At 54.5% G+C, this 60948-nt stretch overlaps 1 protein-coding gene across 8 annotated transcripts; it reads right to left on the bottom strand.

Annotated features, from left to right (window-relative positions):
* Positions 1–861: 861 nt before the first annotated feature.
* On the bottom strand, positions 862–51984 carry JADE2 (jade family PHD finger 2). 8 transcript variants are annotated; one of them, XM_058278950.2, is made up of 12 exons: positions 51720–51984; positions 41140–41197; positions 39008–39096; positions 27719–27876; positions 23306–23466; positions 22356–22567; positions 21296–21463; positions 19674–19790; positions 17911–18375; positions 9261–9378; positions 6465–6593; positions 862–5390 (listed from the first exon to the last, which is right to left on the bottom strand). In XM_058278950.2, exons 1-12 carry the CDS (start codon positions 51888–51890, stop codon positions 4582–4584), a joined length of 2655 nt encoding a protein of 884 aa, XP_058134933.1. In that variant the 5' UTR covers positions 51891–51984; the 3' UTR covers positions 862–4581. The 8 variants fall into 8 exon arrangements, with proteins under 8 accessions (XP_058134933.1, XP_058134957.1, XP_071066118.1 ...); XM_058278974.2 differs by lacking the exon at positions 51720–51984 and adding an exon at positions 51539–51685; XM_071210017.1 differs by lacking the exon at positions 51720–51984 and adding an exon at positions 50846–51156.
* Positions 51985–60948: the final 8964 nt, after the last annotated feature.

Here is a 60948-nt window from a genome sequence, read left to right as displayed (position 1 = left end):
TCTCCTCTCCACCTTGCCTTCCTTGGACTCAGGAGGTTCAAGATCCTTCCATGACATAGCTTGATCCATTTCTGCAGATGAAATGCTCTATGTCCCTTGCTCCCTTCCAGCTCCCCCTTTGGTTAGCAATTCCTCTTCGGGTCTCAGTCAACGGCAGTGTTGAGGTCCTGGTGACAAGCAGTGTAGAGTGCAGCACCCTGGCAGAGTGAGGTGTATAGTCAACAGATGACTTGTTAAATGATTGAAGAAAGAATGTCACTTCCTCGGGGAAGCCCTTCCTGGACACCCTCCCCAGCCTGGCCCAACTCCCATTACCTACTCTCATGGCCCCTGTTCTGTGCCCCTGCTGGACCCCATGAGATGTCCCAAGCAGGAATGGTGGCTGCATCCCCGTCCTCCCCACCCCTACCCCCCTTCCCAGAGGCTGGTATGAAGTAGGCACTCAGTGGAGCAAAACTCTCCACTGATTTAGGGACAGATGCCCCACAAACCTTTCCAGTGTCCCAGGCAAGGGGTTCAAGGGAGTGAAAGACAGTCCTGGCCTTGATGGTGAACTTTACCTCTTACCAGACATGTGACTTTGGGTATACCACTCGCCCTCTCTCTAAATCACAGGGAATAAAACCAGTGAAGATAAAGTGAAATAATGCCCTTAAGTCACAGCACCTGTTGTGCACTGAGTCCTCAATATGACCATGGCTACGATTCCTTAGGAGGTACCAGTGGGTTCCCCTTGGGAAACTCTGGGAACACTCACTGTTTCACCAAGCCCACTAGTGGTCGTATGCACAGAAGGCAGGCCCTTTGGTCCCTCCAGGGTCCCTTTCCCCACTCAATGTAATGAAGCGTCACACCAGCCAGCACAGAAAACATTGCTTTATTAACTGCATTTGCCATCACATGAGGAGTGCAAAGGGCTCCTTAGGACACAGCCCTGGTGGGGGCAGGGGTCTAGAAGGCCCCATGAGTGAGCAGGACAGGATGGGGCTGGGAGCTATGCAGCAGCAGCAACACAGAAGCATGCAGGGCACAGCGGGTGCTGGCCACTCCAAGGTGGCCATACATTCTATTGCTCGTTAAGGGTCGCCAACATGGACAATGTACAAAAAGGAGAAATAGGTCTTTGCGTTAATGAAAAATACATTTTTTTCTCTACAAAGGAATCTTTTCTAATACAAGAAAATAAATATTGCAACATAAGCCAAAAATAATTTAAAATTGCTCTTTTCAATATATTTTCAATATTTCTCTTGTATATTAACAAATGGCACATCACTTTCTCTGAAACAAAGACAGAAGGCTTCTCCTTCTGTGACATTCATATCATCCCCCCCCCCATAACCGACACGGAGCACAAAGTGTTGTGTGCATCTGAGGGAGAAGGTGGCAGGAAGTGCCTTAAAGAACAACCAAAGCTTCCAGATTCCAGCCCTTGCTCTTTGTCCAATGTGGCCAGCTGGGCCAGGGGCATGGGAGAGTGGCTTCCCCAAGGCCCTTGCTACAGGGAACCAGATCATTCCATAGAGCTGTGTTCGGGCACAGGCAGAAGTTGGCCATTTTTGGCAGCCACCAAGGAAATGCCAAGTTCAGCTGTTGCCAGTGTCTGTCAGAATTGGACAGTTGATTCTCTAGAATCACCCCAGCAAGTCCCATGGTGTGCCCATTCATCACACCCTCACCCACACCTCAGCACCCGTGTCTGGAAACCTAATGGTTTCTCCAAGGAAACCGAGGCCCTTTCTAGTAAATGCTTACACATTGTCACAAAGTCAGAGCTCATTTAATAAAATAAACCCTTCTACCTTTCTCGTTTCAAAATACATTTATGATACATAAAAATAATTTCCTTGCGCATTATCCTTTCTCACTGTGATCGGAGGGGAAAGGAAGGAAGTGACGGGGAGTCAGGAGGGGGTGCTGAGGGGATGGATGGTAGCCAGAACGAGTTATACAGTAGCTTTTCTGAGGATGGTGAGTGTGGGCAGATGTGGTCAAAGCCTTCTGCTTCCCACCTGGGCCTCAAGGAAAGCAAAGCCCTCTACATTGTGGAAATGTACAGGAAGGACTGGGACTGCTGTCCTTGTCCTTGTCCTCCCTGCAGCCTACTGGTCACCTAGAGGTGGGCAGCAGCCTAGAGGACAGCTCTAGGGCCTGGCCTGGGAGTGAAGGTGTCTACCAGCCAGCCTAACAGACCCCTGGGCTCCATGCAGGACACAGATGGGGCAGGCAGGCCCCGGGGATGCTCCAGTCCAAAGCAAAAGCCAATCGAAAAGCAAGGTCAGAATCCAGAGGTCAGCTTGAGCAGAGGCCCTGGCCGTGGAGCTGGGCCAGCCCTTCCGCATCCCCTCTCCATTTTCCCACCTGCCTCCCACCTGCAGCGAGCTCGGAGACCCTGGCCTAGGATGTAGGGGAGGGGAAAGGGAGCAGAGCTTAGTCTGCTGGAACTCAGCCATTCCTGGTACCCCAGCTGCTAGCAGAATTTGGTTGTTCTTTAAGCTCATCCCTTTGCTTCCTGCAGGACCAGACTGGGAAATCCAGCAGGGACAAGGTGTGACCCGAGGTGACCAGAAGCACGGAGGAGGAAGGCAGCTGTTCCAAGGCAGTAAACAAGAGACGGGCTGGGATGCTGACGCCGACACTGCCAAGGTGGCAGGCAGACTAAGCCCTATGTGCTAACTCATGCCATCCCAGCCCCCCGAGCCTGAAGTCCGTTCCCTCAAGTCCAATCCAACTGGACAAACTCACTTGATCCTCTGAACCTATTATCTTTGTTTCCCGTTTTGCTAAAATCCATGTGAAACTGAGTGTCAATAACAACGCCACTGTCGTACCTTGTTCATTTCGGAGTCGGGTGGGTGGTCAAGAGGGTCCCCCATCCCGGTAATTTGCGCTTTTTGTATTTGTGGGGGGGGACCACACGATAGACTTGTTCCCTGCTGGTTTCACTGGCGGCATGTCCCCTCCCCCATGAGTGTGAGTTCAGGAAAGCTCACAGTGGGTCCAGCCCAGGACCTGGAATCCAACACCAGGGTTCAGGGCAGCAGCAGAAAGCCATCCTCGTTGAAGAGCCTGGGCTCTGTCTCCTTGGGTGGATGTGACGAACAGATTTCTATTCTTTGTTGCTAAAGAACTCCGTTAAAAAAAAAAAAAAGTAAGTCCAAAAGACAAGTTGTCAGGTCCAGGCTGTGCTGTATTGTGGTCAAAATATTCTTTGGCATCCATAGAATGATTCGACTGATTCACTGGACTTTTGCAAGTTCTTGTTGGAGAAGTTCTGGCTTTACCAGTGGCAGAAGTGACCCAGGAGTAATTCATAAAAGAAGAAAAAATGTTCTCACTGAAATTCCTTTTTTGATTGTTCCCTGAGCTATCACCCTGGGGCCACTCCACTGAAACTCTTCAGAGCAACTGCCTGGGACCTGGAAGGGGTGGGGGCAGTGGTGGTGGTGGGGAGCAGAGGGAGAGGGGAGGCAGGGTTGGGAATGGGGGCAAGGCTCCGAGGGACACAGGAATGCGGGAACGTCCAGCAAGACCTAAAACTGCCCCAAGCAGGCCAACACCAGCCTGCCCTGGGCCCCGGGATCCCACTGCTTGTTGGAAGGAGGAGTTTCCAAAAGGAAACCAAGGAAGAAGCTCATCTCTTAGCAGGACTGGGAAACTTGAAAAGGCAAACGGTCTGGTCGGGTCAGCTCTGTCTGAGAGTGACCTGACTTTGGCCACGACTGGCCCTGAAGGAAAGAAGGAAGTTGGAGCCCCAGAGTGATTCTCTGAAGTGGGCTGGTCCGAGCCCCCGGCCCTGTCTGGGCACTGGCCCTCCCTCGCAGTGCCCCCCGCCTGCATTGGGGGCTGGCTGTCTGGGAGTCCCCTGAGTAAACGGTGCAGCCCGGGGAGGATTCTGGGAACCCCTGCCCAGAGCCGCTGGCAGGGGCGGAGTGGCAAGGGAGGGGAAGGTCGTGGGGTGGGTGGGCAGGCCTCCTGATGTGGGCTGACCGGGAACAGTTTTTGGTTCCCTTGGAACCAGCAGGCCCTCTGTACCCCCTCAGTGCTTTCTCATTTAAGCTCGTTGTGCTTGTGACAGTGAGTAGACTCTGGCCGGTATCACTTATACTTCCTTGGGGATCAGTGGAGTGCAGCAGGACGCCCCTCCCCGCCCCACCGATGGGCCCCGGTGGGATTTGGGGGCAAGGAGGGACAGGCCCGGGGCTGGCCCATCGGCCGTGAAATAATGCCCAATCGACGGTCTGTGCCCCGGCAGCAGTGGCCTGGGGTCCTAGGCTCTTCCCCACGGGCCTACACGCCGGGAGCCCACCACGCCATGGGGGCTGGGGCAGGGGTGCCGCCACACCAAGAGTGGGTCCTCGTGGCCAGACCCGTGGAAGGAATCCTAGTGTCCTAGGCCAGCACAGAGGAAAGACAACAGTGTGGAATTTGAAACTCTCTCTATATTAAAAATAAAACCAGAACAGAGTGGCAGCCTCATGGGTCTGGGACACTCAGCAGAGATTGGAAATGGCAGTCGTGACTGGGCTGAGGCCTTGTGGGGGGAACCAGGGCAGGGCCCAGGACAGGGGTCAAGGTAAGTTAGGAGGCCAGTACCCCCATGCGGACCATCTCCTCAGCCCCTGCCTCCCGGGCACCCCGCTGTACCCCAGGGTCCTCGGCTTCTATGTCGGAGTCGCTCATCTCCCCGTCCGAGAAGTAGCCGTCAGTCTCAGTGTCAAAGTGCAGGCTGACCTTTGGCCTCTCGGCCACCGTAGAAGGCGGTCCTGCCACGGAGTCCGGCCTGGCACCCGGTGGCCTCCGGGTTCCCTTGCTCTCACGGGGCGGCCGAAGCCGACCCAGGGGCTTGGGGCTCGCTGTCGGGCCAGGCACTTGGACATTCGAGTCGGCGGCCATCAGGGCTGTCCCGTCCAGGGCCTCAGGGGCCAGCGGTGGGGGGCTCTCAGGGGCTGCTGGGATAGGACAGTCCCCGGCCGTAGGACTGGACGGCAGGTGAGAGGGTGTCCGCCGGGGTGGCTTCCGGGCAGGTGGCCCCTGACCCCCCTTGCCACTGCCTGAATCCTGGCCCCAGGGCTTCTTGGGGGCTTTGTCTGGGGTCGTCCGTGAGCCGGGCCCGTCCTGCGGCAGCTTCTTTTTGGCAGGCAGGCGGTTCCGGCCGCGGGCCTTCCGGGCAGGGTCCCCGGGCCGCAGCGAGGGATCCCGCATGAAGCTGAGCAGCGTCTCCTCATCCTGCAGCAGCTCCTCCGACAGCAGTCCCGGCGCTGGGTCTTCGCGGTGCCCGTTGTTCAGCGACCACTCGCTCATGGCCATGTTCTCTGCCGTGATCTGCACCGACTGCGCCAGCCAGCTGTTGAAGAAGGTGCCATCGATGGGGAATGGAGTGGACAGGCCTGGCCAAGGGGAGACAGGAGGCAGGTGAGACGCCAGCAGGTGTGTGTCCCATCCCCTCTTTCGGGAGGCCCTCTCAGGGGCCCAGTGCCCAGTTGTGGGGCTCCCTCCCTCCCACACGAGCCAGCTTGTTTTGTCCATCCCCATAAAGGAGCCGCACCATATGCCCCCTAACAGGGCCTCCCACTCCCAGACTGGCAACATACATTGTGGGGCAGAGTGCAAAATAAAAGCATGAGCCCCTTATTCAAAAAGGCAGTTTCAAGTTGGCAAGCACAGAGCATTAAACCAAGCGCCGGGCCCTTCCGAGCACAGGGCTCCATGCCACTGCACGGGTCTCACGCCCCCGGAGCCCCGTCCGCACCATGCTGGGGGACCTGGACGGAGGGATGGACGATAACACTCTCAGCCTCCAGAGGGCGACAGATGCTTATGAGAGGTGCCTCCTCAGAGAGCTTCCAAAACACGGCACAGGCATAGAGATAGGCGAGGTCCCTCTGGGAAGAAGGCTCCTCTTGGGTGTCAGGACCAGCTCTGACTTGGAGCCCTCCCTCCTTTCTGAGGCCGGGAGAGGAGAGCTGGTGACACTGGGCCTCCCAGCAGCCACCCAAGTCGTTCCCTTCCTGAGACTAAGGGATGTAAAAGAGGACCTGGCTTCGGCTCTAGAGGTGAGCTCTGGGAGGAAACTCCACCCTGGTCCCTGAGAAGGGCTCGTAAGGGCATTTGGCATCCTGGGGGACCGACTCTGGCCAGAGCCCAAAGCCAGGGCCCCCTCAAAGGCTGCTCTGCTTCGTGGGGCAGGAAGGATTGTGTGGCAGTGAGGACGGGCTGGCTGGCTGGGCATGGCTTGCTTCCTCTCCACCAACAGGGGCCTGAACGAGGCGGGGTTCTGGCTGACCCTCGCCTCCCAGCAGGAGCAGGTTTCCTAGAGAGGCCCCCGGGGTCTCTGGAACAAGCCGGCATCCAGGACACTGGCCAGGGGGCTGCACCCCTGCAGCCCCCAGATCTACAGAAGAGGGATTTCTCAGGACGTAAGGCGGGCCTAAGCCCTGGTGTCCGCCAAGGTGGCCACTCACCCAGCTGCCCCAGCACTGACTCGTGCCCCGCCTTCACTTTCTCTTTCTTCTCGGGGCTGCCCTTGGCACCCTCACGCCCTTTCCTTTTCGAGTCGCTCTTCTTGCCCTTTGCTCTCCTCCCAGATGGCTCTGCGTCAGGGTGAGAGGAGGAGGAAGGCAGTTAACCCGAGCGCCCTCAGCCACAAGTCCTGTTCCCCAGGTCTCGCCCTCCGCGTCGCATCGCCGTGTCCCAGCACCCCAGGGCCAGAGTGTGGGGGTGCTGGGAGGACTGGGGCACCAGTGTATGAGGGGACAGCCGGTGTGGGAGGGAGAAGGAACTGCTTTCTGCTGTCCTGGAGGGTCTTGGGAACTTGGGGAAGGTAGAGGGTCAGGAGAGGCCTGTGCAGGCCCCAGACTGCAGTCTGCCCTACACGACTCCTAGGGCCTCAAGAGAGTCAGCTGGTGGGAAGGCCGACTGCAGGCAGTCTGGCCAGGGCAGAGCCTTGAATGCCATGCCCAGGAGCTGGATGTGAAATGGAAAGAATGCCAGCTGAGGTCCCAAGAGGCTTAGGCTGCAGTCCTGCCACAGGGGTCAGCCGCCTCTGCACAAGTACCCTGCCTCAGCCCCCCGGTCTGCTTTTGAGGTCAGGAGATTCGGGGTGCATGCCTGGCCCTCATAACCTTTCAGCCCATGACCACACAGGTCTGGGGAGCCACAGAGAATACCAGAGCAGGGGGTGGGAAGGGTCATGTGGAGGGGGAAGCCCCACAACTCTGACTCAGGCCTCTGGGCCCATCTGCCATGAATCTGCTCCCTGCTTCTCAGCCAGAGATAAGGCTTCCCAAACAAGGGTTTAAAAGAAAGTGGAGGGGCATGGCCCCAGCTCAAGGAATCTTCCCAGCTCTGCTGTAATCCACCACGCAACTGCAGACGGGGCTTTCCTTTTTCCATCTCCTTATCTATACCATGGGCCCAATGTCAGTACAGTTGGAGCTCCTTCCCCAGGCTGCAAGACCTTGCACCTCTGGCCCTGGCACCCCGTCACCCTCAATTTACACATCTCCCTTCTGTCCCAGCTGCACCCATGCCTGCCTCCTGCCTCCTTCCAGTTTCTCTTCACACATGCTCTGGCCTCTGGGTCTCCAAGTAGGCTGTTTCCTCGTGATATCTTCCACCTGGTTCAGCTCACAGCCTAAATACCACCTAAACAGGTTTTTTCTAGCACCCAGGCCAGACAGGCCTCTGCAGTATGCTCCAAGCCCATGGTCCACCCACGGGATCAAGTGTTGCAATAGTGTGGGCCTCAGCTTTGGGCAGGTGTGAGCCAGCCTTCTCTCCATACGCCCTGGCCTGAACAAAGGCTGCCTGTTGCTGCCCCTCAGGTCAAGGAGCCACTCGGGTAGGGGGGAGTCCCTACGGGCTCTTGACCACATTTCTGGAACCCTGTCCCTTCGGACCCTGCTCATGCCTTTCTACTCTCTGCTTCCTTTATAGTGGGAACCTGGTGGGGGGTGGGTAGGGGCTTTTGGGGGCCAGGAAGTCTTTCCTCTTGCAGCTGAGTATGTGGCCACAGCAGAGGTGCCAACAAGCCTTGAGATCTTACTCCACAACATCGCTTCTGTGAAGCCATCCTGGTACCTTCTGGCTCTGCTCTGGTACCAACTGCACTCCCTTGGACACCACACATCAATGTGCTCATGCTCCTTTGTCTTTCCAGATGGTGAGCTTCATGCAGGCAAGAACCCTGGCCATTTGGGCCACTACAGTGTGCCCTGCAGTGTCCAGTACCGGGCCTGGTACCCTGTCGGTGCTCAGGCAGGGCTCACTGAAGGGTAAGCAGAAAGGAAGCCTCGAAGCTGAGACAGTCCTGGGGTGCATGGTGACCTGCTCTGACCCAGCACATGAACTCAGCAGCACTTTCTTAGGTCAGAGTGGCTGGTGACCCCAAAGAACAATCAAGGCAGCTTAGCTTCTTGGGCAGGGTGGGGGCAGTACTAGGTCCTCAGTCCTTTGCTCCAGTGGCATCCCAGCAGTTTTCCTCCCTCTGTTCCAGGCCCACCTGGGCTGGCAATGCAGCCTCTAATTCAAAATTTGTCTCTATCCATCTATTTCTGCTGCACGTAATTCAACAGCGCACCATTCTTTCTGGTTAAGCATTGCCCTTTTTATCGTGCAAACACTCCAGGAAGGGTCTTGTGTCTGGCAATATCCACAAAGAACAGGTAAGAGCAAAGTCAGAGCTTCTCTGGCATTCTATTTCCAGATCTGCTGGATGCATGTGATGGCAAAAGATTCAGAAGGAAAACCAGAAAATAAACTGTTGATGCAGGGCCTGAACCAGAGACAGACGAGGCCAGAGAGGAAGCACACACAGGTCCTGCTCCATCTCTGGTGCAGCTGGCCAATTTTTCCTGAACCAACACCTAGACAGACAGGGGTGGCGCTGGGGAGGCTCTCCAGCTTTTGGCCCTTCCTTCCTCAGCACCAGCATAGAGCCACGAGGACTTTCAGTCTGCACCTGTTCACATGCGATTTGGTCTGAACCACTGGGGCCTGGCGCTCACTACCGGGGTCTCCCTGAGGGCTGGCCTGATGCCCACACCTGAGGTCCGGCTCACTGCCTACCAACACACAACTAGGTCCTGGGAGGTCCCTATCTTGGCTGACCAGCTGGATGGTGGGGGTGGGGGCTGGCAGTCCCAGATCCACGCACACGCACCACCAGGCCCTGAAGACGCACCCTTCTTGGGACCCTGCCCCGAGAGAGTATGCATACTGAGAGGTGGCCGGCGGCAGGTAGGGGGGGACACGCCTACCTCGACACAGATCCTGTTCAATAAGTTTCATCTGCAGGTGGAATATCTGCTCCTGGAGTTTGCAGATGGCGTGTTTCGTTCTCTCGCGCCTTGTCACCATGTAGCACAGATTTCTAACCTGAGAAGACACAAGAGAGATTTTCTACCTTACTCACGGGCAGCCACCTCTGACCGCCCAGTTCTGTGGGGCCTGGCCACTGGTGATAGCTGTGACCGGGGCAGAGGTTCCGGCTGCCACCACTGTCTATTCTGCTTGGGACATCTGGGAATCAAGTCCCAGACCTCAGAGTGCATCCTCAGACCTGTGCCACGGTTCTCAGATCCCAAGCATGGGGCCAGGCACAGCCTTGGCCCTGCAGCATCTGGCTGGCCCAGATCGGCACCTCCTTCCTCCTCTCAGTCTTTGCTGGCATGTCAGCCACGCTGCCTCCCGAGACCCTTCCAACCTGGCTCCTCTCCCCTTTATACACAGTGCCCCGAGGCTCATCAGGGCCGCTCAAGGTCACCAAGTCTTCCCCCTGCCTCCTGCTCAAGGCTTCTCTATCCCATCAAAGGAACTCTTCAGCCACAAGCCCCATGGCAAAAACCAACAGCTACCCTGAGCTACAAATGGCCCTGGAACATGGAGCTAAAGAGCACTCAGCAGAGAAGCCCTGAGCAGACCCAGCTGGGAGCAGCCTGGCTGAGCCACGTCCATCTGCTCCATCAGACCCAGGCTGCTCTGGCCCAAGCTCTCATGTCCACATGGTCAAGTCCACTCAGCCAGAGACAGAACTGCTCAGGGGACATCCAGAGGCCTCTCTGGCTCCTTATGCCAGCTGGGAAGTGCCCCTTAGGTCCTCAGAGACCAGCTTGCTTAGCCCATGGGCCATGGGTCCACCCTGCTCACCTGGCACCTTTCCTCAGTGTGCCATCCCTCAGTGGCCACCCTCAGGGCGGGTGTCACACTTCTGGGGCAAGACCAGGCCCCCTCCCTCGAGATACCTCCTGGGTCTGGGGTCATCTTGAGCTCATGACAGCAGGGACAGCTGGCTTAAGAATTGTTGAACTTGAAACTTGGGTTCTACCAGGGTCTCTCCAGCTGAGGTTAGTAACTTTGTCTCCACCTGGGTTTCATCTTCAAGGCTGAGTTCAGGTCTTCATGTCCTTAAGCTGCCTGGGGATGACCTCTGGATTCTAGAGTCCCTGCATCTTAGCATGACCACCACTTCCCCTGGCTTGGGCACAGCTCTGATCAGACCTCTCTGCTGGGCACAGTTGTCTTCCTCTCCTTCCTGAGCCTAGTCACGAGGGAGATCCCAGAAGAACACCTGCTCCAGCCTCAGGCCACCGCAGGATGGACTCTGTGTGGACTCTCGGCAGGCCTCCACAATGGTGTGCTATCCCCCAGCGCGGACTGTGAGGATCAAGCCATGGCTCCACCCACCTCCAAGCAGCGGCTTTATTCACCCCTGTGCCCAGCACCTCCCCAAACGTCTTCAGACTGGGCATCAGCTATCTGCCCCCAGTTGGTGGCCCCTTGCTCGGGCCCTACTGGGAGAGCCCAATCCCCTGAGGACCTTCATCCAGGTGCCCCCCATCCACCTACCTCCTCCCGAAATGCCCTAGGCTCAGGCTGGGGCTCTGGTGCTGTGTTGGGTCCTAGGCTCAGCAGGGAGCAAAGCAAGGCCACCAGGGTCCCTTCCTTTTCAGGACTTACTGCCCAGCAGGGCCAGGAGACAGGACGAGGTACCTCTGACTGGGGACAGGGAGGAAGGGTTCCTGGAGAAAGGGGCAGTTAAGCCAGGCAGGAGTTGCCCATTTCACAAAGGAGAAAGGGAATAGGCTGAGAGACAAGGGATCTAGACAGCCAGGCAGTAGAGAGTCAAAGAGGATCGTGAGTTCATGCATCTCTGTGGCTAGAGTTCCAGTGGGCAGTAAGGAGGAGCAAGGCTGGTGGACGGAGGAAGGGATAGGCTTTGAGGCTGACAGAGTGAGGCCAGAGAAGCTCTGAGGGGATTGTGGTGGGGGGTAGGGGTGGGTTAGTACTGAGACTTGGGAGGCCTCCTTGATGGCCCATCTCATCTACAGTTGGTCCATTCTTATGTCCCTTCAGTTCTTCATAAAGGTGATAACATCCGGGCATTTCCCTCTGCTTCTTAGTCAAGTTCCCATCATCTCACTCAGATTTGGACAGCTGGCCATTCTGACCCCACCCCACTCTGCCCCCTCAGATCAATCTTCTTAAAATGTAAACCAGATCACATCCACGCCTCCCCTGAAAACCTCCAATGGTTTCTTTCCTTTCACACTTTAAGACACAGCCACAGCCCAAAGTCTTGACCAATCTGACTTCCCTCCCTCATCTCATGGCCCATGACCCCCAGCCCCCCAGGTCCCGCCACACTGCCCTCCCACCCCCTCCTTTCTCTGTCAAACCGACTTCCGGTCAACCATTCAACTCTGGGCCGAGAAGACTCTTCACCCGTCTTCTGGGGCTGGACTTTGTTCTTCAGGTCTCAGCTCAAATGTCCCCTCCAGAAGGCTTTCCCCACATCTAAGCAGCTTAACGTTATGCTCACCCCATACCTCGGTCTGTTTTGCTCCTGGCAGTCATGGAGACTAGGGTGAGTGGGAACAGCGGGGAGTGGAGCGAGGTGGACGGATTCATGGCTACTCTGGAGGCCTAAAAACAAAGCAGTCAACGACTAACCTAAAAACAAACCAGTCAACATCCAGCTTTGTAAAAACTTCCAAAACAGGTCATCCTGGAGTTTATTCCATCCTCCAACCTATCCTCTCAAGAGCAGGAGCCAGATGAGGTGAGGCTCAGAGTCATGGATGTCACCATGAAAATGATGAGAGTCATACTCATTTACCTTCTATTAAACAACAAAAAAATAGTTTTTTTGTCCTTCATCTAAAAGTGAAAGCAAGACCAAATGAAGTCCTGGCATCAAGATCCGGGGGTGCTAGTTAAAAAAAACAACAGATACCCAGGTTTGGGGGCATCAGGCTCTCTGTAGCCAGGCCCTCAAATATATATTCTCTATAGCTGTGGAATCTGAGAGCAACGACCCTATACCAGGAGACTCCAGACTGAGGAGCAGAGTATATATTAGATAATTAACCATGGTAGGAAGATAATATTACGACTTCTACTACTGAGATCTATTTTTTATTCTGATCCTATTAGAAATGTTGACTACATATATTTTATAATATATAGTGGCAGATATGAATGAGATATTAAATATACAATATACTGGAAATATACACTTTTTTTTTTAAGGCTCAGGGTATGCTACACAGTCAGTGCTGTTTGGCAATCCCGTTGTAGAAGATAGGCATGTTTCTTCTCGTGAGAATCCCAAAGATGCCAACATTCTTGGGTTAGTACGCTAGTCACACTGTGTCCCCGTTCCCACTCCAGACTGGAAACATCAATTACTTTTCTAATCTCTCCCAAGACTTATAGCAAATATCTATATTTTACTGAATGTTATAGAATTCCTTTACAATGATGGCGTTTGGGGACAAAGAACTGACACCATCTTAAGAGCTTCACCCAGGTTAAGGGGCTTCCTTACAATGTCATTACTGTACTTTCTAATTATAAAAATAAAACATTCTCATTAAAAAAATCAATCAGCACAAAAATAAATCAAGCAGAAAAGTCCCCAATCATTAGGGCAGGGGTTGGTAACTGGTTTTACATTTTGATGAGGGCATTTTGATATTAATGAGTTCTGCAGCAAGTGCCTAGACGTGGTGCTAGGGGGAAGGGAGAAACAGCAAGGACTCCTAAGGTGGCCTGAGCTAGAACCGACAACGCTGGGGCATTCACAGAGACGAGGCAGCTGTGAGAGGAGCGGGCTTGCACTGAGCCAGAGATGCCTGGGGGGCTTCTGAGGGCGCTGGCTTGTGAGGGCGCTGGCAGATCTGGAGCTCAGGAGGAAGGTGTGGGGTGGAGGCAGCCTCCAGAGCAGAGCTGAGGCGTGAATGCCTCTGGGGGTTCTCCGGCTGCCGGGGATGAATGATCACTGGAGCACGGAGCAGCCAGAGGGAGAAGCAGACTAGGATATTAAGGGCTGTATGTTCTGATCAGAGTTTCTACAGCAAAACCATTTCAAGACCAAGGGAATGTTGACGTGGCAGCCAATGCTGAGAGGGGCAGGAGCTGAGGATGGAGATGGGGCCACAACTACTAGGGAGATGGAAGCTGCTGGTGGCCCTGGTGGAAGGCTCCAGGAAATGGTGGTGGCAGGAGCCTGGGCAGAATGGAAAGCAAGGAATTAAAAGCACTGAGGGGCACCGGGGCAGGAGAGACAGGGATGGGGATGGGGAAACCTGCTACCTGAGGTAGATGAGGAGGTGAGGATTTGCTTTTGAAAGTGTGAGAAGGTTAAGGAGATTTAAATGTTGGTGGAAAAGGTCCTGGAGAGGGAGAGGGAATGAAGAAAGGATGAGAGAGTCCTGTGCTGAAGGGTTTAGGTTCAGGAGGGGGCCTGGAAAGAGACCCTGGAAGGGGAAGGGGAAGATCTGGGAGTGGAGGGGAGAGAACGGATGCGGAGGGGTCTGCTGGCAGAAAGTTGGGGGAGGGGGTTCTGGTCTGAGGCCACCATTCTTCCTGAGGAACAGGAGGTGAGGTTCTCTGCTGAGAGAGTGGAGAGGCTTCAGAGAGGAGGATTGGGGAAACCAGGATGGCGTTTGGGTTGCAGAGTTGCTTCCTGCCAAAGCTGGCTGGCAGGTACCCTGGGGGCATCTTCCTGCTCACTGTGACAGGATCTGTCCTGGTGGGCTTCACAGCCCCAGGGAGATATTGGTTTCCAAAGGGTGACGCCCTGCCAGGGGTGTGGCCTCTGCACAGGATCCAGGGCACAGGCAGTGGCTAATGCCAGATGGGGGTGTGAGTGAAGAAACAGAACAGGGAAGGGTGGCCTGCCTGGGGAGGCAAGTGAGCAGGGACGACGGAAGACTGGGGTGGAGGAGTGGGATTGGGCAGGTCTGGGTTAATGACCTGGGAGCAGCCGTTCCAGGTGGTGACTGGGTTTGGTCGGGGCAGGGGCGCTAAGGGATAGAGGAGAGCAGGAGGCATGGGGCCAAGAAGCCCGAGGTCTGGAGGCTGAAGCTGCCCAGGACAAAACAGGCTTTGGAGGGTCTGAGGGGACCACAGTCCAGGCACTGAGAACAGTCAATGGGCTGTGGCCAAGTTCCAAGGAGGCAGGTAGCAAGGGAAGGAGGAGGGCAGGACCCACTTCCCAGCTGAGCCTCCCCTCCAGAGAACTAGCAGAAGTTCTGACGTGCTCTGACACGTCCACCGTCTAGGGTGTGCCTCAGAGCTGACCCCACCCTGCTGGCCCCTCTGCAGGCCAGGGGTTAGGCTTGCGAATAAACTCCCGATAACCAGATGCAGAGCCGCTGGCGGGAGTCCCTGTGCAGCCCCACTGCCAGCCTCGTTGCTAGGGGATGCCAGGCGGCATTCACTGGGCCGATCTTGAGTGCTGCAATTTTTTTTGTCAGCCAGGAATAACTCTGGGACGCTGCACTGGCCATGCCTTCCTGTGCTGCTTGCCGGGACTGAGGTCTATCGCTGAAATTTTAAGACAGCAAAAATTCTGGGCTGACCATAAAATGGGATGTCATGCTGGTGGCGGCAGCCTGGCTCCAGCCCCAGCTGCTCTCAGCAAATCCCCTGCCCAGTCTTGAGGGGCAAATCACCAATCAAGGAGGCCACCCTTGATTCCTGGACCCTGGCTCTGAGCCTGCCCCTTAGGCTCCCCATGCAGCCCGCCCTGGGAGCACCAGCTTGACCCCCCTGCTTCTAAGGCCAAACTGCCTGAGGGGCCGGGACAACAGTAACAACCACGGCGGACAAGGGAGGGCACTGTGCACAGCGCTGCCCCCACCCCCCACCTTCACTGCCACCAACGTCAGTATGTTCTTATCCCCATTTAATAGAACAAGGAAGCAAACTCAGAAGGCACAGAGCTGGAGAGTGCTGGAACTGGCTGCAAACCCAAGCGACCCAAGGCCTCGCTCATGCCCTCCCCCATGCCTCCCTGACGGAGCCGTGCCCAAGCTGGCCTGGTGCCCAGTCACAGGCTGGACGCTCGCGGCCGCTGGCTCTGGGCCATGGTTGGAGACCAGGCCTGGCCGGGCCACCAACAGTCATGGACTTTGCAGAAAGCCTTCCCGCAAGCATAGTTCTCAGCCTTGTTCATTCATTCAGCCACCAGCGCGTGGCCATGAAAGGCCCCGGGGCTGGGGACATGGAAGGGGACGACCCCGGCGCTTTGCTGTCTCCAACTCCCTTCCTCTCCTGGGCCCTGGCAGGGCTGTTCACTGGTGCCCACCAGCCCTGTGTCCTCCTACAGCCTGCCAAGCTGGAGTCCCCAAGCCCAGCTCGCTCGCTGCTGGGGAAGCAGCATCTTGACAGGGCCCTCTCAAGTCCCAAGAAGCTGCTCGGACTTCCAAGCCTGCTCAGCTTCCTCTTCCCAGAGGAAGAGAGGGCTGGCTCTCATGAGACTTTTTGGGGGGCTCTGTGAGGCAGCTCTGGTTGCCCTGAAAGCCCAGAGCCTTGCCCAGCAGGCCTGCTGGCACCCCAGCCTGCCAACCACAGCCTCTGGCTCCACCTGTACCAGTTGACCCTGGGGCCCGGGCTGGGGTGGCGGAGGTGGGAGCTGGGCGAATTGATAATTATGTTCTCACCCAGAAAATGACAGAATAGAGAACAAGCCAGCATCTCTCTTCCTGACAACCCCCTCCCCCCATCAGGTCTACTATGAAACACGCGTTCCCCCTAAGACTTCCTGTTGCTTCATCTCTCAAAGCCCCAGTTTCTCCATCTGCTCAACAGGCCTGGAGTATCGACTTCACCTCTCTCCCCAGGACAATTGGGATGATTAAATAAAAAGTGAACCCCTCCTCTGCCTCCCCACACAGCCTAGCTGGGACCAGGCAGGTGGTTGACTTGGCAGATGCCTGGCACAGACTGGGGAGGATGTCCCTGCTGGCTGGTCTGGGAAACAGGAGTGACCGCAGGGTGCCTGTGCTGGGGTCCTGGGCATGAAGGCTCTGGGGTGGCCGAGAACCACTCTGGAAGCAGCTGTGGTTCTTGGAAGGGCTTGTGCCTGATGCTCCTGCCACCTGGGATTGGGGGGGCTGTCCAGAGGGTGATGGCTGCAGTGGAGGTGGCCTTGCCTCCTGCCCTGGCTGGAGCCAGAGGCATTCGGTTTCTTCTCCCCTGCCTCTCCCTTCTGACCTGCCCAACGGTAAGCAACCTCCCAGGCCAATCAAACCGTCTCCCGGGTGGGGCCCAGGGCAGACGCATGCGGTAAAGGGGAGTGGGGAAGCTGCTTCCAGATTCAGAGCTTCCATCTTGGGTTTCCCCCTAAACCCAGAACTTTATAACAACTGCCAAATTGCTCAACCCATTTTACTGACTTAACAACTAAGATACAGATAAGAAAAGCAGCTGCCTAAGGCCACACAAAGCCCAGCCCTGTACCTGGATGCAGGTGTCTGTATTCCTGGTTAGGAAACACTCAGGAATGTTTCCAGGCAAGGCTGGGGAGAGCACTGATATGTCTGCACACATGGGGGACATTGCAACATGCCCAATCTCACATGCTCCAGAACCCTAGAACTGAATGTTCCAGAGAGGAGGTGAAGCCAGAGCAGCCCCTGGGGTTCAGAGGACTGGCCCAAGGACCCACAACATCCAGCCTCATCCTTGGGTTGCTGCAACCAGAGGTGGAAGGAAAGGGCAGGGACTCTACCAACTGGAGGTGGCTGGTGGGGACAAAAATGCCAAGTTGAAGGATACACCCTAATGAAGACAGGTCCCTCTACCTCCCCTCTAGGGGAATGTGAGAAGTTGAAAGTTTGGGGGGAGATGATGCTCAGCTCAGTCTGAAACCATGGCATCTGCCCCCCTGCCCCCATCTCACTCAGCCCCAAAGTCACCACCTCATACCAAGCCACTGGCATCTCTCTTCCAGCACACAGCCCGGGGACTTTAAGCCAACTGTCTACTCTGGACCCTCTGATTCCTCCTCCAGGGGAATGCCTGAAAGGTGCAGCCACCTCGGGACTGCCCCCTACCTGAAACACCTCTGCAGCTTCTGACCAACCCCGCCTCATGTGATCTACCAGCCACTGGCTCCCGCGGCCTCCTCCCTCCCACTCTGCACAGGCTGCTGCCAGTCCTCAGCCCACTCTCAAACCTCTGTGCTGGCTCCTGCTGCCCAGCAGCCCCAGGTGCCTTGCTCACACCTGTGCACTCAGCCTGTGTGCTGACTTAGCAATCCTTGCTCTTGAAGCCTCAGGCTCCTGGCATAGGTAAGGGTGGCAACTTGATGGCTGGGGGTCAGAAGTCTGGGTCCTTGTCCCACCTCCAGTATTCCCCAACCTCATGACCCTAGCAGGGCCCCAACCCTTCATCAGGCCTGTAAAAGGGCTGGGAAGAGGGACTCAGAGGCTCAACGAGCTGGATCCTTCCTGACTGTACGCAGCAGCAGTCACTCCTACAGCATCAAGACCTGGAAGCCCTCAGCCCCTGGCCAGCCCGAGACGAGGTGAGCCATGGCTGCTCTGGGACAGCGAGCGAAGAACGGAAGGGGCCCCTCTATACCCAGCTGGGTGCGCGGGCAGGCAGCAGGGCACTCACCCTCTCCAAGTCTTGCCGCAGATGCGTGAAGAGCTTGAGGCGGCGGTAGAGCACGTCTTGCTCCTGCTGGGCCAGGTTGTCCACCTCGTCGGTCTTCGGGGTCAGCAGCGGCTGGTTGCCGTTGGCTTTCCGCTTCAGCTTCCAGTACTGGTAGACGAAGTCAACCAGCGTCTCAGCCAGGTCCAGCCGCTCGGCCACCTCGGCCGGCTCCACCAGCTCGTAGAAGTCTTCTTCCAGCTGCTGCAGCCGCTGCTTGCGTAGAGTCACCTTCTCCAGGTCCTCGCTGGCTGGGATGGGCTCCACAGGCTCGGACGCGGGCTCTCCCCGCAGGCCTCCATCACTGTGCTCTTGGCAGAAGGACTTGAACTTGACCTCATCATTGTCGGCTAATATAGTCCGCATTTCCAGGCCATGGTCAAATGCGCATGTGACGTGGAACGCCGTGACACAGGAAGGCATGGAGCACTGGCGACAGAGGAAGGACAGTGTCAGGCTCAGCCCAGGGGCATGAAGGGAGCCCCGGTGGGAGGGAAGGAGGATGTGGGGCTTCCCACAGGGCTCCACCAGACCCCAGAATGCTGGGGGACCTAGATATGACAGGATGGGCTCCCCACATCCTGGGAGGGGTATGGAAGGACCTGAGGTGGACAAAAAGGGGGGAGGTCTGGAGGGCCTGGAAAGGAAAAGGGGTTCAGTACCAGGTACCCTGGGGAAACCAACAACCAGATGATGACTGGGCAACCCCTCTAGAGACAATCTGCATTTGGGGACAAAATGACTTTAGGATCAGAAGGCATGAAGAGAGCTGATAATGGCTGGTAAATGACTGTAAGTGTGTGGGGGGGTATGCTGGAGAGCTGGGTAGTGCTTTTTTAGTCTTTTTGTACCTTTCCTATAGTTTGAAGTTATTTCAAAATAAAAGATTTTTTAAAAAGGGGGGGAGGGGGTTTGAGGATGGGTCCCTGCCTCCTCCACTCTAAGATGGGGACCACTGCCCCTGTCTTTGTCCTCGGGAGGGGCTGGATTGGACCCCTCAGCTGGTGACTGCTTCAGCAATAATCCATTCCCACTATGAGCGAACATACACGCTGCAAGGTCACGTAAGCCATTGTAAAGGCCACTCTATTGTTTTCAATGACAACTGCGCTTCTGAAGAGATCGGGGGAAGAGGATGAGGATCCCCCTCACCTCTCCCCCCAACCTACAGACCAAAAGCATCAGCATGACCTGGGAGGTGGTTAGAAATGCAAATTCTCGGGCCCCACCCCAGACCTACTGAATCAGAAGGGGGGATGGGCAGAACCTGGGGCCCAGCAGTCTGGTCTAACAAGCTTCAGGTGCACCTGGTGCAGGAACCGCTGCGCTAGACAGACTAGCATAGCCCTGCCCTGTGCTGTGAGAGACTTTCAGCTTAGCCGGAGGAAAACTTCTGATTCCTAGTCCCCCTTGATGTCAGAATGCGGCCAGTATACTTATCAAGTCCAAAGACACACTTGCTCTTGGGGAAAGCTGGAGTTCCCAATACTGCAATGGGGTGGTGAGTCTTGGCTCCCCAGACCTGTCCCCGTTATAAGCAGAATCAGAGATGGAGGACTCTCCCCCCTCACCCCAGTGGGGTTCCGCCTCTGGTCCCTGCCCCATGCCTCCCTGGTTCTGTCTGCAGCATCATCGGGTGGATGGGTGGAGGATGGTGGCAGCTGCCCGTTTCCCAGGCAGCCCCGGGTGGGCCCTGTGTGCAGCAGGGGGTGGAGTGGGCCATGTACCTGGATGCAGGTGCCTGTGCACTCCTTGCAGAGGCTGCAGGAAAGAGCCCAGCGGCTGGCTGGGATGTGCGAGATCTTGGTGATGGGTTCCATCTTCTCAGGACAGCCGATGCTTACCTGGGCAGGACACAAGGAATGGCATCAGGTCCCTTGTCCTTAGCCTGCCTCCAGGGAGCGCCAAAGGGCAGTGAAATCTGCTGAGACCCGGTTGTGGACAGACAAGGAAGTAGCAGAGTTCCTGAATCCTGCGTCCTTCCTAACTCCAAACAAGCATGGATCCAAGGGCCAAGGCTCCAGGTGCCAGGCTGACCACTGAGGGGAGGCTGTCAGTGTGTGTTCCCAGGGACTGAGTGTTGGATGACGTGCAAGTTATCTATGAATGTGTGTGTGAGAGGGCAGTGTGTGTAAGTGGCTGGATGAGTATGTTTGTGGCTTGTGTGGGCCAGGATGTAGAAGTGCATCTGTGTGTGTGTGTGTGCGTCTGCAAGGCTCCCCCCACTTCTGTACTGTGGACCTTACTTAACTTCATCTTCAGGGTTCTTATTACAACTCATGGTTGTCTTCTCTCTTTTTCTGGCCACCAGGAAAGGGCCTCATGGCAGCATCTCCTCTTGGGGGGCTTCCAGGGCTCCCTGGCCAATGGGGATGTGCCTTTTGTTCAGCCCCTCCTGCTCCTCCCACAGGGACAGGCCAACCTATAACCCTGCCTGTGTCCAGTGGGCTCAGACCATCCCTCAGCCCAGATACAGGGCTGAACTGCCTCTCTGCTGTCCAAAGGTATCATGGACACTGTATCTTGAGGCCATAAAGGTCCATGTTGGGAGCCCCTCACTGGCTCTCTGTCCCTGCTGTGCCTAGACCAGCATACATTCACAGGTAGCCCCACCCTCACAGAAAGGCTTCTGCACCTGCTCTCAGGTGGGGAGGGCACCTGCTGACAGAACACCTGGCCTGCTTCCAGCTCAGGCAGCAGCATTGGCGTGGGGCCTCATTTGGGGCCAGGGCAGAAACTCGGGTGAATTTCAGCATTTCACGTTTCAAGTAAAATGAGGTGGGCTTCCGTGAGCCCAGCCTGTGCCCCCTCGGCCCCTGTGTACCTGGACTCAGACACGGGACCACCTTCCACCCCAGCCCCAGCTGTGGCAGGTCCACTATACAACTTTTAGTTAGACTTGCTGCCTGACTGTCTGTAGTCCGTTAGCTGTTTTCTTTTAAACAGGTGGTTGGAGCCACTGCCGAGGTTTGGGTGGATCCACCTCCTTTCACCTACAGCCTGCTGGCCGCCTTCTGTCAGACCTTAGACCCAGCACCTGAAGCCCCTAGCGGCTCATGGAAGCCCCCGGCTGAGTTCTGCCCACGTGCACAGGCCAACCCCAGGGGTGCTGCCTCGCCTCTGCCCGGCGGTTGCCTGAGGCTCCTGTTGTAGTGTGGGCCCCTCACCCTCGGTTCCCACTGCTCTGCTGCCCAACTGCCCGGGACTGAAACTGGGGTTCCCCATTTTAACTTGGGTCAAAGGCCTCAGATACCTGAGGGCCTAGCACCCTCTTCTCTCAACTTGAGTTCCAGGCAGACCCAGATCCCGCGAGCTGTCCCCTGGGAGCGCCCCATCCCCACCAGCTCACCTCAGGAATCCACAGGGCGCAGCTGACGTGCACCCACTTGGTCCCACTTCTGGTTGGTTTCAGGGCTCCTCCTCGCTTGGGGCAGAGCAGGCACTTTGGCTGGACACCCAGGGCGCACGTCCGGCACAGCCAGCTGCCCGTGGGCACCTTGAGGATCCCATAGCATGCCTGGGAGAGAGCAGGGTTGCCAGGAGTCAGAGGCACCGGTGAGGCCAACCTCTAGCCCTAAGCTGCGCTGCTCCACAGCCCCTGGTGCTCCGGCGGGCAGACCTGAGAGGCAATACGGGGGATCCTGGGAAGCTATCTGCCTGCAAAGCATGCCTGAAATGTCACCATTCTGGATATCCTCTGGGTGCTGCCCGGGACTGCCCCCTGCTGGGAGGAGAGCCACTTTAAGTCAGGGCTGGGGGGAGAGGGGCCCCCTGGATCAGTTAGGACTTCTGCAAACAAGGCCTTGAGTTGCACAAGACCTAGGGCCTTGGGGCCAGCATCAAGGGGGGGCCCAGCCAGGCCACATGGGGTTTAGGATACCAATAATGGAAACAAACACTTACAGCCTTTACTACACAGTTCTTAACAAATAACTCACAGTAAGTAACTTACTTAATCCTCACAGCTCTCACTTTTATTTATAGCTGAAGAAACAGAAACCCAGAGAGGTTAAGAAATACACCCAAAGTCAAACAGCTTGTGAAGGACAGACCCACGATTTGAACCAGGCAGCCTGGCTCCAGGCTTTGCTCCCAATCACTATACTGCTCTGTCTCTGTATGTCCAGGGCAGTGGACAGCAAAGGAGGGTGACCAGTGGAGAGGGTCTGAGGGAAGCCAACAGGGAAGACTATAGAAGACCATCCAATGGGCATCCTCCACTCAAGCCTGGCTGGCAGGGCTGAGCCACGGGGCCTCGGGGGTCCCTGGCACCGCAGACCCCACGTGCCCTTCCCTTCCTGCCCCCCGCCATCCCCCCAGTGGCCCTGCTCACAGCTCCCTGCACTCACACTGCTTGGGTGGTGCGTGTGAACACAATGTGGGTGAGGCAGATTAAGGGGGCTGCCCACCTGGTGCACGCAGACGTTACACTTGTCACAGAAGACCATCTCGTTGCCATCCTCACCCTCGGGAGAGCGGCACACGTCACAGACCACGTCCTCGTCATACTCGATGCCCAGCCCCTCCTGCGTCTCAATGGCCCGTGCCATATTCTGGTGGCACAGTGTCTCCAGCTCCTCCAGCACACGCTCTAATGTCAGCTCATCCAGCTCTGGCCTCTCTGTGGGGAGGACAACAGGGGAGGGTGTTAGGAACCAGACTCCCTGCAGGTCTGAGGACTTGGCTCCGGGGGCTGCAGGAAATTCGGGCAGACATAAGGGAGGATTTCCACTCATCCGCTGTGTGACCTGGGAAAAAGCATCCACTGTCTCTGGGTGTCAGCTCTGTCCTCTGAAAACTGAACGGACAGGACCATCCGCTCCGAAAGGCCTGCCCACTGTGGTGTTCCGACTGTAGACAGCCTGCCTGCCCACACACACACATGCACATGCAGACAACTGGCTGCACAGAAGTGTCCCAGGGATGTGGGCTGCTCCACGGGGAATCCCCTGCTTGCACTGCGGGTGTATGGGGAGGGAGGGACCTCTGAAGGTGGCTGAACACGGCAGAGCTGGACATTCCCAGGACATGTTGGTGGGCTCAGCCAGGGGGCCCATAAGTGACGCCAGGTCCCACCTGTCACTCTAGACTCAACAGTTGTGCTTACTACAATATTATCAAGAACCCTGTAAATTATTCCCCATATTGCCCTCACCTGCCAGCTGCCAAAACGGAGGCACACAGACATTAAATAATTTCTCCAATCAGGAATGGGTTAGGGATTCTGGGATTTCCCCCACCCCACCCTGATCTGCGCGGTGCCACAGGTCACGGTCTTGGCCACTGCTCTGAGAGTGCTGGGGTTCAAAAGAAAACCCTCCCTGCCCTCCCCACATCCCCAGCCTGGTGGGCCACCTACCCATCTCCTTGAGCTCCAAGTTGATGAGCTCCAGCCAGTAGGCATCAATCTCGTCCAGGTCATAGCGGCTGCCCCCTGGCCAATCGGGCTGGGAGCCCTCGCCAAGTTCAGAGCTGCTTGGGGACACCTGGGTGGGGGGACCTTCCAGCGGTGGGAGGATCCTAGGAAATCAAGAAGGGCTATTGTGAAGGGAGGGGCCCTCGGCCTGCCACCCTTGCTGGGTTGGGGGACAGCAGTGGGAACGCCTGCCCCTCACCATTGGCCAGCCCAGCTGAGAGCTGGTAGGCAAGTATGAGGCTGTGGGACTTCGATGCCAAGCTGGCCTCCCCACTGACTATTCCCTCCTTAGGCTTCATCCTGCCCACCTCCCCACTGGATGACCACAGGTAAACGGGCAGACACGGAAGACCCAAAGGGCTCTCAGCAGGGTGGCAGTAAATCCCCCAGGCCTTGCTCACCCCATAAACTTCCACCCTCCCCAGAGCACCCCTCCATGAGCCCTTCACCAGGGTAGCTGGGTCTCCGTTACAGCCCCAAGATCTGCATCTTCCTTGCCCAGGCCTGGAGGAGGTGCCCCAAGTCATGTCCCAGGCAATGCCCTGTGCCAGCCACCTTGGGACCACTGGGATAGGGCCAGTGGGGCTCTAGGTCCTTCAGCCCACCCCTCAGGGCTGCGGGCCAGGCACTGTCCAGACATTCTCACACACCCTGGCCTCTCTCCTTCACCAACAGCCTGGGAACGCCACGGCCTTGGGTGGCACTGCCGCCAGGCCTCTTCTGAGGTGGCGAGAGCCCTACCCAGCTGGAGTCCTGCAGCCCAGGGTTACCAGGCCACAAAGGACAGTGCTGCCCACACACCTTGCACTTCCCCGGATACAATGCTCCACGATCAGCGGGTTCCTCCCTAGTGTTACCCCCAGACTGGAAGCCTGGTCATCCCGGAAACAAAGATGTGCCTGCTCCGGTCCCAGGATCACACCCCCAGCTGAGCCCTCCCTTGGGGCCCTGTCTGTCTCTGAGGCAGCTTGGAAGGGCCGTGGCTGCAGGGCACAGACTTCTGCGCCCGGTGCCCTCATCCATAAAATGGGCTAACAATAATAGTGCCTGCCTCACACGGCTGGGTAAGGATTTAAGTGAATGAATACATGTGAAGCTCCTGGCACATAGGAAGCACTGTACGTGTGTGTGAATGTGTATTTTAAGACCTCCTCCTCCTGAACTGGAAATAAAGGATTTTTGCCATGGAAGGGTACAATTTCCCCTCTTGGCTCAGCTGTGTGCTGCCCCTCAGTTCAAAACGCCAGCTCTCCCCAACCCGTTGCCATGGTTATTGCTGCGGAGCCTGGCCTCCATCTGGCCAGCCCTGCCAGGGCTGAGAGGCCCCTCATTTGCCCGAGAGGCCTCTTGGGGGTCGGAGGCAGGGCTGCCAGGGGCTGTGACTCAGCGGCAGACTGGGAGGGGAGGGCAGGCCACTGGATGCGGGGTGGGCTCCTGGGCTCCAGGAAACGCTCTGGGTGTCAGCAAGAGGGGAGGAAGGATGAAGGAGACAGGGAGGCAGAGGCCCAAGCAGGGAGGGCAGCGTGGCCTCCTGGCCTGCAGGGAGGACCGGCCGGGAGGAAGAAAGGGAAAGGGCAGATGAAGGAGGGCCTCGGGCAATGCCAACGGCATCACGCCCGCCCCGTAGGGGATTCCAAACAGGAGCAACACTCATTCTGCCTTTCCCTGTTAGCCTGTGCTTTGAAATAACACTTCCTTTTAAAAACACAGCCCCTTATTCTGTTGTGACCCCACTTTGTCTGCACCCCAAGCATGTACTTAGTGTGGCCTTTGGGCAGCTCTCCTCTGAATGCCCACCCTTAGCTTAAGAGGCCTCACCTGCTGGCTGAATCGGCTGCCACCTGGCCAGGCCTCCTGGGGCCAAGATCACCGTCCTCTCCCTGGAGAGCTGGGGTTATGGGCTCACACCAGAATAGACATTTCCTGTGCTTCTTGGAGCTCTTTCCAGCCGCTTCCCCCTTCTGGCTCCGGGAGCTCTCCCACCAGGTGGACTGGTGTGGCCCTAGGCCAGGGCCTTGCCCTCAGCTGAAGCCAGCAGGATGGAGGCCAGCTGGGTGGAAGTGGACAGCTGGGCTGAGATCCGGCAGAGGAGGCCTCTGCCCCCAAAGACCAAACACACACTCGAGGTCAGCCTTGCCACAGGCTGACTAAGCCTTTTGGCCACAATGAGGGGACAGAGCAGCCCCTCACTCAGCTCACGGGGTGTGGAGGGGAAAGAGGTTCTCACCCAGAGGGAGCTCAGACATGAGGTGGGAGGACGGGGCAGGGAGGGAGGGACAGAGGGCTGAAGAGGGCAGACAGAGCCAGCATGCCAGGGCGAGCAGGGCACAGGGCGAGCAGGGCACAGGGCGCTTTCTCGCTGGGCCTCTCACTTCCTGGCCTGCTAGGCCCCGGTGGTCACGTAGGGAATTCCCCAGAATTTCCCAACTTCCTCATCTATAAAATGGGGACAGTAATATGATAATTAGAAGCTCAGCACAGCAAGTACCTGGGAGCAGAGCTTCTCTAACAATTATGGCCACAGTGACTGCCCAGCTGGGTCCCAAGGAGGGAGTGCAACGGGAGGCACCCAGGAAGACGGGCTGGGGAGGGGAGGCTGGGCTGGAGGGAGAAGATCTGCCCAAGAGAGCACCCTACCCACCCCGAGTCTGTCCTCTCCGAAAAGAGCAGGGGCAGGCTGGGAGCACCGGGCTTCTGTCAGCTTAGTGCATCCATGCGTGTGCTGGGAATGCGCCTAGCAAAGCCAAAGCTGTCTGAACACGTGCTCCTCTCTTGATGTCAACAGATAAAGCACCGTACAGGCAGGCTGAAGCCAAGCTACTGGTGTGGAAGCATCTGCAATTAATTACCCAGGCTAGCGGATATTTCCAGAACCACCTGACATCGACATCAAGGAGAGAGGACAGACTGCTGGGCTGAGCCTGATCAGGAATCACCTCTGTCCAGCCGGTGGCCTGCCCCTCTCTCCACTGCCCCGGGCCTTGGCATGTACCGGGCTCTGTGGCAACTACCTGGCAAGCATATTTTCATTCACTCCTCAGAACCACACTGCCAGGCAGGTGCTGCTTTTATCCCCACTTCACGGATGAGGAAACGGGTTCCAAGAGGTCAAGTGGCAGCAGAACTTCATCTGCACAGATGAGAATGTAAATCTGACCAGGGGTCTACCCACCCATTTCTGGCCCCAGGCAGAAGGTGCAGAGAATAGATCTGTTATCTAAATCCCACCCAAACTCTCCTGATTCTCAAGAGGGGCCCAGGCAAGCGTTGGTAGGCATTTGGCCCTCAGGAGTGGACCCTGGAGAAGGCTCTAACCAGCACCCAGTCCCCTCACAGCACCTGAGGGGGGCTTAGGGCCTGCTTCGTGCCTGGGAGCCCATGTCCAGAGCAGGGCTAGGGTTGAGCTGGCACTCGGTGTCGGTGAGATAGTCATGGGTGCGCTGCCAGGGAGGCGACAGTGCCAACGCCAGGGGGGTGACGGCTGCAATCTCTGCCCTAGGTTGAGTCTACATGGGCCCAGTTGATGGTCAAGGGGCTGCCAGGACTAGGTCACCAATAAATAACCCAAGCTACCCAGCCCACGTGGCTGTAATGTGTGGCTACCAGGCCCCTCTCCCCTGAGATACAACTTGGGAGGGTTTCCCAGGGACAGAAAAAAGCCGCCACTGAACTTCTGTAGCTGAAGGCACAACCCCTGGCCAGGTAGCCACTTCCTGGTAAGAGCATCCAGCCACAGGTCTGCGTGCCCCACAAAACTAAAAGGCTCCACACCCTGGCAGGGGCCTATGCAGAGGCTGGCAACACCAACTGCCTCCCAACTGTCTACTGAGTGCCAGACATTTAACTCCCTCTCTAAAAACCCTTTAAAAAGTTTTATGAAGTCATGCATACCAGGAGACACTAGTTAAGTCTAGAGATATAACTGTTAAGATCTGCTTGTGGGTCACAGTTTGGAACTCCATCAATCTAATCCATGGCCAGTTTGACTGAGCACTTGCTGGGTACCAAGTCCTGTGCCAGGCACTTTCTAGGCATCATTTCAATAAGTCATCTTGACAGTCACGAGACAGGTGGTGGTGCTATCACTCTAGTTTCACAGACAAGGAAACAGGTCCAGAGAGAGTCACACTGTGAGTCACTAAATGTGAGTGACAAGAGGTGGGATTTGAACCCAGGTAGTCTGGATCCAGGAGCCAAGCCCGCGCCCTTAGCCTCCAAGGTAAACTACCAGTGCTTCTGGAACATATCCATGGTCTATGGAGTAAGAGAATCAAATACAGAGATGGGCTGCAAAGGAAGCCCAGCGCTGGGCGACCCTGGCCCCTTGCTCTCCCTGTCCCTCCCGGCCCGGCTCACCTCACCACGGGCTCTGGGATGGCCTCTGCCCCGGCGGGCACCTGCACACCCTTCTCCCACTCCTGCCGCCAGGGGTCCGCCAGGATGTAGTAGTCGTCTGGACTGAGCTGATAGGAGTCCGGTATCTTCATTGCTGTGATCAAGTCTGTCCGGAAGACCTGTCGGGAACGAAGCACAGTGTTAGGCTGCCCTGGGGACTTCTGCCTCACGGCCGTGCGCGCCACAGGCCCAAGCTCAGGGGAAAAGACACAATGCGACAAAAATGGGCTTTCTGTCTGCTCACTTGAAAAACAAGAAAACAACCCATGGAAGACCTTGCAGAGCACATCTTCCCTGAACCCAGCACGGTGCTCCGCACACAGCAGTCAGCGTGTTGCCTGATCGCGCATATACTCTGGCCTAGGGAAGGCTGGTGTGGGCAGGATGGGGAAGTGGGACCCGAGAGGGAAGGAGAATGCAAAAGCTGAGGCAAGACGGACGGCAGAAGGCTTCCACGAGTGCAATACTGCCATGAACGGACCGCTCAGGGAATTTCTGTTGTTCATGTGCCACCACAGGCACAAGTGGAGGTGTGGAAGGGCAGTGTGCAGGGCCAAGGGCCCAGGACCTTCTGCAAACGGCGGTGGCATGGCTGGGGGTGGGCCAACCTAGAGAATGGCTTCCCATGGGGTCAGGGTCCCCAGGGTCCCTCGAGAGCAAGGAGGCCAGGGGCTCTACAGTACCACCCTCTGTGTGTGTGTGGTAGGAGGAAGATGAGGTTGCGTTCCTTTTTAATTACGCCCATGCCAATTCCTTCGAGCCAGGCCATCGGTGCCTAGACCCCATGTTTTGGTTCCTCTGAGCCCTGCTCACTCAGGGGAAACTGCTCTTCCCAACGTTCCGTCTGTTGCCCTCTACCTCCACCCCAGAACAACTTTCAAATCCAGCCCCAGCCAGCACTGGTGCCTGTAAAACGGCTGCAGTGGGCACCTCTAGACACACTGTGACTTGCTCAGAAAGCAACCTTCCCAGGGAGCATCGCTGGAGAATCACGAGTTAAAAAACATGTCCCATCACTGAGTCAAGAAAAACCACAAGAAGAAATGCAGACCTCAGACAAAAACGCCACACCCACCTACATCAGCATCCACTGCTGTGCCCCGGGCCTAATTCAGCTCACTCAACCTTCCAGAGGCTCAAGACAAGCGAATCAGTGGTAACCTCTGCCCGCTGCTCACTAGCTGTGTGTGCTTCATCTGAATCTAAGGCCATAACAACCAGGAAAAAATGGAAATGGGTGCACTGAGGGGGCTGGAAGCAGGATCTCGCAGAAATCTAATTAACGTCTGCATATAGCTGGAGAGGGCCCTGGCTTAAAAAAGGTCAAGCTACTTGAAGACTCTATTTTCCAATATAATTTAATTGTTAAGACTAACACCCTAACATTTAATTAGGGAACCAGTGTGAAAAAATTAAAATGAGATTACAATTAAATGCTAATTAAACAGAAGATGGAATGTGGCTAAGATTTCACAGCCCTGATAATTTGCATATCTTATTAGTGAGCAGGAAGACAGCTAATACTAGAGCACAAACTCAGGCACTGGGTGCTTCCACAATGCCCTTCACAGGCGCCCCTGCTCCCGTTTCAGGCCAGGGTCCTTTCCCCCTGCAGCCTCTGTTGACTGCCAAATCCAAGAGGGCTGGGGGCTGGGTTATTTCCCTGCAAGGGAAGGAACTGAACCCAAAGTGGACTCACAGCTACCTAAAAGTTCTCTCACCCAAATCAAGCCAAGGGGTGTGAAATCTAAACCTGGGGAGTCCAAGGCCCCCAGCTACCTCCTCCGCAGTGCTTTCCGAACCCCTATTAACTGACACACCCTGTGGGAACACGTGGAGGCTGAGCTCCCCTGCCGCGTGGACCTGAGCGGAGTGTGTGCAGCAGGCAGCTTCTGGCTGGCAAGTCTCAAGCCATAGGGACCAGGGCTCAGTCTGAGCTGGAGCTGGAGCGACCAGACTGCCAAGCACGTGAGCTGGGGAGAGGTGGTCTTGAGAGGCCACAGCAGGAAGGGATCCGAGCTCAGCTCAAGGGCCCCTTCATATTGCAGTCAGGGAGAATCAGGAGAGAGAGGAGAGGCTGGTGCCAAGACAGTTCCCAGTTTTGTCCTGGATCTTTTGGGAAGCAGGTGGCATCCCAGACACCACTGGTCCTTTCAGTTAGAGGACTCACGGAAACACAGAGGCAGCATAGTTATAATATCAGCTAACACATAGGGAGCGCTATGTGCTGAGTACCAGGCTAAGGACTGTTGGTGAGTTAATTTATCAATCCCTAAGCCGACTCTGTGAGTATGTACACCATCACCCCTATTTCACAGTTGAGAAACCTGGGACTCAGGTTCATTAAGTAACCTGCCAAAGGAACCCAAGCCAACACAACTCACAACTCTGGAGCCATCAAGCATCTGCCCCCACAGTCTCCCTGCCCCTTTTGGCACTCACTGGGGTTTTTGGACTTAGCCCAATACCCCCAGGAGTTAAACTTGAAGCCAAGTGAGGTGGTTTCCCCAAGAACTGGAAGATGCAAATCTGATGGTGGCCACTGCTGGTTTCAAGCCCTCCGGTGGTCCCTGACCACCCTCAGGATGAAATGCAGGCTCCTCCCTGAAGTCTTCCTGGCCACATGGAGGCACCCCGCAGTCTCCCTCTGCACATGGGGCAGTCTTCCTGGAACCACCTTCTTCCTTGCCAAAGTAGGGCTGGCCCGTTGCACCTTTAAGCTCTCAGTTCACATCATTTCTGATTTGGGAAACCTTCACTGATCCCAGCCCAGGTTCCATCCTTTGTCTGAACTACCACATTTCCTCTACTGAGATCTCTTGATTCTTGACATGACTTCTCCACTAGAAGGTGAGGTAGGACTGGGTCTGTCTGGGGTGCAGAGTGGAGGCCAGCAGGCTAGCAGAGCCTAGCACATGCTAGATGCTAACAAATGTTGAATGACTGAAGATCTTTGCATGGAACCTTCACAACCTGGGTGCCTTCCTTGGTTGATGGCCAAGGCCAAGACTGTCGTGGTTCGCAGCTGGGTACTCCATACCTTCCAAAGGAACCTCTGTACATTTATATAAAACCAGTCCATGGGAAGCAGACTTGGCCCAACGGATAGAGCATCCGCCTACCACATGGGAAGTGCGCGGTTCAAACCCCGGGCCTTCTTGACCCGTGTGGAGCTGACCCATGCTCAGTGCTGATGTGCACAAGAAGTACGCCCTGTAAGGAGAGCCGCCCAGTGCGAAAGAAAGTCCAGCCTGCCCAGGAGTGGTGCCGCACACACGGAGAGCTGACACAGCAAGATGATGCAACAAAAAAAACCACAGATTCCTGGTGCCGCTGATAAGGATAGAAGCAGTCACAGAAGAACACACAGTGAATGGACACAGAAAGCAGACAACTGGGGGGAGAGAAATAAATTTAAAAATAAATAAATAAATAAATAAAAATAAAAGAATTAAATTACAGATTAAAAAAACAACCCAATCCATGAACAAGGCAACCAACTGTAATCTAAATGTCTTTTTGTTTTAAATTGCCAAGGGTTAGGCTTGGAAAAGGGCTCAATTATTCTCTAAAAAGTCCTTTGAATTATTTATGAAAACTATATAAAGAATAAAATGGACATTGATGAACTGGAGGCTTTGCTGTGGCAAGAAAGTTGGGAGCTGGAACACAAACAATTTTCTTAGAATGTGAGTGTTTACTATTTTTCTCTTTGGGCAGAAATTGACATACTATCTTTAAAGGTCTGCTGCCTAGCAACCAAGTTCTGCTGAGCTGCTTGGGAGCTGTTAATTGTAGCTTCTTCAGATAGTATGAAAAATGTTTAAAAGTCTGTAACTCTAATTTAATAGGTAATCTGAGTGCCAGGGGTGCCAACGCCACCCCAGAGGAGGCTGAATACCCTGCTTGGTCCAGACAAAAGCAGCACATCACAGAGCTTTGCCCTCTGGTTCCTTTTCCTCTGACACTGGAGACCACAACCATTGAAAAATCTAGCTTTCTGCATTTATTTCTCCAGGGAGAACGAAAAACAAGCTTTGTAAAAAAAGTATCAGAAGAGTCCGAGTGACCTCCAGAAGCAAATACAGATAACAACAGACAACTTCAAGTATGTGCCAACCACACGGCCAGTAGGCACCACGCTGCGAGTTTTCAAACATGACTGCAAAATAGGTGGATGGTGTTTGAACATTTCATCCTGGCACCTTTTCTTCAAGGAATGAATTATCACATCAAAGCGTATTTCAAACCAAGACGTGCCAATAGGAAGTTCAGTTACTTAAGGAAAGTTCCAGAGTTTACCACAATTACAAAATGCAATTATTTGTGGAATTGTTGAATGTCCATTTCCTCTAATAACTAAGCTGCAAGAAGGCAGAGATGTCATTTGTCCTGCTTATCACTGTGCTTCCTTGGCACGGTGCTTGGCATACAGCAGGTGCTCAAGAAATGCTTATGGAATGAATGAGTGAATGAATGAAACTTGGCACTGGTCTGAAGTGCAACTAAACTATGAATCTTCCTCTCCTGTCCTAGCAAGGCAAGGGAGGCAGGTCCAAGTCACTGATCCAAAGCTAATGAAAACAGCCTTGACCAGGACTGCCTCCCCTTGACCTCTGCCCACATTATGAGTCCCAGCAGTACAGAGTAAGAAGTAACCCCTTCTTCATCTCCCAAGGATTCTCTGAGGGCCTGTCATGAAAGAGCTGAGCAAAATTACTACCAGACACCTTACTTAAAATCACGATTTTTTTTCTGAATCAATTGCTAAATAGAGCTCCTTGAGTCATTGGGAACAATAGCTATTAATAATAGTGAAAAGGGAAGCAGACGTGGCTGAACTGACAGAGCTTCTGTCTACCATATGGAGGGTCCAGGGTTTGATCTCCAGGGCCTCCTGACCCATGTGATGAGCTGGCCCATGTGCAGTGCTGCTGCATGCAAGGAGTGCCTTGCCACACAGGGGTGTCTCCGCATAGGGGTGTCCCATGCACAAGGAGAGCGCCCCTCAAGGAGCGCCGCCCTGCGTGAAAAAAGCGCAGCCTGCCCGGGGATAGCGTGACACACATGAGCTGATGCAGCAAGATGACACAGCAAAAAGAGACGCATTTTCCCAGTGCCGCTGGATAATGGAAGCGGACGCAGAACACACAGTGAATGGAGACAGAGAGCAGACAATGGGGGTGGGGGTGGGGGGAGAGAAACAAATAAATCTTTAAAAAAAAAAATAGTGAAAAAGTGATGCCCGTTGGCATGCCAGGTGTTGCCCAAAATGTTTTATCTACATCTCACCCAATGCATATTACCCCCATTTTACAGAATTGCAGACTGAGGCTCAGAGAAATTAAGCCACTTCCTTGAGGTCTACCCTGTAGGAAAGCCTGCCCTGTCCTTTAACCACCACAGTAATGCCTGCCAACCAGCCAAATTAGTTCTTCCTTTTCCTGGACTGGAACCTGAAAAAGAGTATCTCAGCCAAGACCAAACCTCCATAGTTAAAATTCGGTATAAAACTACAGAGAAGCGCTCTGGGAATAGCTACCCTTTGCCCAATCATGTTTCAAACTGCCCCAAGGCTAAGTTGGTTAGATGCTTTAAAACAACAACAACAAAAAAGCCTGAACAGCTCTTTCTCTTACTTTCATGAGGATAACTGCACTTTCTGCTCTTAAAGAGAATTTATTACACACATTTCTTTTGCAAGAGAAGTCCCAGAGGCCAGGAGGCCTTTCCAGCTGGCGGGAGCAGCAAAGTGTCAACTCTACTGGAAGCGGATTCTGCCCCCGCCCCACAGGGGAAGGCAGTGTGAGCCTGGGGAAGCAGGAGCTGAGCCCTACACAAGGGCTCTCTCCCCACCTGCCTGCCCCACAGGGGGAGGGAGGAACTGCTGGCGGGCTGGAAACATGGCTCAAAACCACAAGGGCAAACACAACTGGGGCTGCTCCTGTTTTCTCTCTAAAGGTTGTGGGCATTTGGCATTTGACTCCATCATATGCCACCGGTGTTTTAAAATAAAAAACATGCTATTTCAAACATCTGGATAAGACCTCTGCTCCTCCAGGAAGGCATCTTATTTCTCCTGGGCTTCTGAGTGCCAGGCCAGCCCCAATAAAATCTGGCCACCCTTACCTGCTCCCAGAATAAAAGGGTCCCTCCTAAAGGTGGCCTCAAGCCGAGGGGCTGCATCTTCACTTCCTGCCTTTTCTGGGGAGAGGGCTCTCCTTATATAGGGACTTCCATGGACACCCCCTTTCGGGTGGAGGCTGTTCACAAGGACTAACTTTCCCCCAGGCCCATCACAGGAGGGGAGGGGCTGGGCATTGTCACAGGACCCTTGCGGAACCTGCACTGACTGCAGAGAGATCCCATTCTCTCATCTAGGGATAGACTAATTGTCACCAGGGTCTGCGGAGGAGCTGATGGTTGGATCCCAACTCCACCCGCCCAGTTCTGGCCTCAATCCCAGAGAGGCTGACTTCACCTGACCGCTCCCCTCCTCTCCGCCCAGATCTCAGGAAAGGGCAGTCACATCTACAGAGCGTAAACTCCATGGTAGGCTGAAGGCCAGGGGCAGGGGTTGATAGATGGAGAGAGGCTCAGAGAGGAGCAGGCACTTGCCCAGGGTCAGAGTTCCTTGGTGGCAAAGCCTTTCCCACAGCCCAGGCTAGCGGTGCCTCCCGTAACAGAGACTTCCCTACGCAGCACCTGTACCCTGCTCACAGTCGGAGAACAAGCTTCCTGGAGCAGGGCCTGCTCTTTCTACCCCCGCTAGCACTGGACTGGGCTTACTGGGTGCTCTCAAGTGCTTGCTTAATTGAATCAGTACCAGTACCTCCTGGGCCCAAAGACCAATATAGCAGCCCACTGGCTGACTTCTGGGTACCCTGACTTCCTGAAAACACAGTTCTACCTCAAGACAGCCAACCCAGGGGAAACCCCCACCACTTGGCCTGCCCTTCCGCCTGCCTCTCTGCCCCAGGCTGGGAGAGACACAGCCTCACACAGCCGCCTCCAAACCACAGAGTTGGCCTCCAGGTCTCTTCTTGAACTGCCTGCCCTTTGCACCCTTTCCAGGCCCACGATGGAGAGGGGGTGAGCTGGGGGTGTGCCCTACCCACTCTCCCTGCTTGCCTGGATCCTGAACCCAGGCTGGAGAGCCTCTCCCTCCTTCCTTCAACCTGGAAATAGCTACCACCCCAAGCTGCTTTCAGGGAGCGACCAAGCCAGAGAACTTGGCAAATTGGGAAGAAAAGGTCTATAGCAATAGTTTTCAACCCTGGAGAGGGTTGAGGGTTTTTAGAAAAGAACAGGTACCTGGGGCCCCACTTCAGACCAGCTGAATCAGAAACTGGAGGCTGGGGTGGGATTCTGTATTGGTATTTTAAAAATAATCTCTATTCTGTTTGGGGTGATAGAAAGTTTTAGTAATGGATGGTGGTGATGGTAGAGAATGTAATTAATGAATTGTTTATTTGAAGGTGATTAAAAGGAATTTTTATGTGGTATATATGTTACTATAACCAACCTCCCCCCCCCAAAAAAAAAATTCCTTATGGAGAATGTCTTTTGGTGGCTCCCATTAGATTCTCAGAGACCTGCATCCTGCAAAAGGGGTGAAGAACCAATAATGGCTATGCCATTCGCCGAGACATGCCGAGTCAAGACATCCCAAAGGCCTGGCAGAGGTTACATACTACCATCTCCCAGACCAAGCCAATCCCTCGCCCTCCTTCGGGGATGCCCTGGCAGACTTGAGCTCCAAAGGACACGACTCAGCTTTGTTGGGAGGGCAGAGCAGAGGAAGGCAGGAGCCTGTGTCCTGGGGATGAGTCCCACCTTTTTCCTTCCGCTGGCTAAGGGGATCCTGGTGCAGACTTTGGATTTTGTGCACCTCCACCAAAAATCCTTGCCCAGCCTCCCAGGAGGCCCAAGGCCTGTTACTTCAACCAGTTCTCCTACTCCTTCACTCTGGCTGACCGAGGCTCATCCACTGGATTAAGGGACAGAGAGAAGCTGGACCGTAAGGGTTCTGCCCTGTCCAGGGTCCTGACACTGAGTCCCAGCACTTTTTTCTGCCCGGGGTGGAGCAGGCATCTCTTGGTATGTACTCGGAAGCACGCCCCCTGTAGGTCATCACAGAAGCTGCCCTGCCCATCAACCCCAAGCCCCCAAAGCTGTTAGGTTCACTATGAGTCCAGTGCCCAGTGCTATGCTAAACACTCCCAGCCCTCCTACCCCACCCCCCGTCATTGTCTGCATTTACAGATGAGGGTAAGAGTGAACCAGGGCTTCCACACTCTGCAGCCACCAGGAAAGGACTCCTGCTCCACTCGCAGTGCTCTGCGATGTGTGATGCGGTGTGGTGCAGGCTGACTTGAGCCAGACTGGGTGTTCAACCATCTGGGCTTCTGACCCAAGGGGCAGGGGCACATGGGGCCCCCTAATTTCCTTCCACTAGAGTGTCCTAAGTACTTGGGCCCCAGGCCCAGCAGACACTAAAACTCCCTCACCCCACTTCAATTCACTCACAGAAAGAGAAGAGAGCAGCCCAAAAAGGAGATTTAGTGCAAACATTATCTGCCGCCAAATCCTCGCTTTCTTCTCTGCCCTCTCATGAGCCAAATAATTTGGAAGCTTTCACTGACGGTTTCCTCTCCACCCCACGGTAGCTGGGAATTTATGGTGGCCACAGCTCAACCTCCTTGCTTAAGGGACGAGGTTTCCCCTCCCGGCTGCTCTCCAGCCTACTGTGGGAGGAAAAGCTTCTCCTTGGCAGCAGTTCAAGGCAGGGAGGACTTCCTTAGCTCTCCCGGGACTTGGGGGGCGGGGGGACGACTGCAGAGCCACCTGCAAATGACTCCTGGGCTGGGATCGGGGCCATGTGGAACCAGAGGGCCTGCTCAGCTCTGCCCCCAGGCCCCGGGAGGCCCCGGCTTCCACACCCTTACGATGAATGGTGTGCGATTCTATTTTAGGTGGAGAAAGGTATAAAGGCTCTGGGCTGGAAAACCCAAGAGGCAGGGGAATTTTCTGCCCCATGCAAATATCGCTTTTTCCACTCAGCCTTTGCTGACACCTGCTTCCTCCCAGCTCAGGCTGATTCTGGGGGTGTAGATGGCAGCCCAGCCCCTGGGATCCGTGTCCCGAGAGGCGGCCCCTCCTCCCGCGGGTGCTTGGGGAAAACAGAGCAGGGGGATGGGCTGGCTCGTGAGTACTCGGGAGTCAGGGAAAGGAGCCAGCCCCAGGCGATCCCTAGAACTTCCCCAACCACTCAAACCTGAACAGCCACTGAAACCAGAGGATTCTCAGAGGCAGATTCCTCAGCTCCCAAAGTAGGCATAACAATTCCAGCCTCCCAGGACCCCGCAGCATGTAAAGGTGGTTATTGTTTTGCTAATTCACCCACAGCCATGGGGGAGCCTCAACAGTCTCAAGAGTGGGAGTAGGGCGGGGAGTCCCAAACAACGCAGGGAAGCAGGGCCTTCCCGCCCCCAGCACACCCTGCCTCAGGCACTCCCAGCTTCAGGTAAGCACATCCCATCCACCCGCGGTGTAGGACTCTACCAGGAGAACAAAGAACAGGGTCCTCACCCACCCCCACCCCCATTACTGCATTCTGCCCTTACAGCATTCCTGGAGATATCTCCATCCATCTCCACCAGCACCTCCCAGGGCCCCATGGGAAGGCACCAGGTTGGGGTCCCAAGGTAAGCATGCTGTGGGGAGGGGGGTGGGGGGTGGAGGTAGGTTTTGATGTGGAGAGGGTAGAGGGGTTGGAAGAGGCAGCAAACCTCAAAGTTGTCTCCCCCTCCTCACTTTCCAAGAGGAGAGGGGGAGAGTTTTAGGGCAGCTTCCGGGAGGCTGAGTCCTTTCTTCCAATGCAAGGCTCAGCAGAAGACCCCTGCTGGGCTATAGTCTGTGGGCCCAAGTTTGACCCCGTGATGAGGATGGGGAGTCGAGGGGGCCTGGCTAAGAACAAAGGCACCGGCCCCCACCCCGTAGGGCTCTGCCCCAGAACTCCTGGCCCTCAGGCCTTTGGCACTGTTGCCCCAAGGACATGGGGTCTTAGCTATGTGACCTGGGGAGCCTCAGTTTCCTTATGGACAACAGGACTAAGAACCCTGGGCTAGGTTTAAGGAGTAGAAAGACAATGTATGGAAAGTGTCCAGCCCAGTTCCTAGCTACTTTGTAGGCCAAGGACAATGGTTCTGTAGTAAAGAGCTAGGTTTGCACACCCCAAAGGCTTGGACACCCAGTGCTCTTGTAGCCCCATCTGTGCCAAGAGCCTCTTCTGGACTCATTTCTCAGGGGTCCAGGGACAGGTTTGGCAGGCCTCCTGAGCTGCTGGGATGCGGGAAAGCCTTCCCCAGCACCTGACTTTACCTGTGACCCAGGATTCCAAGCACTCCCCTGATCTAATCTACCTCCTTAAAACTTGATAGCAAAGGCCTTGGGGTAGGGCTCTGTGGGAAGGGGCCTGGCCTAAACCATCCTGGGATCTTCCTGCAGCTGCTTCTCAGGGAGCACTGAACGACAAGTGGCATTAGAACCAAGACCTAAGATATGCATCCCAGCAAGATGGAACTATCTAGTCCTGGATTGTGATTTTTTCCAGGGGTCCCAGGAAGCAGGGTCCTCAAGTTCATTCCTCTACCCACCCCCAATGCTGTTCTCCAAGCTACAGAGGCCACAAAAAACGCTGGTGCATATGAGGTGAGCATAACAAGGAGTGGATAACTAATTGGACGACTCTGGGGACCCCATGCTTCACCTACACAAGAGCAAATCACGTCAGCCTCACCTCAACCTCCCAAATACCCCAAACCCTACAGCTTTTTATCCCACTGCCACCACCCAGGTGTCTCTTTTGTATTTCACCTGGATGACTGCGAAGCCTCCTCACTGGTCACCCTGCTTCCCCTCTCCCCCTCTGCAATTCTTTCTCCTCATAGCAGCCAGCGGGACCTTTTATTAAAACATAAAGCTATGTCATTACCTTGCTTGTGACCTTTAAAAGGCTTCCCTTGCTGTTGAGGTCAATAGGAAGATCTTTTCAACAACACAACAAGGCTGACATGAAGTGGCAACTCCACCCCCTGCTCCCCATTCATTCCACTCAGATACGCCAGCGTCTCCATGCGCTGGCTGTGCCCTCTGCCAGGAATGGTCTTCCCCCACGTATCTGCACAGCTCACTCCCATGCTCCCTGCCCCCGTGTGATCTTTCTCCAGGACGCTCATCGCTACCCACCTCTGAGGGTTTCTTTTCGTTCTGCCGGGGCCAGCTCGCCTTGGTGCTGCTGGGCAATTTGGAGCATCTTGATGCGGATGTAGCGTGACCTGCAGAGAGAGCATGGCCTATTAGGCGCCCCTGGAGGGCCAAGAGCACCACCCACCCATGTCCAAGGAAAGCAAGCCCGTTAAGCTGAATGTTCAGGAGGAGATGCTCAGCATCTGGTAGACTAGCCATCCCTGCTTTGGGCCCCAGGCTCTCCACTGACCTTGGCGGGGAAGCCTGTGACGCCTCCTCCACCCACAAGCCAGAAAGGGCTTGGGCACTCAAAGGCAGTTACCAGGGCTCTGTATGAGGTTGCTGTGTGACTCTGGACAAGTCCCTTGTCCTCTCTGGGCCTCTGCATCCTCCTTGGTCAGGGAGGGCTAGAATAAATTTCCATTCCCACTGTCCAGCCCCCCAACCCCACCCCAATCCCCATTTGGTATTCTCAATACCCTGGGATGATGCCCAGTGGGCACACAGAAGCAGGGCAAGGCAGTGGGAAGAATGCCACTCTGAAGTAGAACCACAGACTAGACTTGAGCCCTGGTTTGGCTACTTACTAGTGTGTCACTCTGGGTAAGTTACAGAATCTCTCTGAGCCTCTTTCCTTGGCTATAAAACGGGGACAAGAGAATAATTGTCTTTAAAAGGTTGTTGTGGGGATTAAACGACACTGTGCCTGTAAATTCTTAGCACAACCCGCTTCCCGTGGCACGTTAGCTGCTATTACTGTTAGGAACTAAGGTCCTTAATGGGCTGTGTCTGTGGCTTCTGCCCCTATGGCTCAAAGGGGCAGGAAGAAAACGCCAAGGCTTTGGCTGAACAGGAGCAGTAGCCATGGGTGAACAAGGTGGGTCCCCAGCCTGGCCCAACCCTGATGCAGCTACAGGACTCTGCTGCCCAGATGCTCGCCCTCGCAGGGACCTGGCCCTCAAAGGGTTCCCTTGTCCGCATTAAAGGTAGAAGTGAATGATGCGGTTCTTCTTGGCTCTACTGAGCCAGGCCACAGGTAGCGGGATGTGGCCACAGAGAGCTGAGTGCTTCGATCCCCTGCCACAGGGAAGAAGGGCTGGCCAGTCTGGACCCCGGAGCCAAGCTTAGCAGACAGACCCTAAAGGACAGCCTATGATACCCTAGGGCAGGGAAGGGGCTGGATCCTGGCCAGCCACCCAGGCTTCTGCCCTCAAGCTCCCAGGGGGCTAGGAACTTTGGGAGCTACGAGTGGCCCCAGAGAGCCCTCTAATCCCACTTGTTCACCACATCCATTGACAAATTGAGGTCTAGAGTTGCCGGGCTCCAGGCCCAACCTCCCTGAAAGTCCAGCCCCTTCTTTCCTTAGCTTAGCTCTCCACCAGGACAAACCGTGCTGGATGTGATCTCTCTGGCAGGGTATCCTCCTACCAGTGCAGAGTAGAATATCCTACTCCTATAGGTACAGGCAGCTTCCTAGAGCATCTGAGAAGAGCTGCCTCAGGGCTTAGCACTAGAGAAGACCTCTCTAAGCCTCACTTTCTCCTTCACAATCCTCGCCCCACCAGTTGGTCCACTGACACACCCACTCCATACACAAGTCTACTTCTGAGGTTCTACTCAAAAAAATCATGAAGGTCAAATTTCTTCATTAATGGCTTCATCAAACATTTACTGAGCACCTACTATATGCCAGACCATAGCTGTGTGCTGGGGTGGGGGTACAGCAGTGAGCAAGACATGACCCCCCTTATCAGGGAGCTTATCACAAGGAGCCTGGTTAGAAGATGTTGAGAGCTCCCGCCAGGGCCAGGGCCTTGACCCAACCGGAAGGCCAGAGGGAGAGGAGCAGCAGACAGGAGCAGCATATGCAAAGGCCCACAGAGGAGCTGAGTTGTTTGAACCAGAAACCCAGGGGCAAGGGAGAGAGAGGGTGAAGAGAACAGCCAAGCCCTGGAGGCCATGGTAAAGTGCAGGGACTTTCTTGGGAGCAGAGAGACCTGACCTGACATGCTTTCATCTACATGCCCCCTGGCTGCCTGGAGGAAGGAGGACCTTGAGGCAGCCTCCCCCTACCTGGGCCTGATAATTATCCAAATGCTTTCCCTGCAGGAGCCCCAAATGGAAGGCCTTACTGTCAGTGGTGTCAGAGTTGTCGCTGCTGATGGAGTATTTTCGCCTCTTCTCTTCCATCTGCAACAAAAGGCAGGCCCATTACACTCACAGACCGCTTGAGAAATCCTTAGTCTCTCAGAAAATTGCCCCGTAACCAGCCTGTAACCAGCCTCCTCACGCTCAACCCACTGCAGCAGAAGAATGAGAACAAGGCCCTGCGCCTCTCGCCTTCTCGGTCAGCCTCATTCTCCTCCCCTACCCACAGGGCTCCTGGGGTTGGAAGAGAGGGGCTACATCTCCCACCTCTGGAGCCTGGAGCCCTCGGATAACCAGGGATCTGGCTAAAGATGACACAGAGGAAGGACAATGGAGAACAGGAGTCCCTAACACAACAGGGACCATGGCCTGCCCAGGCCCTCCCAGACAATCTACTCCCACTGCAAACGTCTCTTGCCCACCCCTACCCCCTACCCCCACCCCAAGTTGCAAATGGTGCCCTGGTAAATGCTGAGGAAGAGGAAGAGAGAGCAAACAAGATGGAGTCTTCCCAGAGGATCATGCTATCTGAATGCAGACACAGGTCAGCTCAGATAGCACTGAGGGTGGTTTCTTAAGGTGGCAGCCTGTGGCGGTGGGGGGCAGAATGGGACACACTCCTGGCTGGGTCCCTGAGACACACCAGGGCTGGGGGGCTGAAGTCAAACTCTGCCTCACCAGTAAGGTACCAGGTTAGACTCCAACCCCACCGCACCCACTGTCATACCCCTTCCCCAGAGAAACCTCCCCAAACCAACTTTATCTCAACTCCGGGATCTAACTTCAAGGTCACAGGGGCAGCTCTTGCATACTGAGTCTGACCCCTACCCCTGCACTATTTCTTCTCCCCAACAGCCCTGTGAGCCGTGGGCCCTTTGTTCCCTTTACAGGAGAGGCTCAGTGTCCTGGCCTGCTAGTAACTGGATGAACTGGGGTTTGAATCCATGTGGTCTAATCCCTGAGCCCGCGCTGAGCTGTGCTCTCTGTCAGTTCCTGCTTGTTGGCAGTGCTTTCCCTCCCACTATCTCCTTTAATCCTGCAGAGTCCTGGGTGGCAGAGCCTGCTCCCATCTCCTCTTTAAGAGGAGCACACAGAGTGGCTAGTTAACTTGCCCCAGGTCTCACAGCTAGTCAGCTGTCAAGTCCTAACCTGAGCACAGATCGAGGGCTCAGGGTGCAGAGGGTACCCCATTCTGGCCAGTCCTCGAACCCAGACTGCGTCACTGCCTACAGCAAAGGCTCTGGATCCTGTCTGATGCTGGCTGCCCCCATTTTCTTCATGCTAAGCCCTGGGGTGTCCCTTACCTGGCCTTGCTGTGGCACTGCAGAGACCAGGAAGCATTTGCTTTCTAAGCCCGGGCATGACTACCCAGAGCTAGTTGAGCAGGAGAACCATTAGGCAGGAGCGTCTCTCTCCACCCCAACAGCAGCATCAGGATGTTGGACAGGCTCACGGGGGCTGCTTGCTGCCAAGCTCCAATGGCACAGGCAAATGCTCCCCAGAGAGTGCGGTACAGAGGGACGCCTGGTGGTGTAAGCAGCATGGAGGCCAGGGCGGTGGGAATAACAACGGCTCCAATTGCTAATAAGCATGTGGGGACCTCCCTAAGCCCTCAGAACAGCCCTTTGTTGTGAGTGGGTGTGACGGGTGGCTCATTTTGCTGATGAAGAAAGAGCTTTAGTGACTTGCCCAAGATCACAGCACTTGTAAGAGGCCCACCTGACTCAAGGCGGCAGCCTTAACCATCAGACTCTCCTGCCCCTGCGCAGTAGGGTCAAGCAGCCCAGGTCAAGGAATGAGTGGAGCAATGCAGTACCATGCTGCCACCCTCACCGTCCTCCAGGATCTGAGTATCAAATATGTGGCAAAGACCAACTTTGACAGACCCTGACTCTCCCAGATCTTGTCCAGCCCAGCCCAGCCCTGCCATCACTGGGGTACGGGTAGGGGGAGGAGTCCTCTAAGTGCGTCCCCCAGTTTTCTCCTGCAGTCTTAGTCAGGGATTCCATTTCTCTTCATTCCCAGCAAAGAGGGCATGTGTGCCTCTGCCTTACAAGCCAGGGGCTCTCAGGGCATGAAAAAAAAGCAGGAGTTCTGGATTCAGGAGGTGCTCAGTTCAAATCGTAGCCCAAACCATCACTGGAGGACAAACGGGACCTGGACTTTTATATGAAGTCTCCTGAATTTAAATTATTGGCAACAGATTCAGAATCTTTAAGAAACACTTTGAGAGGGCCAAACTGTGATACTGTCGGCCAGAATCAGCATGAAGCCCTTAGCATAATGATAAGCACTCCATACCTGTGCTAATTATTAAAACCTTGACAGCTTTGGGCCAGGTAGAGAGTCCAATTACCAGCGGCCACTTGAGGGGCTCCTAGGCCAGAGGGGGTGGTGACCCTGTGCAGAAAGGAAGGCACCCTACCCCAGGACTCCTTGCCCACCTACGTCCTTCTTGTGATGCCTGCTCCTGTTCCCTTTCCAACCTGCCCATCATGAGACACCCTGAGTGCCCAGGGCTCGTTCCCTTGGGGCAGGGCTACCGCCAAGGGAAGCTGTTATTGAAGGAGCAGATTTTGTGGTGGTTTAATTAAAATAATCACTAGCCTTCATCGTAGAACTGCTGCTTTATGAGGGACACTTTCCTTTGAACCAAGGCCTCCCCGCCTCTGGGGAGTCACCACTAGTCACGGTGGCTAATGAAGTCCCAAATGAGGCCTGGGCCCCACTGTGGGATGAGGCCCTTTGCCTCATGAGTTCCTCCCTTCGACCCATCCAGGTGGGATGGGGAGAGCTCCTTCACAGAAGCCGGAATCTAGGGCCCCATTTAGGTGGGGGTGTGACACTTCATCCTGGCCTCTGGTTTTCCTCTCCAGCCCCTCTCTACTGGTCCAGCGAGCTCAGGCCCCTCCAACCTCCCCCCAGAAGCAAGATCTCCTCTGGTAGGGGGAGGGGGATACCTCAGCATCGCAGGGCGTTTGCTTTTGGGAAAGTGCTCCTGAAACCCTACCTACAAGAGACTCCAGGAAAGGGTCTCCGTTTCCTTCTATTCGCACCAGCCCTGTCTCCCACGCCACCCCCAGCATGCAGAGAGTTAGGCAGCTCTCCTCCGGAGAATGCCCTCTCAATGGAGCCGCAGCCCCAGCCTCTCTTTGTACCCTCTCTCTGCTCCCCTGGCTAACTTTTACCAAGTCCAATAGGCTCTCCCTCTAGACCACATCTTGGATCTACCCATTTTGCTCCATCTATACAGCTGCTATGCTGGTTCAAGCCATTCTCATCCCTTGCCTGGACTCCTTTTTTATCTCTCAGTTTCTACTATTGTCCCCCATAATCTAGACCCCACCAGCAGCTGGCACGGTATTTGAAAAGTATAAATTAGATCATGCTTGAAATCTTCCGAAGTCCTCCCACTTATCAAAGGGAAAAATTCAAATTCCTTATCACAAGACCTGTATGTTCTGGCCCCTGCCTACCTTAACAAGTTCATACAGACCACTATGCCACCCTTTCCTCAACACTCTGCAGTCACACCAGCCTCCTTTCATTTCCTCAAACAAGTCACATATTCCACATCTCAAGACCTGTGCACAGGCAGGGCCGTTCCCTCCACCGACTTTTCATCCGTGAGGCTTCGACTTAAAGTCCAACCGTCATCTAAAGAAAGTTCTCTACCCCGTTATTCCAATTTCTTCAGAGCATCTATCACAATTTGTGTTTATCTACTTGCTTATGTCCTTCCCCTGGGGAAGGTTCATTCCACAAGAATAAGGAACATGTCTGTGTGGGTCCCTACTGGACCCCAGCGCCTCCCGAGCATTACCAAGGGCGTAATAAAGCTCACTACATGCCAAGTGCTGAGTGTACTCTTGTCCCCTTCCTGCAGAAGTGTGGGGACCACACAGCCCAGCTGGCCTGCTTGAGGCTTGCAGGAACAAACACCATGGCCCAAGAGCTTGTTCTATTTTCACTGCCTGCCTTCTCCATCCTAACCTCACACATTTTCCAGGAGGCTTTATTTGGTTGGGCTCCTGGCTAATGATCAATGTCAACCCAGTAATAGGGCAGCAATTTGGTGGCAGATGTTTTCTTGGCAGCACTAGCCACTGGTCTTAGTGGGGGCCCTGGGCCTAGACTTGAAACACCAATGCCTAATGCCAGCCCCCTTTAAAGACCTCTCTGCAAATAAATTCAAATAAACACCCTGGGCCTCCATTAACGCCTTGCCAGCTGACCCTGGGAACAGTGGGCCTTTCAGTCCTGCTACTGCAGCCGCTCCCTGGGCAGTTAAAACACCCCAACCTGGCCTCCAGCCTCCGCTCTCTGGGGGCCACCAGGCCTGCCCTGCCCGCCACCACACAGCAGGATTTCGTCGTCCTCTTTTAAAAAAAGGACTTTCAAGCAGGCAATTTACCATTCCAGACACAATCTTTCAAAGAGAAACAAAAACTCTCCCTGTCTGAGGCAGACCGCTAAGGCGTGTGTGTAATAAGATGCTAATACAATTTAATGATATTTCAGCTGGAAAACCTGTCCTCAGAGCCTCCTTGTGTCGGGAAGGCCAGACATTCAGAAAAACAAGAGCTGCATACACTCAAATCACTTTCAACAGGGGTCAGAGCCCCACTCTTTCCTATCTCTCATTAACTTTAATGTCTTCTCAGGGACAGTAATTTCAGTTACAAAAATGATTTTGTACAGAGTAGAGGGCTGCTGTCTTGGATGCTTAAACCTGCTGGCCCAAACTTCACCAAGCCTAGGGGAGCCAGAACATTTTTTGGATACCCATCACTGCCTACCTGCAAGGCCAGGTATCCCAGATGGCACCTAGGCAACCCTCATCCCCTCAGCCCTAGTTCTGAGGGTCCAACCAAGGGCACCCTGGGAGAATGAAAAGAGCTTTGCCTACTTTTTCCTTCAGTACCTTCTTGTCCCACTCTCCACTTCTGGGAAGGCACAGCTCTGTCTGCTGTTCCCAGAACTGGCTGCTCATTGGCAACTGTAGGATCCTTTTGATATGAGATCTCCTTCAGAGAAGGAAGCTGGCTCTCTGGCCTAACTTAAAGATGAGAGAACAAAGGTCAAAGGTCCTTCCAGCCACCAAGAAGTAGGTACTGTTATTAATCCCACTTTGCAGACGAAGAAATTGAGAGGCACAGAGTGATTGTCACAGCATGTAATTGCACACTCAGGATTCAAACCTAGGCTTCCTGACTCCAGGTGGTGTATCCCACCCCCATGAGGCTAAAGTGCACAGGCCTACAACTGCAGGGCCTGGGAGAGGTATTCCCAATTCTTAATTGCCACCCGAGAAAAGGCTAAATGGCTTCCCTCAGGACCCAGGACCATCCTCTCTGGGTTCCTAATCTTTGAGCTGGGACCTGGGACCCTAAGCTTTCGGCCACCTGGTAAGGGTCGTGCATGGGAGATGGGACAGGCCAGGGTATTCCCTGCCTGACAACTGACCTGGCCTCCCCTTAGAGAACTTGAAGAGAGAACTGTGAGGCTCTCAAAGGCCTGATGGAGGTGCTGTGAAGAATTCAGGCGAGAAGCCTCTGACCTGGGTCACCAGCGTAAGGAGAATGCTTCTCCATTAAAGGGAACACCAGTTAACCAGAAGACCCTGCCCCTACCTCCAGGATGTGGGAGTCAGGGTCAAAGCCCTTACCCTCAAGACTCAGGGGTACACCTAGGGGTACACCTGGGGACCAGCAGTCCGGCCTCACCTGTGGAAAACTAAGTGAAGGAGATTTCCGACAGCTTCTTGGATCACCGTTACTGACCAGTTAAGCCAGGCAACTTAGGGGAAGAAAAAGCACACTGGATGGGAAAATGTTCTGAAAACATTTGCTGCATCCCGAGCCCAAACAACTCAGTCCTTAAACACTTCATCCCCAAAGTGCTTGGGAGACCCTCAGCCAGTTTCAAAACCAAGAGGCATTGTAAATCCTGCTGCCTGGGGCGAAGACGTCCATCTTCCAGGCATTTGCTGAGGAAACAAATGCTTTTCCACTCAAAACAACAGCCAATTGCACTTGGGACAACTGAGAGGACTCCAGATCAAACAAACACCCCCTTTTTTTTTTCCCCTACCATGCAAACTTTCTCAATAAATTATTCGCCTACTTCGGATCAAAGCCTGTTTTTGCAGCCTGTGACCTAAAAAGTAAATAGCATCTCTTAAACATGAAAGCCCTCCTCCCTGCCTGGTTCGCTTTATTACTCATTCCTTCCCCTTACAGTTATTCTGTTGTTGTTTTCCTCCTCTGCTTGTTAGATCACTCTGCAAGTCCCAGCCCGCCTGAGGAAGATGGGACGAGAGGGATGGTGCTTGGGGCTCTGAGGTGAGAGGAAGTCGGGGTAGGGGAGAAGCCAGCACCCTGAGAACCCAGGAAACAGGGCCAGGCCCGGTTGGCAGCTCCCTGCCCGGCCCTTTTGCCAAATGTCCTACTGGGAATTTTACCAGCGAAGGGAGGGCGTGAACGCCATCCTGGGAGGAGGGGCCAGGCCGCCCTACCTCCCAGGCGCCCAGGACTCAGTTTGCACACATAGACTTTAACGGGGCTTCCTAACAGCTTCTCTGCGCTCCACTCAAGCCGGGCTTCTCTCCTTTCCAGCAACGGCAGGAAGGTCAGAGGTGCGGCAGGTCAGCAGGGCCTCACTCAGCCCCTCCTAAGCCCCTATGACGCTACTCTGGGTGCAAACATGGATGCTTCCCGATGACCTCCTGCACATTCTGCCCCTTGATAAAACTTTCTGCCTTGGAATCCCACAGTTAGATGAGCAGGGAATGCCAGGAAAGGGGCGAGGCCTAAAACCTGCAGATACTAGGGTCTCCGGCTGCAGCGTGCCCTCGGCATAGAGCAGAGAACCCGGGGGCCCCGCGGCTTGAGGCCTGTAGCCAACACGGTAAAAAAAAAAAAAAAAAAAAAGGTGCCCATGCCGCCGGCAGTGGCTAATGGATGGGGCGGTGTGTGTGTGGGGAGGTGCGGGATGGTTGTACGCGCCTCCATTCTGCCCCTGGAGGCAGTCCGTGGGACCGCAGGCTGGAGGCGCGCCGGCGTGATTCCGACCGCGGGAGCCGGGAGGAGGAGCCGGAGGTGGCTACGGGGGGCTCGGCCTAGGCGATGGAAGGACAAGAGGCGGTTCCGGCCCCGGACGGCGCAGGGAAGTGGGCGTGATACCGGGAGGGGAGGGGCTTAGGCGATGCCGGAAGGGCAGTTAGACCCCTTGCCGGGGGGCAGCTGTGTATAAGAGAGGTGATAAGGTTTGGGATGGGGGTGAGTCCTGGGCCTCGGGGAGCCAGAGTGAAGCCTTCTTGCCCATCTCTCAGACATCCCCACGCTCCGGCAGAAGAGCTGCGACTCGCCAGGCTGACTCCCGTCCCTTGGCCGGGAGAAGGGGGGTGTCTCGGGGCCCAGCAGGGGCGGGAAGGGACCAGAGGGAGCCACGAGTCTGCACCCAGGCGGGGAGGAGGTGGGCGGGAGCCGCTCCGCAGGCGCCGGCGAGTGGGTGGGAAGAAGGGAGGAAGGGAGGAAGGAGGTGAGGCTGGGAAGATGCCACTGCCGGGGGCGGGGCGAGGCCGGTGATCTGGCCGATGGACTGCATCGATGTTGGGTGGGGGGCGGGGGCTGCAATGTCACTCATTTGGGGGTCAGGTGTGTGCGTCCCAGGCAAGGGCCGCTACTTGCTAGCATCTTCCCGTTCCATCCAGGGCACAGGGGAGGAGGCGGAAAGCTGGGGGACTGCAGAGCCGGACGCGAACCGGCAGAGTTAGGAGAAGGTAAACAACGGCCACGCCCCCTGCCGTCGCCCCGCGGGCGCGCACCCGCCGCTCCGGCCGCCGCCGGTACATTTCCACTCTCCCTGTGCCTCTACCGCGCCGGACTCCCGCGCAACCCCGGAGCGGGGGGGAGAGGTTGCTCCCGACCCCAGCCCGCGCCTCGGCGCTGGGGCCGCGCACCCTCCACACTCACCTGGAAAGAGTGTCTCCCGCACATCAAAAAAACTGTCTAATTTGTGCAGAGCCTTCTCGCCCCGGAGCCGAGCATGCTGCCCCCGCGTGCAGCGCCCGCGTGCACCCAGCCCGGAGAGGGGGCGAGAGGGCGGAGGCGGTGGCCCCCGGAAGGTGTCTGGGGCCGGACCAGCTGCACGTGAGCCCAGCGCGGGGTCATGTGCACCAGCTCAGCCCGGTTCGGCGCCCGGGCGTGCTGCGTATCAACAAAATGAAACTCAGGGAGACAGAGGGCAGATACCTCCGGGTCCTGAGACCCCCAACCCTGGGCCGCTCGACATGGCCCCCCACCCCCCGCACCGTAAATCGCCGCAGCCCCATTGCTCGGCCGGAGCCGCGGGGCAAGTTGCAACCCCGGCGCGCCCCCGCTCGCCCGCGCCCCCTCGCCGGCCCGGGGGCGCTTTGCCGCAGTCATTAATAAAGAAGGTCGCCAAGCTCACCCTTCCAAAAGTTGTTGTTGCATGCGCCCCTCTCAGCCTCCCCGGACTGTACTCTTTAAAACACGACTGACCAACATGCGCAATCTCTCTCCCCAGTGCTGTGCATCTCACCACCACCCCCTACCCCCCCCCCCCCCCGGCGCTGGCTTCCTAGAACAGGCAGCCAGCGGGAGAGAGAGGGAGCGAGTGAGCAAGAGAGGGAGCGAGTGAGCAAGAGAGAGAGCAAGGGAGCGAGTGAGCAAGAGAGAGAGCAAGGGAGCGAGGAGGGCTGGCATATCTGTTGCAAAAACACAAAATAATGCCGTGGAGATGATGCGCAGGGCCCATCCACCAGAGGCAGGATCTTACCTTGCTTCGTGGTGCCCTCCCGAGGGGCACTGCCCTCGGCTACGCGCCGCAGCGGGGGCCGGCGCGGGAAGGATGCTCCCGAAACCCCGAGCTCCAGGGGCCGGCGCGAGCGGGCGGGGGGCGCGCATCCATCCGGGGTCGCGGGGAGGGAGGGAACCGGGCCCGCGGCGCCCCCAGCTCCGCGCCCCAGCCGGGGTCGGTCAGCCCGCCGGACCCAAGTGGGTGCGGCTAGGAGTGGGCGCAAAGTAACTCCATGGACGCTACTTGCCCACCCACCCCCAAATAGCCTCCAACTGCGATGGCCGCGGTCGGCACCATTCACCAACCCCCTGTGTATGTTTCTGTTTCTTTTTAAACCAAGACTTCCTTGTGATCTCTTTAGAAAAAAAAATGTGTTGAGGTGGGGGTGGGGGCGAACGGGAGGAGCAAGGGTGGGGGAGAAGCCACTTTTTTCGTATTCACTCGGATCTCCGTTCCTGACACCCCCGTCGTCCGCCCACCCCACCCCCCGGCCACACAGTTGTTGGGCTCCCGCGGTGCGTCCAGGTAGCGCTGTCCGCCCCGCGGGGAGGGTGCCCTGCTGGGCCACCCGCCTACCGACACCCGGAGCTCTGACTCCCCACGGGCTCTGGGGCGCCCCCAAGCCCGCCCTGTCCCTAGGGCCGGGCCTGAGCGGCGGCTGCGCCCGTGCAAGTCCCATCAGGTCTGCTCACACTTCACACACTCACACATATACCCCGCCCCTCCACTCTCTCGCTCACACTTTCTGCTCACACCCCGCCCCTTCGCTCCCCAGACCCGGGCGGCGCCCCCCGCAACCTTAAAAAAAAAAAAAAAGAAGCAAGCTTATACTTAAAAAAATCTTTTGGCGCCATATTAATGACGTACTTAAAATTTGCCATTTCTCCCTGCGTCAAAAAGACCTTTCTTTGCAAATAACAGCCTGGAGGCGACACTCGCGGAGGGAACGAGGTTTGCACTGAGCACCCCGCCCCCCGGGACTCCAACGCTAGAAGACCCTCGCCCTAGGCCGGGTTCTTGAATCACTGGTTTTAAAATGCGAATTGAATAAATCGCGTGGCGCTTCCCAGAGCCAGAAGTGAGCAGAAAGTGCTGGCAGGAGCGGAGGGGAGGGGCGCGCGCGCGAGTCTGGGGGAGGGGGCGCGGCTCTCCTCCCCCACCCACAGCCGACGGAAACTAACAGGCCGGGCGGGGGAAACTTGAAATTGTAGGCGACCTCTAGGAGGGGCGGTCCGTAGAGAGGGTCCCTCACCGGTTCGCTGTCCCCTCCCCCCGCCTGGGTGTCTCCTGGCGCCCAGCGCTGCCCCGCATTTCCGGGGGGGTGGGGTGGGGAACGTGGTGATGGGTGGCTTGGCTGCACATCCTGACCCTCGTGGGAGTTTTCATTTGCGCCGGAGTAAAACCCCTTTTACTTCACCACCCACTACCCGGTGACCCCTAAAGGGTTAAAAACCAAGGGGCAACTTCCAGGGGCTGGCATTTGGCGAGGAAGCAGGGCGCCCCTCTCCCCACCCTTCGCCTCCTCGCCCCTCCTCCTCCGGCTCCAGTTCCCGACTTGACCTTGTGGTGCACAAACAGTGCGCTCGGATCCTCGCAGTTTCTGAAAGAAGAGCCTGCGCTCGCCGGGCTGGCGGGCTGGCGGGCGGCTCCCGGGCGGTGGCGGGGCCTTGGGGCTGATCCCGGAGCTGCGGGCCACACCCTCCCCCTCACCCATCCAGCCCGCTGCGCCCGCCGAGCTCACCTTCTCTGGAGGAAGGAGAAAGGTTGGCCTCCTGGATGGGAGTGAGAGGTGGGGTGGGGGGAGTTCAGCCTCCGGATGCCCACAGCTGGAGAGGAGGTAGTCTTTAGTCTGGCCTCGGGCAGGGAAGGGGAGGAGGAGACCTGGGAGCCTGGTCCTACATCCCCAGAACATCGCTGCCAACTTTTTCTCCCCCGTCCTTCTTGGCAGCCCCTCAGAGATGACCCAGTATTTTTTTCAGTTCACCTTTGGCACCGGGCTGAGTCCTGAACGGGGACAGGAACCACCTCTCCAAGACTGAAGATTGTTTATTCTTTCTTTCCCCTCCACCCCCTTCCACGAAAAGATAAATATTCAATTTACATAACATGACATTCATGTGACAATTAAGAAGATTCCCCGATGGAATGTTGTGAACACATTTGCTTATAGGAGAAATAAATCTAATAATAAACAAACTTGTAATAACAGCACAACTCCTCCAACAGGGAGGATTGTCTACACAACAAAGAAGGACATGATGAGTGCTGAAATAAGCATTTTTGCAACAGGAAAGACATAAGAGCTGAAAGGGAGTCACTGCAACATCTCTCTTCTTTGGCCTTCATTCACAACGTCTGGGGAGACTTATCTGGCAAGAGGAGGTGCTGGGTATCTCCTGCTGGAGGTGCTTGGCTCTTGCTCTCAGTGATCAATAGGTAGGATTTTCCCACGTCCAAGTTCAGTGCCTGGAAACAGGTGTCTTAGACTGTGGCAGTGTAACAAAATGGTTAAATTCTGGGATTCCTTTTTTTTTTTTTTTTTGAGGTATCAGGGACTAAACCTGGGACCTCATATGTGGGAAGCTGGTGCTCAACTGGAGTCACATCGGCTTCCCTGAGTTGTTTTTTTTTTTCATTTGTTTTGCTTGTGAGTTGTTTTTTTTTTTTCAGGAGGCACCAGGAACTGAGCCTGGGACTTCCCATGTGGGAGGCAGGTGCTCAACCACTTGAGCCAGAGCCACTCCTAAATTCTGGGATTCCAATCTGGGCTCTGCCTCGCAGAAGCTGTGTGGCATGGGCAAGTGAATTCATCTCTCTAAGTCTCTTCTTCCTCATCTGTAGAAGGGTGTGTCTTGAGGGTTGCTGAGGCCATGTGTGCACATGTACATGTATATATGTATGTATGTATGTGCAGATATAACATGTGAAGCAGGGCCCCACTCAGAGTGCACAATGCACCCATAGCCTGTTCCTTGGTGCCCATGAGTTGGAAAGGTGAATGTGCTCTCTGAGAACTCTTAACAATGGAAAACGGAGGACGATGAGATCTTTCTTACTCTCTATGAGGACAGAGACAATCCCAAAAAGGATGGCCAGGAGAGAAAATGGTGACGGATAGTGGACTCGATGGGCAATGTCCAGGCAGCAGTCTCAGCCACACTGGGGTTGCAGGGCAACCATTTACAGAAGCACAATCCCAGGGGTCTACTCTGGTTGGGTCTCCAAAGAGTTTGCATGCAGCAGGAGAGGACAGATCAGGCACTCTCCTCCCTGGTGTCAGATGAATTAGAATGACCTAGAGGGAGGGGATGACCATTTATAGAGAACCTGCTTTGTGCTCCTAAAAACCCCATCTTATCTATTCAGAACAGTTTAGTAACTTCCTGGCAGTCACATAGCTTGGCTGTGTTGGCAGAATTAGCCCCTAGGTCCACCAGACCCCAAGATGGATATGGTTCCCACTTTACCGCACTGCCAGACATAAAAAAGTGTAAGGTTGTCTTGATTGGGGATGGCCTGATTGCCATCTTGGCAAAAGAGAATTTTACTGGCTGCACTTTGCCCCTGAGATGGTACCCTGAGCTTGGGTGAGACCTAGACCCTTTAAGAGGGTCTTGTTTAAGTCCAGAAGCCCCATCAGAACACAGGCATGTGCTACTGTTTAAGTTAACCTGGGAAATGTTAACATGATGATGATGCTAATTATAACTCCTTAATCTTTATTAAAAGTCTTGTGGGGAGGGTTGTAGCTCTGTGGTTGAGTGCCTGCTTCCCATGTTCAAGGTCCTGGGTTCAATCCTCAGTACCTCCTTTAAAAAAAAAAGTCTCACAAAGAATTCATTAACTTTTTACAAAATAAAAAATGAGAAGAAACAGAGTTCTTGGAGATGTAATCATTCATTTATTCAGCAAAGATTTGTTGAAGCCTCCTATATGCCAGGCACTGTTCAACATGCTGGGGACACACAGCACAAACAAAACACAAAAATTCCTGCTCTGGTCTCATGGAACTTACTTTCTAGTGGAAGGAGATATATAATAAATAAATAAATAAGATATATGCTAGGTTTAAAGGTAAGTGCTCTGGCAAAAAATTAAGTAGGATTGGATGATAGAGAGATAGCAATTTTAATAGGGTGGTTAGGGAAGACTTCATTGAGATGTGCCTTTTGTGTAAAAGGAGGTGAAGGAGTGAGTCGTAAGAGTAAACGAGGGAAAAACATTCTAGGTCAGAGGTTCTTAACCAGGATTCTTAAGAAGTCTGTTAGTCTTAAGAGGTCTGTGAGTCTTGTAAGAGGTCTGGATAGAATTCAGGGGGTCTTGACCACAGATGGGGAAAGAATGTTAATTTAGCATACTTTTCTGTTATGAATTCAGGCAACAAATCACAGTGGTATTAGTACCTGTGACATTGTTGCTAGTAGAAATCACAGTTATTTTCATATAACATTATGATCGTTGCAGATATATTAAAATATCATTAAACTCATCACTACATCAAAATTATGCACTAGCTCTTGTAATTTAATGAATTAAGAAGCATATAGTGGGGGGCACAGATGTGGCTCAACCAACTGGGCTCCCATCTACCATATAGGAGGTCCAGGGTTCGATACCCAGGGCCTCCTGGTTAAGGCAAGCTGGTCTGTGGGCGAGCTAGCCCACATGGAGTGCTGACCTGTGCGGAGTGCTGCCCCGTGCATGAGTGCTGCCCCACTCAGGAGTGCTGCCCCACGCGGAGAGTTGGCACAGCAAGATGACGCAACAAAAAGAGACACAGAGGGGAGATAATAAGAGACGTGGCAGATCAGGTAGCTGAGGTGGCACAAGAGAATGATTGCCTCTCTCCCACTCCAGAAGGTCCCAGGATCGGTTCCCAGAGCCACTTAATGAGAATACAAGCAGACACAGAACAACACACAGCAAATGGACACAGAGAGCAGACAATGAAGGGAGGAGGAAGAAATAAATTTTAAAAAGGGGGAAAAAAGAAGTATATAGATTACTATATATTTTTAAAATATTTTGAGAGTTGAATTTCAATGTAATTGGTTTTCTATGTACTTTATGTATTTTGTGGATTAAAAATTATTAAACTCAAGAAGCAGATGTGGCTCAAGTGATAGGGCTCCTGCCTATCACAGAGGAGGACCTGGGTTCAATCCCTGGGGCCTCCTGGTGAAATAAGAAGAGGAAGTGTGCCTGCACAGTGAGCCAGTGCCCACACAGTAAGCAAGTGCCCATGCAAGTGAGTCATGCAGCAAGATGATGATGCAACAAAAGAGCGACGAGGGGGAGAGTCAAGGTGAAGCACAGCAGAGACCAGGAACTGAGGTGGTGCAATTGACAGGGAACCTCTCTCCACATCAGGGGTTCCCCAGGATCGAATCTCAGTGAATCCTAAAGGAGAAAGACAAGAAGAGAAGACAAAAAGAGAAATAGATACAGAAGATCACACAGTGAATGGACACAGCAAAAATAGCAGGGTGTGGGGGGAAAGGGGGATAAATAAATAAATAAATCTTTTTTAAAAAGTATTAAACCCAGCAGTCTACAGGCCTCACAGATCACCAAAGGAGTCTATGGCACCAAAAAAGGTTGCGAACCACTGTCACTGTAGAGAGAACAGCAAGCCCTGGGAAATTGAGGTGCTTAATATGTATAAGGAGGAGTTTATCTAGGACATTGTAGGGAATATTAGGAGTTGCACTTTTTGCTGGTATTGAGATGGGAAGCTCTGGAGAGTTTTGAGCAGAAGAGTAGACATGATCTGAATAATTGGATTTTACAGGTCATTCTGCTGTGTGACAAACAGACTGGCAAACCAAAAGTCACTTCAGCAAACCAGGTAAGAGATGCTGTTAACATGGACCACCAGGGTGGTGGCAGTGGAAGAGGAAAAAGTAGTTGAATTCTATATGTATTCTGAAGGTAACTGACAAGATTTGCTGATGGATTAGTTGTGGGGCATGAGAGAAGAAAAGAAGTTGAGGGTTTTCCTTGAGTCAATGGAAGTCACCATTAACTGGGGTGGGGGATATGTGGAAGGAGTAGGATTTGGGGGAGGCTGAGGAGGCATCTGTTGATAAGATGCCTGTTCACATCAAAGTGCAGCCATCCCAGGAAGAAGACTTGGCCCAATGGGTAGGGCGTCCGCCTACCACATGGGAGGCCCACAGTTCAAACCCAGGGCCTCCTTGACCCGTGTGGAGCTGGCCCATGTGCAGTGCTGATGTGCGCAAGGAGTGCCCTGCCAGGCAGGGATGTTCCTGCATAGGGGAGCCCCATGCTCAAGGAGTGCGCCCTATAAGGAGAACCGCCCAGCATGAAAGAAAGTGCAGCCTGCCCAGGAATGATGCCACACACACGGAGAGCTGACACAGCAAGATGACGAAACAAAAAGACAGATTCCTGGTGCCGCTGACAAGAATAGAAGCAGACACAGAAAAACACACAGCGAATGGACACAGAGAGCCGACAACGGTGTGGGGGGGGGGGGGGTGCGTGGGAAGGGGGAAGAGGAGAGAAATAAATTGAAAAAAAAAGTGCAGCCATCCTGTAGGCAGCTAGACATGACAGTCCTCAGCTCAGGAGTGAGGTCTGGGCTGAAACTATGATCTGAGAGTGGTCAGCAGACGGATGGCATTTAAAGCTGTAGTGCTGTTTGAGATCACCAAGGAAGCCAAGGAAGTGAGTGTAGAAAGACAAGAAGCCCAATGATAGTGCCCTTGGACACTGCAAGGTGAAGAGGTCTGGGAGATGAAGAGGAATCTGCAAAGATGTTAAAAAGAAGCATCCACACAGATCAGAAGAAAGTCTAAAGAGTATGTTGTCATGGAGGCACGAGTGAAGAGAAGGTTTCAAAAGAGAGGAAAGCCCTATGTCCAAAGCTGCAGAGGGGTCAGGTAAGATAGAGATTGAGAATTTATCGGTAGCCTCAGCAACTTGGAGGTCACCGGTGACCTTGACAAGGGCCATGCCAGTGGAGTGGTATGAACAAAAGCTTGATTAGAGTGGATTCAAGAGAGAAAGGGAGGGAAGCGGACTTGGCCCAGTGGATAGGGTGTCTGTCTACCACATGGGAGGTCCGCGGTTCAAACCCCGGGCCTCCTTGACCCAAGTAGAGCTGGCCCATGCACAGTGCTGATGCACGCAAGGAGTGTGCCCCATAAGGAGAGCCGCCCAGCACAAAAGAAAGTTTAGCCTGTCCAGGAATGGCACGGCACACATGGAGAGCTGACGCAGCAAGATGACGCAACAAAAAAAGAGACAAGATTCCCATGCCGCTGACAACAACAGAAGCAGACAAAAGAAGAACATGCAGCAAATGGACACAGAGAACAGACACGTGGGGGGTGGGGGAGGGAAGGGGAGAGAAATAAATAAATAAATATTTCAGAAAAAAGAGAGAGAAAGGGAAAGTTTATACTTGTTACCAGCTGGTTCCAAGATACTACCTGAAAATGAGGGATTCTTTATTTGTGTTTATCTTTGTGAATGTGTATAGAGATGAATAACCATGAATCTGTAGAAATTCAATAACTTTTGAGGATCTTCCACATGCAAGGCATGGTGACAGACGCTACAGATACTGAGAGAAACAAAACACATTCACTGGAAAGTAGACTTGGCCCAATGGATAGGGCGTCCGCCTACTACATGGGAGGTCTGCAGTTCAAACCCTGGGCCTCCTTGACCCGTGTGGAGCTGGCCCATGCGCAGTGCTGATGTGCGCAAGGAGTGCCCTGCCACACAGTGGTGTCCCCTGCATAGGGGAGCCCCATGCGCAAGGAGTGCGCCCCGTAAGGAGAGCCGCCCAGCATGAAAGAAAGTGCAGCCTGCCCAGGAATGGCACCGCACACACGGAGAGCTGACACAGCAAGATGATGCAACAAAAAGAAACACAGATTCCCATGCTGCTGATAAGGATAGAAGCAGTCACAGAAGAACACACAGGGAATGGACACAGAGAGCAGACAACGGGGGGTAGGGGGGAAGGGGAGAGAAATAAATAAAAAATAAATCTTAAAACAAAAAAAAACCAAAGTACCTACACTAAAAAGGCTGTATTCTAGGGTAGTGAGGGCTATGGAGAACTTTCAAATCCAGATCCTGTCTTCAAGGGATTCAGGCCCATTTAGGAAGACAGGCCTTAGGCATATATGAGATGGTCATAAAACAGGCTTAGAAACCTGGTAGTGTGGAATGGTCAGGGAAAGTTTTCGGAGAAGGGCCTGAAGATGATCTGCATATAGGTGGCATTTCAGATGGGATGAGGGGAAGGGGATGGAGGATGTTCCAGAGGGATAGATGGTGAATGCCTGGTTCTCAGAGTGGCAGTGCACTGATACTAACAGCTGGCTCAGGGTTACTTTTCAGCAGGAAACTGATCTTTTACAGGAAAATATATTAGTGAGCCGCCTGAGGGTGAAAGGTGAGACTGCAATTGCCCCAAGTTGGAAGCCTGCTCATCTCTTGCAGGGTTGTCAGAGAGGCTCTTTGATGGAGCAGTTCTACTAGGACTCTCACCCAGAGACACTCTCTGATGTGGGCACACAGAGACCTGCTTAAGGATGTTCGTTACAGCATTGCCTGTAACAGTGAAAAGCTGGAAACAGCTTGAATGTCCATCACAAGAGGACTGGCTAAATAAACCACAGTAATAGAACAAGCAAATAGAACAAGGCAGCGGGGCAGGAAGAATAGCACATTGGGTGCCAACATGGGAAGAGCCGTCAGAAAAGTGCTAAGTGCAAAACAAATTTCAGGGTAATATGAGCAAAATGATCTCATTAGCATTTTTAAAAAACACGTACAAAACAAAAAAATCTACATTTTTATATGAACACACATACCAATAAACACACATATATGTAATTTCATAGAGAAATAAAATAAAGGTCTGGAAAGATATCTGCCACACTGATAACCAGTTGCCTGTGTTGGAGTCTAGACTAGGGTGAGATCAGGAAGGGGCAAGGGCCTTAGGCTGGGGCTCTAGGGATGGAGAGGAAGAGTTGACCCTGTAGTTGCTGGGGGAGCCCCAAGCGGTCTTCTGCATTTGGGTAGTACTGTTTGGCCCACAGGTGCTTGGAATCCTCCAGGGACTGAAGCAAAGTCTGTTGGGGTGGTGAGACATGTTTTCCCAGCCCAACGATTGACAAAGGGTGGTTCTGGTGGGCAAGAGCAGGAAGCTTGCCCACTGGTCTAGCCCCATTGCTGACCCCTGTGTGGCCCTCTCTGGGGCCCAAGGTCAGACTCTCTATGCTTCTCCACCTGGGTCAATCCAGAGCCTTCTCATGGAGGTTGGGCTCCAGAAGGAGCATGGACAGCCCTGCCTGGCCTTCAGCATGGCTGGGACTTGGGCATGGATTGGATTGAGGTTGAGAACCAGTCCGGAAGAAAGGAATGGCATGACCTCCCAGTGGAGCCCACTCCCTCGAAAGGTGGAGTACTATTTCTTCCCAACACTTTTGGCCTGGGAATTCCTGGCCCATCCTGGCTCCTGAGACACAAAAAAGGTAGGGACAATCCATTAACTGGCAGGTCCTAAGCAATTAATGAGAGCTTCCTGGGTGAAGGCTCTTGGCTAGGCAGGAGGTAAGTGGAGACTGATTGAGGCCAGGGCATGGGCTCTGGACCTGCAGGGCTGCTGGTGTGGGCTGTGCACAGGTAAAGATCTGTTCTGCACACCCTTCCCGAAGCTGCTCTGGGCCTAACCCTCGACTGGCTTCAGGTTACAAAGATGTACTAAGTGGTGTTAGAGGATGCTACAAGATGCACAGTGGGGGTACACATTGGATTTGAAGGGATCAAGTATGTGGACAAGATTAGGGCTCAGGCAGGGGCCAGCAGCAGCAAGGCCAGCTGGCTCTGAGATGCCTCACCCTGGTCAAGGCCTTATTAATGGTGTCTTGGCCTTGACCAGCATCCCCATGCCTGGAAATGCTCCAGAGTACAAGTGTGGCTGCTTTGGAGGGCTTCAACAGGTACTAGTGAGCAAGCTATTCCTCCCTTAGGGCCTTGGACAAAGTACCTGGTGAGCCTGGGGTGGCCTTGAACATCAAGACTGTTGAGCTTCCAGGACCTGCAGCTTTGGCAAATGGCAAGCTACCTCCAGATGTGCTGGATCTCCAGCCAGGGTGCTGGGGAGAGGCTTGGACAGGAATTGGCTTTGCATGCCTTGTGACCGAGATGCTTGGAAACAAGGGAATTCTTGTTGAGCTGATTCCCAGCTAGTCCAACTCCAGGCATATTATCCACCTAACATAGCTCCTCTAGGACAGCTCTACAGAAAAAGGAAACCCTGCATTATCCTAGCATCCAGGTGGGACAGTGTTGGGCAGTGGGGGTTGCCCTGGAGAGCCTCTGCCACTGAACTTGCAGCTCCCCGACCTCCCTGATCTTCCACTGCTCTCAGAGCTCAAGGAAAGCAAGCAGCTCCTGAGCATTCAGTCCTCTGACTGGCTAGGCTGGGAGGGTGTGCCCTAGGAGCAGCAAGCCTCTCCTTGGCCTTGAAGACCTCACAGTCTAGGTGGGAAGCGAGATTCTTACACTGGAAACAGATGAGGTAAAACGTGAGTCAGTGCTGAATTGTCTGCTTTGGCCCTGTGTGTGGTGATGGGGGAGCCAGGAAGGAGCTGCTAGTGTGGGGGCAGAGAAAGAGAGAAAGGCTTGTGCACATGTTCTTGTGTATGCACGTGTGCATTTGTGTGTACCCACGTGCACGTGTGTGTATGTGTTATGTGTCTGCATGTGCCCACACTCGCCTGATGTCCCATCTCTGGAGTCTCTGTCTTCTGTGCTATTTGCCCAGACAACCTAAAAATAATTTCCATTTAACTTTAGGATTTGTTATTGAATGCACAAGATGCTTGCCCAGCGAAGATACTTTTCTACCCACACTTTATCTAAGATCAAGTTAAAATGAATCTACTTTATTTATGCATATATACAGTATGGCTAGTGAG

This window comes from Dasypus novemcinctus, chromosome 2 (genome assembly GCF_030445035.2).
Source record: "Dasypus novemcinctus isolate mDasNov1 chromosome 2, mDasNov1.1.hap2, whole genome shotgun sequence".
Taxonomy (NCBI): domain Eukaryota; kingdom Metazoa; phylum Chordata; class Mammalia; order Cingulata; family Dasypodidae; genus Dasypus; species Dasypus novemcinctus.
Note: the sequence above shows the minus strand (reverse complement) of the source record. Positions and strands in the feature narration are given on the sequence as shown.

What these genes read in the sequence shown, in the direction of transcription:
- JADE2 (XM_058278942.2), bottom strand. Translation starts at nt 50,657, where the DNA reads ATGGGACTTGCACGGGCGCAGCCGCCGCTCAGGCCCGGCCCTAGGGAC. An exon ending in GTAACGTCTGCGTGCACCAG is followed by an intron (nt 21,464 to 22,355) that starts GTGGGCAGCCCC and finishes GCTCTCTCCCAG; the next exon opens with GCATGCTATGGGATCCTCAA. An exon ending in TGAACAGGATCTGTGTCGAG is followed by an intron (nt 6,594 to 9,260) that starts GTAGGCGTGTCC and finishes ACCCTGACGCAG; the next exon opens with AGCCATCTGGGAGGAGAGCA.